Source organism: Megalobrama amblycephala, unplaced genomic scaffold, assembly GCF_018812025.1.
Source record: "Megalobrama amblycephala isolate DHTTF-2021 unplaced genomic scaffold, ASM1881202v1 scaffold338, whole genome shotgun sequence".
Classification (NCBI taxonomy): Eukaryota; Metazoa; Chordata; class Actinopteri; order Cypriniformes; family Xenocyprididae; genus Megalobrama; species Megalobrama amblycephala.
In genome coordinates this window covers 251,148-323,236 of record NW_025953346.1, presented here as the reverse complement: position 1 = coordinate 323,236, position 72,089 = coordinate 251,148, and the positions used below count along the sequence as shown (strand labels likewise).

The window sequence follows — 72,089 nt, the reverse complement described above, 5'->3', positions numbered from 1 at the left end:
AAAAAAAAATGATCAGGTAACGTTGGTTATGTTTTCACATGATCATTATTTGGTCTGAATCACTGAACTCATTTAGAGCCCAATCTCTGAGTTAGATTTACATTATTGATTACAGCAGCACTGTGATTCTACAGCAGGAGATCAGCTTTATCAATATAATCTGAGGGATTTCTTAAAAGTTGTTCTCTTCAAAAAAAAAAAAAAATTTGTTCTATTAGGCACACACAGACATCAAGAATCAGCCTGTGAATCTCTGTCCCTGTCGGCAGCGTCTGTGTCCAAAGTTGCCCTGCCACACCAAACCGACGCTAAACAGCCGACAGCCAAACAGCACATCAGTTCTGCGCCTGCGTGATATGAAATGCCTTTCCGAAACAGCAGGCGGCAGTAGCTGAACAGCCAATCAGAATGATCATATGGTCCGACGGCCCGACGAGGTCCAACGCCGATTCAACATGTCGAATCGGCCGAAACAAAGCCGACGAGGACCAACTTCAGCCGACGGTGCGGAACACACCGAGGAAACTTAGTCGGCCGACGAAGAAAAACTGCCCGATGGCCGACCGTCGGCTTGGTGTGTTCCTGCCTTTACTGGTGTGAGGCTAATTAATGACAATGGCTGCATCTGAAATGGTTTCCTCACTTCCTTATCAGGCAGTTAATCTGCAGCTAGTGTTTGCGCACAAAGGCACCTCATAAAACTGATTTTGGGCAGACTTCTGAGGAAACATAACAGTTTAATGATCTACAGCAAAATTGAGAGAGCTTTGATTAAAACAAAGTGAATATGTAATTACAACAATAGTAATATCTAGCTAGAAATGACATCAAAAGTTGAAAACGTTGGTCAAAAATGTACGTTACACACAAACTGACCACCAACTGCAACTTTATTTTTAAGCTCAGCTGTCACAGAATGAAAAGCACAGGATGTCAAAGGCAGCGAAGGATACATGTGTGCTTCCTTCAAAACTAGATGAAGGTATCTCAGAAAAGAGGAATTGAAGCTAACACTGGATTCAGACGTGCCTTGATGCCTTCAAACCTTGTAATGCCTCCTCCAAAGGCAGCATTTTTAAGTTTTCAGAAGCAGCCGCTGACAAATAATGATTCAGCTGAACTAAAGCAAACAGTGACAATGAAAACAAAGACTAGAAAAAAAAAAATGAGACAAGACAAAACAGAACATGATCGTGACAGTATGTATTTATGGATTGGTTGTATTGTTTAAGCTTGCAAATATCTTATATAGTAGTTGTGCATATAATGCATGCATTTGTAAGAGCTCTTCAAATAGTATTTGTGGATCAGAGTAGTGTATTTGTGAGAGGATGCACGTTAGTCTTGTGAAAAAAGGAGGCAAAGTCTCTTCTGTGGGTTTGGGGTTTTATTCTTTAGTACATTAAAGTGCACTGTGACTCATACGAAACTTATACATGGCTCCCAGAATGCATTGCACCATTGAAGCATGTCACCATTGTTGAGATTCATATGCTGATTCTTGATGTCTGTGTGTGAGTAAAACTCACAGGAGCCCAAAATATGTAAATGGTGTGTTATAACTTGTTTGATGTTCTGATTAAATTCTATTATTCTCTTGCTGTAGAATCATAACAATAAAACAGAATTAATAACATACTACCCGTATAAACCTCCCACATAATATCAATGAGTTAAGCCAATATATGATGATTATATTCTTATCATCAATCAGCTGACAGCATCTGATTATATTTTCTCTTGCTGTTCTCACCATAACAAACAGACACAGCTGTCAAGAAAAAAAACTAATGTTAAAAAGTCAAGAGCCTGACTAAAGCACACACTGATCGCCACAATGGTAACATCAAATCAAACTATTACTTTCAAAAAGTAATCAACATCTAAGCCTCTTCTTAATTCTTAATACGAACTTCTGTAGATGTCTGACAGAAATAAAGTCAGTCTGGTTAGTAATAAGTGAAGCTAATGTTGTTTGTGGAGTTGTTTAATCAGATCTTGAGAGATGTAATGTATTTTATCTTCAGTTGATTTCATCCAAGGCTGTGGCTGGAAGTAGTTCTTGTGTTTCTCTTTCCTTCAGTGATTCTGCTTGTTAACAGCAGGTGTTCTTCACTAATACAAAATCATTATTCAATCACTTAATTATCTCATTACCTCCAACACTGATTAAGTGTTACATTAAACAGCCTGTAGTGTGCACACTAAGCAGTGTTCATTTCATCTGGGCAAATCCATGTGGGGCCTACATGGAAACTGGGTGCAAAACTGGCTGGGTCCCAGTTAGATAGCCCAGGTCAAACCCATTTGGGCCCCACATGGCTCTGCTGGCTGGGATTAAAAAATTGTTGTATTTTTAAATATGTTATTAATATATGAACTTAAACTGGATGATGTGTAAGATGGCGCCAGTGTGTGTGGCATGCCGTCTGCTGTTCCTAGTCCCGGTTGTGTTTGTGTTGTTTTTGTCAATTATTTGTAAGAATACCCATTCTCTACTGGTGTATGATCGCCAAGCACTGCTCAATATTGGATTTGTTGCAAAGAACTTGATACAGTATCAACAGGATGGACAGCGGACATCACCTCCATTTTTAAATGTCATTCCCTTTGAACTCTGGCGTGCGCCAGTTCCTCTTTCCCAGAGGAGGCGTAACAGACGCCGGGGTAAACGCAGTGGATTTCTTGTGAAAATAAAACTTCATGTCGCCAAATACCCCCGGACGAATCTTCATAGGATATTGGGTGACAATGAGTTGGATTGTCATCCCTTTTGGCGTACTATGGATCCATCACGCACCGGGCTGATAACGCTCGTCGGCCCGAAGTCGGATGATCAGATCTCCCGCCTTCGCTCTCCTCGTCTTCTCAGAGGTGGCGTGAATGTTCGAAGCCTTCGGCCGCTGGACCGGGAACCCCTGACGGCTAAAGGCCCAGTCCCTATCAGGATAGCCCTGGTAAACGCAAGATCTCTTGCGAACAAATCTTTTATTTTGAATGACTTCTTCACCTCACATGCCTTGGATTTTTTGTGTGTGACTGAAACTTGGATTAATGGAAGTGATTAAAGTGCGTTCTCAGATGTTTTACCCATCGGCTGCACATATTTTAACTCTCCGAGGTCTTCTGGACGAGGGGGAGGAATAGCGACTATTTTTAAAGAGCAATTTAACTGTCGCCAACTGTCATTAGACGATTATTCCAGTTTTGGGTTGAATATCTTTGAACTGGGTCGTTTCCAGCCAGTGCTCTGCGCTGTGATATATCGTCCACTAGCCTGACTTCATCATACTCATATTCTAGGCAGAATGTGAGTCTGATACTGCTCCATTGCACTTGAATTATGGGGCGTGTCTTAACCGAACCAGTAAAAAAAAAAAACTCTGCACTCAATTGGATAGACCTACAACCAATCAGAGCAACGCAGTAAGTGACATATGTTGAACTTGTACTTAAACTTTTACCGAATCCCGTTGGAAGGACGGCAAACACATCTTTCCCATCGACAAATGCCTCGATTGCGGTTCTTTGTTCGTCTTTTAAAATTAATGCGCTGTCGATTTCTTTTATTACAGACGTGATAGCGGAATCTAAACATCTTACTTCTCCAGCTGCAGTCATCGTTGGTGAAAACCAATTCAACCCAAGCGCTCTTTGATGACGTGGGTGGTTATGTAACCGCAGATAGCCTGTCCATCATCGATTAAAGCCCGCCCTGGCAATTTGATTGGCTCGGCCTTCTGGGAGCCGAGCATAATTACTCCACAATGGATCGAGTCCAGACCGAACTTCCCGTCCAAAAAATGTTGTGGGCGGGGTTTGGGCTGGCACCCAGGCTAATCGTCCACCTAAGTATAACCAGGATTTCATCAATGACTTTTCTGACTTTTTGTCTGGAATTATGGCGAATTATGACAAGATTTTAATTATTGGCGATTTTAATATCCATGTCTGCTGCCCTACGAAGCCTCTGGTTAAAGACTTTTTACATTTAATTGATTCTTTTAATTTGGTTCAGTCTGTGATGGGTTCAACACTCGAGCATGGTCACACGTTAGACCTCGTCTTATCGTGTGGTTTACCAGTTTCTAACCTTGAAATTTCTAATGCATTTTTCTCTGATCATATGCCTGTTCTTTTTGACATTTCTATTCCTTGTTTTTCTAAACCGAGTATTCCAGCTCGGCGATGTCGTATAATTAACTCCTCCACTGCTGCTCAGTTCTCTGCTGTTTTTCAAAATTCTTCTGAAACTTATGCTACATTTCCATCATGTTTTGATACTGAGGAGCTTACCTCATTGTTTAATTCCACCTGTCAAAGTGTTTTGGATATTGTTGCTCCTTTTAAAATTACTCGTCCTAAGCCAAGAACAGAGCCATGGTTGAATGATATTACTCGCGCTGTCAGACGTGAGTGTAGGAGAGCTGAACATCAGTGGATAAAAGACAAGCTGCAGGTGTCTTTTGACATCTTAAAGGAGACTTGGTACAAATACCAAAAAACTGTTAAAGCTGAGAAAACAAAGTATTTGTCTAATGTTATTCTTAAAAATTCTCATAAACCTAAAGCTCTTTTTAGCACACTTAATTCTGTACTAAACGCTTCTCAACCCACTTTTTCTGATGTGTCCTCTGACACTTGCAAGAGGTTTTTACAATTTTTTGTGGATAAGGTTTCAGTTATCAGAACACACATTATACCTCCTTCTGTGGACCCCTCTGTCCTGATCACTTGCTCAACTGTTTTTAACCAGTTTGAGCCTGTGTCTCTTTCTCTTTTGAAAGATATTATTCTTCAGCTGAAACCCTCTACCTGTCCTACAGATGTAGTTCCACCACGTCTTTTAAAGGAGATTTTTGATTCCATTGGGCCTGTAGTTCAAAATATTATAAATAGCAGTTTGACCTTAAAAAAAAAATCCAACCTGGACACAATGGTTTTGTCTAACTAAACTTCCCTTCCTTTCTAAAGTATTAGAGAAAATAGTCTGTACACAATTGCAATCTTTCTTAGATAGACATTCAATTTTAGAAGTATATCAGTCTGGTTTTAAAGCTCTTCATAGCACAGAAACAGCACTTTTAAAGGTTTTTAATGACCTTTTATTGGTTACTGACTCAGGAGACTCTGCAATTCTTATGCTTTTAGATCTCACATCTGCTTTTGACACCATTGATCATAATATCTTACTTTCCCGCTTGGAACATTTTGTTGGTATTAATGGTACTGCTCTGAAGTGGTTCAGGTCATATCAGACAGGTCTTTTTCTGTCCACCTTGGTGGCCATGTTTCCTCATCAGCACCCCTTCCATTTGGAGTCCCTCAAGGCTCTATTCTCGGCCCAATGCTGTTCTCCTTGTATATGCTCCCATTAGGGTCAATTCTCAGGAAATATGACATTTCATTTCACTGTTATGCAGATGACACACAAATTTATGTGCCACTAAAGCGGAAAAATGCCAGTCCTTTAAAACATCTTTTTGACTGTCTCAAAAACGTTAAAGGTCCCGTTCTTCATGATCCCATGTTTCAAACTTTAGTTAGTGTGTAATGTTGTTGTTAGAGTATAAATAAAATCTGTAAAATTTTAAAGCTCAAAGTTCAATGCCAAGCGAGATATTTTATTTAACAGAAGACGCCTACATCGAACGGCCAGTTTGGACTACATCCCTCTACTTCCTTCTTTAATGACGTCACTAAAACAGTTTTTTGACTAACCTCCGCCCACAGGAATACGCAAGAGTTGCGTTTGTAGAGTGTGTTTGTCCCCATGTCGTCGAAACGCTGTTATTTTCATCCCGCAGTCCAATCACCGGGTCTGATTCCGGCTCAAATTGATAGGGTAAAATTAAAGACATGTTTACAATAACACTGAGCGCGTGCATCTCCACGTTATGGTAAGAGGCGTGACCTTTCCGGGCAAGGAGCGCTAAACTGCTGTCAAATCACAACACAGGAACCGCTGGCACAATCAGAACTCGTTACGTATTTCTGAAGGAGGGACTTCATAGAACAAGGAAGTCATCAGCCCGTTTTTATGACAGTGGAAACAGCGGTATACAGATAAGTAAATTATGTGAAAAATACTGTTTTTTTTTTACACGCGAAACATGAACACGTTATATTGCACACTATAAACACAATCAAAGCTTCAAAAAAAACACGAAAAACGGGACCTTTAAGGATTGGATGGCCTTACATTTTTTACACTTTAATGAGAGCAAGATGTTTGTGAAATTACTGAGAATAATAACAGATCACTGATGCATCTCTCTCTATTTGATTACTAAAGGACACTCAGCTGTTATGAGTGCTCGAGTTCGCTTGGTTCTTGTGCGTTTCAAAGAAAAGAAACATGTCCCAGTGATTCTCTTTATTGCATGAGTACAACAGGAGTGGTACAAATCGGTAAGTCCAATATGATTGAAATTTACTCTTATATTTGACTACTGGAGATGCTGATATTATGTACTGGTGCTGAGACAGAACCGCTGCTTGTTTTTATAGCGGAATTTAAAATTTGTTTGTATTCAGTAGTTCCTGTTTTCATTTGTTTTAAGTTTCCCATTCTCATTTGTTGTCATGGACATTCATTAATGATCACTGTGTTATTCATTAGTTCCATTTGCATTTACATAATACAATACATCTGCCCTTGTAACGTGGTTAGTAGACGTGGGAAGAAGGAGGCGGGAACCGGCGAACGTTCAACAAAAGTTTAATTCAAAATAAACAAAGAACAAAACTAAAGTAATGCCGGCAGACCCTCGCGGACGTCTGCCGGCCACACAAACATAATAAAACATAAAATAAAGTCCAGGCCTGGTCCTCTCTCGTCCTTCACTGATGTCGCTCCTCCTTTTATGCCTCCGGAGCTCCTCCGTGAGAGACTCGAGGCCGGCACGCCTCGCAGATGACGCTCATTATCACTCGCGTCACCGGCCTCGCGCCGTTCCCTCACGGCTCTCGCCCGCCCTGCTCGTCACATACCCCCAACGCCCCTCGCAGGCCGGGGGGTACTCCCGCGACTGCGCTTACTCCCCCCCGGGGCCTGTCTCGGCGGCCGCAGCACCTGGGGGTAAGGACAGACGAGACGAGAGAAAGGAGACGGAAGCAAGGGGAGCGACAGGACGAGAGAGGGGAGAGAGGAAAAAGAAAGAAAAAAATAATAATTCTTGGTCCGGTTCCCAGACACACTGCCGCCCGGTCCTCAGCCAGCCGGGAGGCTCTTCCTCGCGGTGCCATGCAGTGGCACTGGACGCTCGGTGGACGGCCCGATCCTCGACCGCCTCCTGGCGGCCGGCGATGGCTCCTCCGACTGAGGGCAGCCGGCAGTGAGTCCCCCGTCCCCTGCTCCTCCCCTTCATGGCGGACGGCAGCAGGCTCCGGCCCACGGCAGACGGCGGCGACTCCTCCGCTCCCTCCAGGTCCTGGACGGCAGCCACCCCACCTCGTCCCAGGAGCACGGCATCCGGGTCTCCGTCCCACCTTTCACAAGGCTCCAGCACCACCGCCTCGGGCAGCCTCTCGCGGTCTACACACATTCCCGCGCTGCCCGAACTCCGCAGCACCGCGATCCCCCTCAGCAGCGAGGGCTCTTCGACAGCATGTCCCTCCTTCCTCCCGGGTTTCGGCACCAATGTAACGTGGTTAGTAGACGTGGGAAGAAGGAGGCGGGAACCGGCGAACGTTCAACAAAAGTTTAATTCAAAATAAACAAAGAACAAAACTAAAGTAATGCCGGCAGACCCTCGCAGACGTCTGCCGGCCACACAAACATAATAAAACATAAAATAAAGTCCAGGCCTGGTCCTCTCTCGTCCTTCACTGATGTCGCTCCTCCTTTTATGCCTCCGGAGCTCCTCCGTGAGAGACTCGAGGCCGGCACGCCTCGCAGATGACGCTCATTATCACTCGCGTCACCGGCCTCGCGCCGTTCCCTCACGGCTCTCGCCCGCCCTGCTCGTCACAGCCCTGTATTTAAGTTGCTCTGTTTTATGCTTCAGTTGTTGTTTGTGTTAATTGCATACTGTTATGCTTGTTTATTAAACCTCGTTTATACGTTATATCCTGTCTTCAGTTATCATCATCTTCAGCAATTTGTAACATAAATACATTTTCCATCAACATATTTTGCCATTTAATTGGTCTTTTCTGTATCATTCATGTTTTTAGGTGGCATTAAAACAGTTAATAAGTTTAAAGGTTGTGCTGCTGACTGTCAAAATGGGTCAACGAACATTGGCTATTCAAAGATGACCCTTTCCTGCTGTAACACAGACCTGTGTAACGCCCAAGATGCTCTTCATTGTACATCGCCCAAGATTGTACTTCAATAATCATGTGAATGAAGGACATTCAATCAGGAAATAAAATGCATGGTGTGACTTGTCTGTCATGAACTGATTGAATGGAGCCGCTAAAGGAGTGTTGTTTTATTAGATATTTTTGTACAGGAAATAAAATAATATTTGTTTCCCCTCTGTATAGATCCCAACACAAATGTCCCCAATGGAAAGAAATGTTTCTCATGTGATGAACAGAGCTGCTCAAACATTTTGAGCTGTTTGGGGACTGAAAATCGCTGCTTTAAAGCAGGGATGGGCAACTCCGGTCCTGTAGGGCCATAGAGCCCTGCATTTCTGCCCGAGCCCGACGGGCCCCGACTTATTTACGGCCCACGGGCCGGGCTTCGGGCCGATTTTCACGTCATAGCTCAGAGGTGGGCCGGGCCTCGGGCCTGTTTTAGGCTTCTCCTCCTTTTAATACTTTGGACATCCATTAATTAAAATAAACCATGAGAAGCTGATGATGGTAAAACAAACACATGCATAGATATAGTGCTGTGCTGGCGGAAACATGATGAGACCATAGCTGCGTCTCATTTCTGAGGCTGCGTGCGCGCGTCCTCATGTTTACTGTAGCAGAAAGTGCACCTTCAGCGCAGCAGCTGGAGGAGTGAGAATTGGATTAAAAATAGGGATGTTCATTTCGGTGTGACCCATTAAAAATACCAAAATATTATTTTCAAGGCTTTATACATGTGCAAATACGGCATATAAAACAACAGAATATGAGTATTCACACGTCACGTACCCGCAGCGCTTGAATGGAGAAATCGCGCCGGCGCCTTGTGCACATACACAACATAGCCTATCAGTTCTCACATTTTTAACTTGACATCACAGCCTGTTTATTATCAAAATAAAATACAGTCAATCAAAGTTACACTGCTTAATGTGTATATAGGCTAGTCTGTACAATCTGTGGCATTCAGCCCTAGGCTACTATCGACTCACTTAAAAAGCACATGTTGGAAAGCCTATAATTTACATAATAAATAATAGTTTAGCATTCAAATACTTCACGGATATGGAAATATTTGGATTTGTGCCGAATTGGAGAGGTAGGCGACATGTTCTTTTATTTTTCGTTATGGTTCTGTTCTGAATAGGCTACCCTTTATAGGATATGTTGTCTATAGCTATATGTTTATAGTTTGTTTTCTTTTTAAACCGTCTAACCGATAGTATTAATTGGTTAAACTTCTTGGTTAACAGTTAACTAGTCAATTATGAGCATCCCTAATTAAAACTTTCCAATGCGGATGCCGTGCTTTTTCTCTCACGATTCTCTTTCTCTATGAGAGTGTTCTTCTGGCTGTAGCATGTTGTCTCGCTTTTCATTTGAAAATAAAATGACCATGTTCAGTGGTGAAGCTTTGATTTTGATGCACAGCTGTGGTGTAAGGTAAGACAACCTGTAAGTTTGTTTTTAAGCCAGTTTTGTTTTTGTTTTTTTATTTTTCCGCAAGCAGCAGAGCAGCCTGCCTCAGCTTGAAAAAAGTAACTTTTTACTGTGGTAGTGCTAATAAACGTTTAAACTAACATTGTGATATGTTTATATTAGTGTTTTATATCTATGGCTTTTTTTTGGTTCAGATGTGTTTGATTAGGGTTGGAGCTAAACTCTGCTGGGCAGTGGCCCTCCAGGACTGAAGTTGCCCATCCCTGCTTTAAAGCAACAGGTGAGAATCTGAAAAAGATTTAAGTCATTATCTTTTAAGGTTTAAAAATTTGATACAGATCACATATCCCAATGTCAAGCTTAGATTGAATCAACCGTTGTTCTCTGCTCTCCTACTTCCTGCTGCACTGAATGCAGCAACTCTTCACATCCTACAATCAGACACACTGTACTGAATATAGAGCTTGTATTTTCTTTACTGTCTCTGGTGTCCTGATCTTTTTTGCCTGTGACATTTTATGAAAAAAAAAACATACTGCAATAATAAAAACCATTTTATTTCTAAAAAAAAAAAAAAAAACTTTTAAGGAATATTTAATAAATTGAAAATGAAGTCATCATTTACTCACCCTTGAGTTGTTGTAATACCGTATGCTATTATTCCCTCTAGGATTATAAGAGGAGAAAATTCAAATAGCGGTGCATAACACAGTGAAGAGCGACCAGCATCAAGCTTTTAAAAAAAAAAAAGATGCACTTTCACAGATTGAATCCATGCAACAGGTGTCTTATATTCCAAGTGTTCTGATATAATAGGGTTTGGTGAAAAAAACAGTATATTGTGTATTTAAAGATGGTCCCTAAATTTGCGAATACCGAACATCCAACATCAAGCCAACTTTTTGCCAGTATTTCTGTGGGAAATGCTTAGAAACTTTGTGTGAGTCCATCTGCCTGTCTGTTTTTTAATATATTTAGTATAGCCTACATCCACAGTAAGGTGCGAGTTTGGTCTTTTTTATATAACTGTATTAAAGGGTTAGTTCACCCAAAATGATAATTCTGTCATTAATTACTCGCCCTCATGTTGTTCCACACCTGTAAGACCTTTGATTATCTTCAGAACACAAATTAAGACTCAGTGAGGCCTCCATTGAGAGCAAGATAATTAACACTTTCAATGCCCTAAAGACATATTTAAAACAGTTCATGTGACTACAGTGGTTCAACCTTAATATTATAAATCAACAAAAATACTTGTAGTGCGGCAAAAAAACTAAACGATTTTGATGGGTGAACAAAATCTAGTGATGGGTGATTTCAAAACAATGCTTCATGAAGCTTCGAAGCTTTACAAATCTTGTGTTTCGAATCAGTGGTTCAGAGTGTGAATCAAACTGCTAAAGTCAAGTGAACCACTGAAATTTCGAAACGTTTCAAAACACTTATGATATAATGAAGCCTTGTTTACTGAAATCACTATGTCTGTAATTTGAGTTCTGAAGATGATCAAAGGTTTTACAGGTGTGTAATGAGGATGAGTAATTAATGGTAGAATTTTCTATTTTGGGTGAATTAACCCTTTAAGCCAATTGTTTTAAATGTCCTGACAGCAGGGGAATTCTGGAGCCTAGATGTTATGTTTGATCTGTACATCAGCATTGGGGAATAACGTTATAATCTCGTTCACGGTAGAGAAAATTATTATTATTTTTTTTAAACAGAATATTTTTGAAGTGAAATCTAAAAGCTGAATATGGGTTATTGAATTTTTAATAATGAAAACGTGTGTGAAATGTTTGGGATTGAAATATTCACAGCTTAAAACTACCTTGTTGAATTCAGCCCATAAAAATGCATGCCCTAAAAATACAATGCGTTAAAATGCAAGCATGGTAAATGCAATGCATAATTTTTTTCAAGTAGTGCAGTTTAACATGCTTTTTTCTTTCAAAAACATTTGGCATCATTTTACTTAGGATTTCACCCTCTTGAGTGAGATTCCAATCCGAATGGAGCAAACTTGTTCAGTTCAAAAGGTAAGGCATATGAAATAAGGGAACGTCGGTACATCACTTTACAAGAAGTGGAGAGGGAAAAAACAAAAAAACAAAAAATTCACCCAACTATCATTGTGCACAGCTTCACAAGTCAAACTAATGATGCAGAAAGCCGTTGGAAGTTTTTTGATGGCGCTCTGATGGAGGAGTTTACGTATGCATTTGAGTATTCACAAATTTGGTTATATTTCTGATTGGTTATGGCTAGGGGTCTAACAGTTCTCTGTAAAAAAAAAAAAAAAAAAAAAACACATAATGTTCTCCAGTTCGGCATTCACTTGCACCCATTGTAGAAAGCAACATTCTCATGTCCTTGTGCAGCGCTCCCTATAATTTCTCTAAAAGGTGGCGGAAATTCCAAACCTTTACAGAACATTCAGGATGTTCCTAAAACATCCTCTTTTGGTAATGAAAGTGCTGCAGTTTAAGGTTCCTTATGATTTTATGGGGATGTTCCATTTTGGTTATTTTATGGTCAAAAAAAAAAAGAAAAAAAAAAAAAAGTTACAAAGAGGATATTTGGGACATTAACTGAATGTTCCCACATGGTCCTCTGTTGGTCATTTAATAACTGTCACAGTTGTTTGTAGTGGAGAAAGCACAAACACGGATGTCAACATTAAACAGGGTTTATTCATCAAACAAGGCTACAACACAACGGAAGGTAAACAATAGAATGGACAGGGAGTGCTAGGAGTGAGTCCAACTTAAAGGGAGTGCTAATGACAAGGACCAGGTGCAAGGAATCCAGGAATGGCGGGAAGGCTGATGAGGGAAGTGCAAACAGGTGATGAACATGGGAAATAGAGTCCAGGACAGGCGTGGTTGTTACATTAAGCCCTGGAGACCTACACGCAGGTGCGGGGGGAGGTGCAGAGGGGTGCAGAGGTCTCCAGGGCGGGTCTAGGAGCTCGGGCCGTCATGGCGGGTCAGGGGCCGTGGCGGACTGGCGGGTTCTGAGCCCCACCCACATGTGTTCCACCCATGGGTACAAAAAAAAAAAAAAAATTTCGGGAGATTTAGGGGTGACTAGGAGCAGGTACAGTCAAAAAGTCTATTAGCCAGTCGACCTCCCTTGGCGAGGGCTCAGGCTGGGCGGCAGGCTTTGCTGGAGGCTCTATCCAAAAGTCTATAAGCCAGTCATTTACTTTGCTCACTGGAGACTTGGGCTGCTCGGCAGCAGAATTCTCTGGAGACTTGGGCTGCTCGGAGACAGAATTCGCTGGAGACTTGGGCTGCTCGGAGGCAGAATTCGCTGGAGACTTGGGTTGCTCGGAGGCAGAATTCACTGGAGACTTGGGTTGCTCGGAGGCAGAATTCACTGGAGACTTGGGTTGCTCGGAGACAGAATTCACTGGAGACTTGGGTTGCTCGGAGGCAGAATTCTCTGGAGACTTGGGCTGCTCGGCGGCAAAATTCACTGGGGACTTGGGTGCAACAGCGGCCACTCTCTTTGACCATCTGGGCTTCGTGGTGATCTCTTTTTGGGCGGCTTGGGCTTTTGGTCAGTCAGGACACCAGGGGAATACCCACTGGAGGGGTATGTGGGGGAAACTGGCGGTTGGCGAACTGGCCAGGCTGCTTGCATTTCTGCGGGGATTGGACGAGGAGAACACGATTCTTTTTGAACCTCTTCAATTTCAAAATCAGAACCATTCAGAAAGAGAATCAGATTAATAGTCTAGACTAGGGGAAAAAAAACATGCAGGTAAAGCGAATCGTGTCCTCATCCAGACCCGCCAGAAAACAAGCGTTAAGCGGGGCATCTGGCCAGTTCACCAAGTAAGCAAGGTCAGAAAATTCCTCCACATACCTCTCCAGTGGGCGACCGTCCTGCCGAAATCCCCATAGACGATCCACCGCTGAAGAGAGCTCCTTGCTGGGAGGCAGGCGCTGGTAGTTCTCTGAGGGCACGGAATGAGGAAGATACCCATTTCAGCTTGTTGAAGTCCAGCGGCATGGTCTGTTCTTCTGTCGCAGTTGCTTGTAGTGGAGAAAGCACAAACATGGACTTCAACATTAAACAGGGTTTCTTCATCAAACAAGGCTACAACACAAGGTAAACAATAGAATCCACCTCGTCCTCTCACCGTTCCCACCTGGGACCTCTCTTTGGTCCTCAGAGCTTTCAAAGGGCCTCCCTTTGAGCCACTGTGTTCAGCTGACCTCAGGCCCCTGACGCTCAAAACCGCTCTGCTACTTGCACTAGCATCGGTTAAGCATGTTGGTGACTTGCAGGCCCTCTCCGTGAGCCCTGCATGCCTTGAGTTCGGGCCCAACGACTCCAAGGTCGTTTTGAAACCTAGGCAAGGCTACATCCCTAAGGTACTCTCGACTCCATTCAGAGCACAGGTCATTTCCCTCTCAGCGCTTCCTCCCTCGTCGGACGAGCGAGAGCTGGAATTGTTCTGCCCTGTCAGCAGCTCTTTATCTGCTTTTTGCGTCTTCAGTCTCAAAGCAACGTCTTGCACATTGGATAGTTGACGGTATTACTCTTTGTTACTCCTCTATGGGCCTCAACTGCCCCATAGGAGTTAGAGCCCACTCCACTAGAGGAATGGCTTCCTCTTGGGCCTGGTCTAGTGGAGTTTCGATTAAAGACATAAACGGCTGGTCCTTGCCGTCCACTTTTGTCAGATTTTATCATTTGGACGTCCCGACCTTACAAGCTCGGGTCCTCTCGGTATGATCCAGTGGCCTCTATCGTGCTCCGCTTCATGCCACTCTGGGAGTTGAGTCCCCTTTCGGTAGTGTAACAAGGGGTTCTACGGCTCCGGCCTTCTCGCTTGTCCTCTGGTGCCCTCGCGTTGTCCAAGACAAGTCCAGTCGTTCCCTGCCGTGGCACGGCGCGGTTGAATTCGTTACCCATACGCAGTACGAGTGAAGTATCGAAAGGGAATGTACTCGTTACTAACGTAACCTCGGTTCCCTGAAATACGGAACGAGTACTGCGTTACATGCCGTGCCACGAGGCTGCGGCTTCAGTGTCGTCGCTTCAGTCGAATGACCTGAAATCCTATGGCGAAGCGCCTGCTTATATAGCCCTAAACCCCGCCCATTTCGGCGGGAATATTCACGCGCTTTGTCGCCATAGGCCGCACAGCTATGCAGCGCCGTCATTGGTTCAACAACTTGTCTATGAGTGAACCAATGACGATGCAGTTACACTGCGTTATTGAAAAAGGCTTCAGTAACGGGGAAAAAGGAGACCTTTCCCCATACGCAGTACTTGTTCCGTATCTCAGGGAACCGAGGTTACGTTAGTAACCGAGTACGTTTTCTATTGTCTGCTCAGTTCTTTTACTTTGCTCAATATTGATTGCAAATGTTTTGCTTGTATACTCCATTTACTCTGTTTTACCCAATATATTACATTTAAACAGAATTGTGTGTTGGTTTTTAAAAAGCATAGGCCTATTATTATTTGCATAAATCAATATTGATAATCCACTGATTATTACTATCTACCTTAAGTTTTGCCCAAATTTCATACAAAATACCATGAAATGTAGGAATACTGTGGAGAACATCAATGCATTATGAAGGTTATGAAATCCCAAAAGTATTAAAAAACTGATTTATTCACTGTTGACTGAGCCAAAATATCTTGACGTATGTAGATAGATGGGATAGGAGATAGGAGTTTTTCTTATGAAATTTGTTGTATTTATATTAATTATAATTATACTCTGAGTGCCACTCATGGCCACAAGAGGGCGCTGCTGGTCCATATTGTCTTTTTCACGCACTTTTTCTCATTCCTCACGTGCAGCGGCCCCCAGTCATTTTGCAGCCTGAACAACCACCTATGCCACGGCCGGCCCTGAGTGATGTATATCCTTAGAGAGAAACAGCTTATGAAACAATAACAAATGTAGGATAGGAATTGATTTTGTCTATGGGGAATTGAATGGCTTTGGTTTGCTACTAGTGGATCTCTTGTGAGTGATAGGTTGCCCTGCCCTCACACCAGTAAACATGCCAGGGAGGGGAAGATATTTTGATTAAAGATTACAGGGGAACATGAATTAAAATAATAATAATAATAATAATAATGACGTACGGATAAATCAATTATAATAATACAACAGTATTCCATAAAAAAATAAGAATTGTTCATTTTGATTTCATGCTGACTTCATGCTGAGTCTTAATAGGGAGTTGATCTTTGCTGTTATAACAGCTTCAGCTCTTTTAAGGTTTTCCCATATATGTTATGAACTGACATCACTGAGGTTCAGATCTGGGTTTGGTCAGTCAGTGTTACGGCCCATGTCAGAGTTAACAGCTCGTTTAAAAATAATAACTCAATGAGGACATGGACCGCACACATGCAAGAGCCACGGACACGATTGTCAATTTTCAGGACAATAAATCGCCCTCGTTTAATTATAATAAAAAGAAATAAACAATTCATAAATAAAGTTGCAAACAAAATTAGACAAAATATTAACAAAGGAATTAACAGTAAACAGGTAGGGAAAAACAGCCAAAGGAACAAAAAAACGCCTGCCTGGCTATTCTCACCAACAGTTCTTACCTAGCTTCCGATAAAGCAAAAGGAGTCTTCCGGGCCTCTGCTTCCTTCACTATACTTACTACATTATTAAACAGTGACCTGTTTAAACAAATCCACTACCCGTTACTGTTAAAATTAAACATTAACCATATAAAGAAAACATATCGAACAAAACAATGACAAATCAAGAAAACAAACTAAACTACAACAAAACACAGACTAAGCGCCCCATGAGAGCGGACGATGGGTGTTCAACGGGACCGCATCAAGGGGAGAACGCAGAGAGAGACACCAGCGAGAGCAGCCCAGCGAGAGAGAGAGTCCATTGACGCCATCCACGCTTTTTATGCCGGAAACCCAGTGACGTCATCGTGCTTCCACCAATCCAGAGCTCCACCTATGGGTCTTTAAAACAAACTACACAGCCACGTAACACCCTCACCCTTAAGTGAATAAATTGTAGAAAAGAAATGATCTTACCTTCTCCTTTACTTAAGTAAAGTGTGCATACAATTTATTCCATCTAAACACGGGATAAGGCGTCAGCAATAAGGTTATCCTTACCACGAATATGTCGAATTACCAACTCACGAGCCTGTAGTAACAAACTCCAGCGCATCAAACGTTGGTTATTATTCTTCATTCGATTTAAAAAGACTAAGGGATTATGATCTGTGTAAACAATCAAAGGATATGAAACAGAACCAATATAAACATTGAAATGTTGAAGTGCAAGGATAAGCGCGAGCGCCTCCTTCTCAATGGTGGAGTAATTCTGTTGATGTATATTAAATTTGCGCGAGAAATAGCAAACAGGATGCTCAACACCAAATTGATCTCGTTGAAGGAGAACCGCTCCCGCACCGGCATCACTTGCATCAACAGCAAGTTGAAACTGGGACGAAAAATCAGGAGCAGCGAGAACAGGAAAATTTGTCAGAAGCGCTTTGATTTTTTCGAAACTCGTTTGACACGTTTCAGTCCACTTAAATGGTACTTTGGGGCTAAGAAGATCCGTTAAAGGAGAAGACACAGCAGAAAAGTTTTTACAAAAACTCCTGTAATACCCAACCATGCCAATGAATCGACGAAGTTCTCGGCGCGTCGTAGGCGCAGGAAAATTAATAATAGCCTCAACCTTAGACTCAACAGGACGAACTTCTCCGCCACCAACAATCTTTCCTAGATACGTTACCTTTGCTCGACCAAATTCGCACTTGGCTAAGTTAACCGTGAGGTTAGCAAAAGACAGACGACGGAACAAGAAATCAAGTTGTTCTAAATGTTCTGACCAAGACGCGCTGTAAACAACCAAATCATCCAGATAAGCTTCAACATTATGCATGCCATCAATGACACGATTTACTAACCGTTGGAAAGTTGCCGGTGCGTTTCGTAAGCCGAAAGCCATTACGGTGTAATGTAGGAAATGGTCTGGTGTTACGAATGCACTGATCTCTTTCGCACGATCTGACAAAGGCACCTGCCAGTAACCTTTAAGCAGGTCGATTTTAGTAACGAAAGCAGCATTTCCAACGCGATCCACGCAATCTTCCATACGAGGCAATGGATAACTATCCGGTTTTGTTACAGAATTCACGCGTCTAAAATCAGTACAAAAACGAAACGTTCCGTCCGACTTTTTAACCAACAAACAAGGCGAGCTCCAAGGACTGAAGCTTGGCTCTGCGATGTTTTTATCAAGCATGAAGGTCACCTCTTTTTGCAGCTGAGTTCGTTTCTCAGGACTTACCCGGTACGCATGCTGTTTAATAGGCAAAAAATTGCCAACATCAATATCATGTTCGATCAACGTAGTACGAGAGGGAACATCAGAAAACAGATTACCGTACGTCCGAATAATGTTACTCACATCAGCGCGTTCGGTAACATTCAAATAGGAAAGAAATGAGTCAAGGTTTTGCATTATTTCAGAATTTTTCAACCTTCCTGCCACCAATTCTGAAGAAGGAAAATTAACCCCATCCTCCTCAAGTATGGATAAAGCGACAGCGTTATCAGGAACGGCAGAAGGCAATGGACAGGTCAGAGATTCAGCACCGGACAGCTCCTGCTCTTTAACCCCCGGGGAATCTACGGATGAAACAATTAACACAGCCGACTTTTGTCCAGACGAATCTGGCTGCCTCTCACAGTACGGCTTGAGCATGTTAACATGACACAGACGAGTTTTTTTCTTTCTGTCAGATGTCATAATCACATAGTCGAGCTCACTCACCTTTTCCTTCACCTGGTAAGGACCATAGTAACGAGCCTGTAAGGCTGATCCAGGTACTGGCAAAAGCACTAATACCTTGTCACCATGAGAGAAACTACGAAGTTTAGCACCACGATCAAAGCGTTTTTTCATTCGTTGTTGTGACATCTCCAAATTCTGTTTAGCCAGCTCACATGCACGGTGCAATTTAAAATGAAACTCTGAAACAAAGTCAAGGATATTCTTTGGACTCGAAACATTAGACCAATGATCTTTGATCAGTTTTAGTGGGCCGCGGACAGTATGTCCGAACACTAACTCGGCCGGACTAAAACCCAACGACTCCTGCACTACCTCCCTCACTGCAAACATAGCCATAGGCACTCCATCGTCCCAGTCTTTTTGGAACTCCAAACAAAATGCACGAAGCATAGATTTCAAAGTCTGGTGGAACCTTTTGAGTGCCCCCTGACTTTCTGGATGGTAACAACTAGAAGTGCAGTGTTGAATATGCAACTGATCCAGAGCTTGTTTAAACACACGAGACATAAAATTCGTACCTTGGTCTGACTGGATGGTACGCGGAAGGCCAAACAACGAGAAGAATTTGATAAGTGACTTCACAATCACTGGTGCTGTAATTTTTCGCAGAGGAATTGCCTCTGGAAAACGCGTTGATGTACACATGATCGTTAAAAGGTACTGATTACCAGACTTCGTACGAGGTAAGGGACCGACACAGTCAATTAAAACACGCTCAAATGGTTCACCAATGGCTGGAATTGGATACAACGGAGCAGGTGAAATTTTCTGATTCGGTTTTCCAATCATTTGGCACACGACAGCTTCGGCAATAGCTTGCTACATCGCTTTTTAAGCCAGGCCAGAAAAAACAACGGAGTACACGATCGTATGTTTTATTTACTCCCAAATGACCGGCAAACGGACAATCATGTGCGAGTTTCAGAATTTCAGAACGATATGAGGAAGGAACTACTACCTGCTTAACGATTTGCCACTCATCCTCAGCAGATGCAGTAGATGGTATCCACTTCCTCATCAACACACCATCTTCAACAAAGTATCCTTGCGATACATGGTCGAGTTGTTCAACTGGAACAACAGCTTCAAAGAGGGATGACATAGTCTCATCTTTCCTCTGTTCAACAACAAGTTGCTCGCGTGACAGAGACAATTTATTGAGCCCCATGGAGTGTTCATCTTTTTTAACGGCGATGTCTGAACCGTCAACAGAGTTTGAACACTTCACCTCACAAAAATCTGAATTAGAGAGAAACGTATCATTCAGATCAAAGTTCCACTCACCTTCTGACTTACCATGGTTCTCATCTTTCAGTCTCTGAGACATAGCGCGAGTAACAGCGCACGAAGGAAATACCTCTGGGTATTTCTGAGCCAATTCATCAGGAGTAGTACAGGGAAGAGGAACATCAGTTACCTCAGGGCTGGCAAAAACTTTTCCTCCCGCCAAGTCATTCCCTAAAATAAATGTGACATCACGAACGGGAAGACACTGTCGCACTCCAACAACAACGCGGCCAGTAACAAGAGAGGATTCAATTTCAATTTCGTGCAAAGGCACGCTCACAAAGCCCATCTCGAACCCCTGAACCAAAACACTCGAACCAATAGAGCTCTCTTCAGACAATGGCAATATTCCTTCCAGAATAAAGCTTTGAGCAGCTCCTGTATCACGAAGTATCCTAACTGGTTTACGCGAGCTAACATTACCTGTTAGTGACACAAATCCGTCCATTGTGAACGGCACATACCCCTGATCTTCACACATGTCAGCTTGAGAAGCTAACAACTCCAGTCCTTCAAACTGTGGCGAGGACGTCATCAATAAACCCACTGGTTTAGGAACACTATTTTTCTTTTTAAGTACTGGGCACTCAGAAATAATGTGTCCACGTTTCCTACAATAGAAACAAACAGGTGAGGACAGAGACTTGACAAAACTCTCATTGACTTTGACATCAGACGGAGCGCGATCAAAATTACGCTTAGAACGCTGACTATTGCTAACAGATGGAAATTTCTGTGCAATGTTGAACACATGCTTATGTGTAAGCACATATTCATCAGCCAGAACAGCTGCAGCAGAACATTTCAGAACTTTTTGCTCATTTAAATATGTTGCGACACGTTCAGGCAGGCAGTTTTTAAATTCTTCTAATAAAATCAGTTCACGGAGCTCTTCAAAAGATCGCACTTTCATAGAAGCACACCACCGATCAAACATCGATTCCTTCTCTCTAATAAATTAAACGTAAGTCTCATCAGTTTTTCGATGGTTACGGAATTTTTGGCGATACGCCTCAGGAACCAGTTCATAAACTCTAAGAACGGCTGTTTTCACTTGATCATAATCAAGAGACTCTTCCACTGACAACGAAGAATATGCCTCCTGGGCTTTACCTACAAAAACACACTGCAGCAACATAGGCCAAAATGTTTTCGGCCACTTAAGATTAGTAGCAACAGAAAAGCGCAAAAAATTTGTCTACCTCCCGCTCTCGAAAAGGAGGGACAATGCGAATGTTACGACTCACGTCAAACTCAGAGTTATCGGTTACACCTCTTTCACGAGCTTTCAACTCCATTTCTTTGAGGCGGCACGCTTGTTCCATTTCAAGCTTTTTCAACTCAAGTTCATGTCTCTCACGCTCTCTTCGTCTCTCTCTCTCACGTTCCCATTCCTCCCTTTCTCTTAACAAACCTCTTTCGTGCTCTTTAGCTTGCAACTCCAGCTTTTTAACTTGCAGCGCAAGATCCTCTGAACTACCCTCAACTAATTCGGGATAGTCTACCAGCCTTTCCTCATCACCAAAGACGCCTTGTTTATATAACGAATCAACAAGCAAAATCTGCAGTTCGCGTTTAGATGCAGTATTGCGAAAACTTACCTTATAATAAGCAGCAATTTTCATAAGATCAGTTCTATTAATTTGAAACAGCTCCGCTTGCGTCGGATTCGCAATAAAATCTGTTAATTCAAACATGGTTAGATTTTAATCGTCGAAAGGTTGAAGAGAAAACTAAAACATGCACTACACGAGCCGAAATTCACACCAAGCAACTGTGACTCAACGAAGTTACGAAGTAACAAATCCGAGACGCGTGAACAGATCAAAAGATCAAACAAAGCCATGCAAAAATCGAGATCATTCGGATCATTCAGATCATCCAGATCTTATTAATCCAGATCCCGGACGAGCCCCCAAATATGTTACGGCCCATGTCCGAGTTAACAGCTCGTTTAAAAATAATAACTCAATGAGGACATGGACCGCACACATGCAAGAGCCACGGACACGATTGTCAATTTTCAGGACAATAAATCGCCCTCGTTTAATTATAATAAAAATAAATAAACAATTCATAAATAAAGTTGCAAACAAAATTAGACAAAATATTAACAAAGGAATTAACAGTAAACAGGTAGGGAAAAAAACAGCCAAAGGAACAAAGAACGCCTGCCTGGCTATTCTCACCAACAGTTCTTACCTAGCTTCCGATAAAGCAAAAGGAGTGAGTCTTCCGGGCCTCTGCTTCCTTCACTATACTTACTACATTATTAAACAGTGACCTGTTTAAACAAATCCACTACCCGTTACTGTTAAAATTAAACATTAACCATATAAAGAAAACATATCGAACAAAACAATGACAAATCAAGAAAACAAACTAAACTACAACAAAACACAGACTAAGCGCCCCATGAGAGCGGACGATGGGTGTTCAACGGGACCGCATCAAGGGGAGAACGCAGAGAGAGACACCAGCGAGAGCAGCCCAGCGAGAGAGAGAGTCCATTGACGCCATCCACGCTTTTTATGCCGGAAACCCAGTGACGTCATCGTGCTTCCACCAATCCAGAGCTCCACCTATGGGTCTTTAAAACAAACTACACAGCCACGTAACAGTCAGACAGTCAAGTTCTTCCACATCAGATTCAAAAGGGCCTTCCTCAAAAGTCTGTATGATGTAACATTAATTTTACTGGGATTGCCAAATCCGTTAATGAGAAGGAGGTTTCCACATACTTTTGGCCGCATCAAACAGCCAGTTGAGGAATAACTGTCAGTCTAATGTTTTAATCCTTGTGTTTTAGTATATTTCAGTTAGGATAATTAGATGCAGGTAATTAATAATATTAGTAATAAGGTTATCATTAATATTTTTGTATAGTAAGCAAAGTTTCAAGGTGCTGATAAAAGAAAATCAGACTAAAGAAAAATTTGGAAGATTTTTGAAACATAAATAATGTGATAAACTGTGATGCTACTTCCTGTTTCTGTTTTTATATAGATCTCTACAGCTTTCCTGTAGCTCAGTGGTTAGAGCGTGGCACTAGCAATGCTAAGGTCATGGGTTCGATTCCAGGGATTGCAAATACTCAGATACAAATGTATAATACAATGCAATGTAAGTCGCTTTGGATAAAAGCGTCTGCCAAATGCGTAAATGTAAATCTCTGTTTATTTATTTATTTTTTTTAAAAAATTAAAATAATGCCAAATCACTGGCCCATTTCTCTCAAAAGTCATCAGAATGATATTTGATAAAAATAAAAATCACTGTGCTTGACATGCACAATAAATCTAAAAGTTGGCATAAAAAACTTTCCCATGACCTTTCTTTTAATTCCAGACAGCAAGACATGACACGCTCCTCTTGAACATACAAAAATAATGCACAAGTTCCAGTAAAAGGGGTGGCTCATCTTACCCCACCCTCCCTACAGTACACACTTGCATACTGATTTCTGGGTGAGGAAACTTCCTTCCATCCCTAATCCGAAGGGAAGCTGTGGTGCTGCACAGCTGTCAATTTTCGAGAAGTACACGTTTAGATATCCTTTTCATGTAGTTCTCCCAAGTGTTTGCTAACATATGCACTTAATATCCAGATATGACCTACCAAATGAACTTGCATCTGATCTGGACTGGACAGACACTTCCTAAAGCCTTTTATGACCCTGTCCGACTCATTTCCACAGATCGATTTGTTGAGTCAGAGTGCGTTATTATATCGCCTAAATTTCCAGTAATCCCAAAGACCTTGATTAGCTGGTTCAGGTGTGTTAAATTAGGGTTGGAGCTTAACTCTGTGGGACAATGGCTTGCAGGAGCAGGAGTGAGCACCCTATATTGCATGTTACAGATGTATGTGTGACTTTTAATCATAAATAAAAATGGGATTTTATGTGTTGATGAAATTTTAGGAAAATGTACAGAAGGAGGAAGTACCTCTATCATATGTTTTAGTGAGTGGTCCTTTTTAAATTCTTCACATTTAAGGGGCAAACTCAATGTGATCATTTCTGTCATTTTCTAATGTCTTGTCATTATTGTTAACATATTGATTAACTGTTAGTAGACATACTGTATTCATTAATTAAAATACTAATGATTCCTAATTTTTACAGTTGTGGTCAGAATTATTAGCCCCCTTCATAAATATGATCAAAGATGACTCTAAAAATGAATCTGCATTGTTTATCCTTTTGATCTTTAATTCATAAAATTAGCAAAAATCTAACCTTTCATTGAAGGAAAAGAATTGAAAGTGGGGGAAAATCACATTATGAAATAAATGTTTTTCTCCAAAATACGTTGGCCACAATTATTGGCACCCCTAGAATTTTTTATGAGTAAAATATCTCTGAGGTATATTCCCATTCATATTTACATTTTTTTTAGCACACCAGGGTGATCATAAACATGAAATTGTCCAGCCATGACTTCCTGTTCCACAGGAGTACAAACATGAGGAAACACAAAGGCCAAATTCCCTTAATCATTCATCACAATGAGTAAAACCAAAGAATATAGTTCTGATGTGCAGCAAAAGATTGTTGAGCTTCACAAAATAGAAAGTGCCTGTAAGAAAATACCTAAAACATTGAAAATCCCCATTTCCACCATCAGGGCAATAATTAAGAAGTTCCAATTAACTAAAGATGTTACAAATCTGCCTGGAAGAGGACGTGTGTCTAAATCGTCCTAATGTGAAGTGAGGAGGAGAGTTTGAGTGGACAAAGACTCTCCAAGGATCACAGTTGGAGAATTGCAGAGATTAGTTGAGTCTTGAGTCTCAGAATGCCTTAAAAAAAATATCAGACAGCACCTACATCCCCACAAGTTGTTTGTGGGGGTTTCAAGAAAAATCCTCTGCTCTTATCCAGAAACAATCTCCAGCATATTCAGTTGTCAGACAAGACTGGAACTTCAAATGGGACCAGCTTCTATGGTCAGATGAAAATAAAAAAGAGCTTTTTGGCAGCAAACCTACCAGATGGGTTTGGTGCACACATAGATAAAAAAGTGCCCCATGTCCACAGTTAAATATACTGCTGGATCTTTAATGTTGTGGGCCTATTTTTCTGCTGGAGGTCCTGGACATCATGTTCAGATTCATGGCATCATGGATTCTATCAAATACCAACAGATAAAAAATCAAAACCTGACCGTTTCTGCTAGAAATCCAATAATTAGCCGTGGTTGGATCTTCCATTAGGACAATGATCCAAAACAAACATCAAAATCAACACAAAAATGTGTCACTGAGCACAAAATAAAGCTTCTGACATGGCAATCCCAGTCCCCTGAGCTGAACCCTAAAGAAAATGAGTGGAGTGAACTGAAGAGAAGCACCACCAACATGGAGCTGGAATCTGAAGGATCTGTTGAGATTCTGCATGAAGGAATAGTCTCTGATCTCTCCTCAGGTGTTCTCCAAACTCATCAGGCATTATAGAAGACGACTCAGAGCTGTTATCTTGGCAAAAGGAGGTTGCAAAAAGTATTTAACAAAAGGGTGGCAATAATTGTGGCCAATATGTTTTGGAGAAAAACATTCATTTCATAATGTGATTTTCCCCCCACTTTCAATTCTTTTCCTTCAATGAAAGGTTAGATTTTTGCAAACTTTATGAATTAAAGATCAAAAGGATAAACAATGCATAATTATTTTTATTGTCATCTTTGATCATATTTACCAAGGGTGCCAATAATTCTGATCACCACTGTATTTCCTGAAATGCCTATTTTTTTCTTTCTTTCTGTTAACCTGTCATTATCTCTTCATTAAGGCCCACCCCATTTTTCTAGGAAATAAAATTGGCACTGAAATACATTAATTCATTCACCTCCTGATCAAAGATGGATCTGCAACTCTCAGTTTTTCTTCTGTTCATTCTATTCACTGGAGGTACAAAGACTTGCTTGATTTTTTTATTGCATATAAATGCAGATCATTAGATGTTCTCTCTCACTGTCTCTGTTTTAGGACAGTCTCTCAGATGTTATGCATGCGCGAGTCTGAACGGTTCTTGTGCAGATCAAACAGTAACAACATGTCCTGAACTTTCCACGTGCTTCAGTTCAACAGCAGTACCAGCAAATGGTAAGTCCAGCAGTGGGAATATATGGAGTAGATTTAAAGGTATTTATAAGATTTATAATTGCAAGCATAGAATTTTCTATACAGATTTCTGCTACTTAATTTTTCACTCAGATTATGTAAATAATATAATTTGTAATTAAAAATGTTTAAAATGATAAAAATACTCAAACGTCTGTTCTCTTTCTTTTCATCAGGGACTTTCAAAAGTCAGTCAGTTGTTGTAAAAGGCTGTGTTTCTAAAGTCTATTGTGACACTGCATCGGTTAGTGATGGCATCTCATGTTGTGAGGGGAGCCTGTGTAACGGTGCTCAGAGTGTCTCCCAGAGCTTCCTGTTCCTCTGCTGTTCTCTGCTCTCCTACTTCCTGCTGCACTGAATCCAGCAGCTCTTCATCCTACAATCAGACACACTGTACTGAATATATATCTTCTATTTTCTCTGTACTAGATTGACTTCTGAGGTGATAAACTGAAAAATATACAGGAAAATTAATGTATTATGTATTTAAGCTTCATGCTGTAAAAAGTTAAAAATAAAGTGCAATTTTTTTTTTCTTAAAGAAAAGGTATTAAATCATTATTATGTCCAGAACAAACAAGATACTGTATGATTAGACCGATTAGGTTCTGATTATAATGGACAAGTAAACCCTCCTGGTGTCATGGTTAGTTTGTTATTTTCATTCTTAGTTTCGTTTTCATTGTTGTTCATCACATGTATTCCTATGGTTGTGTTCCTGTCTGTCTTCAGTCTCCATTGGCACCGTCATTCTGAGTTCATGTGTATCAGCTGTGTATTGTTAATCACCTTGTTATCTGCACTGTTTAAGTTCCTGCCTTTCTGTTGTTCTTTGTCCAGTCTTGTATACATGGCAAGTGTTTGTGTTGCTAAACCTGTCTCTTGGATTATTGTCATTAAAACTTTGTGTTGGAATACTTTAATCTTCTTCATCTGTTTGCCAGCAACCATATGTTACATCTAGGTGCCGGTCAGAGCTAATGAGACAGGTGATAAGCTTAACACTGTGTGTTGGCAGAGAATGGTAAGCCACATGAACAGTCAAAGATGTAGATGGTATGAAAAATAATAATGAAGACGAAAAAAGAAGATTAATATAGTAGACTTTACAAAATCAAACTCAGTGTAGTATTAACGAGAACCGGCAGAACCTGATTTCAACAAGTGCAACATGTTCCTGGATCTAAATCTTTGTTGATCCTGGAACAACATTTAAATCAACCAAACAGATTTGAGGGACAAGTTTACAATTGATGTCAAGGTTAGGCTTACAATCAGGGTTAGGTGCTTCTACATCACCTGTGTTTCCCTTATTATTTATCAGAGACTTGGAGAGGCCAGTCATTGGTTGTAAAAGGCTGTCTCTCTAAATCTGTGATGCCACAACACTTAAAAAATTTGCTGTAAAGATATCTGATATACTGCAATAAAAGTAAAAATAAAAATTATTATAAAAGAAATATTATATTGGAACATTATTTCATTCTGCACTTGCAACATCATTTTTTCCCCCTTTGGAACCGTTAAAAAATGTTGTAACAGTTATTTCAATAAAGTGACAAACTGCATTTAGCATCATTTATCAGCAGGTGGCAGCAGATGATATTTTGGACCTAAATAACACTTGTGTTCAGCTCAATGCAGTTTTTTAGAATTGTGCAGTATTGATATGCTGTTATTGTATTAATAATGTAATAACTGTATTTTTATGTAAAAAGGGTGTTTTAAAGTCGGCATGAAATGAAAGTTATTATAGTCTTTTCTTCATTATTGTGACATATACCAATCAGGCATAACGTTATGACCACCTTCTTAATATTGTGTTGATCCCGCTTTTGCTGTCAAAACAGCCCTGACCCGTCGAGGCATGGACTCCTCTGGACCCCTGAAGGTGTGCTGTGGTATCAATAATGTAAATCTAACTCAGAGATTGGGCTCTAAATGAGTTTGGTGATTCAGATCAAATAATGATTATGTGAAAGCATAACCAACACCACCTGATCATCTTTTCTCTTTGCTTGTCTGGCTGTTATAACTCAGTTACAACAGCCCAAATAAACTCTAACCTTAAAAAGTCAAGGGTCAAGAGCTCAACTAAAGCAAACCCTGATCTCTGTGATGGTAACTTAAAAATTGTGATTTTCTCCTTTGGTGATTCTGCTTGTTATCATCAGGTGTCTTCAATAATGGTCAATCATCACTCAATTAAACACTTAATTATCTCATTAACTTTAAAAGCGCTTCAGTGGGTGGAATAAAAATATGGCAGGACTTTTACTTTCTGACCCCTGGACTTTCCACCTCTGCTTATATCAGTGGTTCTCAAACCTGTCCTGGGGACCCCCCACCACTGCACATTTTGCATGTCTCCCTCATCAAACACACCTGATTCAAGTCATCAGCTCATTAGTAGAGACTAAGAGTTGAATTAGGAGTGTCTGATGAGGGAGACATACAAAACATGCAGTGGTGGGGGGTCCCCAGGACAGGTTTGAGAACCACTGCCTTATATGACTTTAGGGGGACGTTCCAATTTGGTTAATTTTATGGTCACATAAGACCGTTACAAAGAGGACATTTGGGACATTAACGTTCCCACATGGTTCTCTGTTGGTCATTTAATAAGGTTCCCGATATGCGTTTAGGGGGACGTTCTATTTTGGTTATTTTATGGTCACATGAGAACATTACAAAGAGGACATTTGGGAAGTTAACAGAACGTCCTATAGTAATAGTCCCCTAAACATTCCCAGAATGTCCTGAATGTTCCCTGAAGGTCCACCAAATAACGTCCCCCAACCCTTAAAAGATCTCCACATCGTGACCGTCTCTGAACGTTCTGGGAACGTTACTACGTCCTTAACACCAGTGGGGACGTTTTGAGAATGTTCTGGGAACGTAAAATTCCTAATGGGGTAACCTGTCACCTAGTAACGTTCCCAGAACATTCAGAGACGGTCACGACGGTTCTCACTGACTGAGCACAAAAATAGTTCTTTGGACAACACAACAAACTGGAAATGAGGATATTATTTCCAGTTAGTAATTTTAGTGCTTCAACTTAATCTTGATTTAGTTAGTTTAGTAATGTTTCTAGTATTTGTTTAGTTTTTCATCCAATATTTATATTTTATTTCATCTCTATTTCAATTAACAAAAACTGCGATATATATAAAAAACCTGCTGTCGAGCAGGTAATGCATAGCATGAATCCAAAATCTGTATATGATTAATCATTACAGCAACTATTTTAAAAATGCAATTAGATGAAATGGCTGTGTTTCTGTGAATCTAGATCTGTATGTCAGTACTTCAGGATCAGTGTTTCCTGTTTACCCTCTCAGATTTAACCTCAGTGGGTTTGAACAGTCACAAGGTGGTCTAAACAGTTTTCTATTGTCTGCTCAGTTCTTTTACTTTGCTCAACATTGTTTGCAAATGTTTTACTTGTGGACTCCATTTACTCTGTTTTACCCAATATATTACATTTAAACAGAATTGTGTGTTGGTTTTGAAAAAGCATAGGCTTATTATTATTTGCATAAATCAATATTGATAATCCACTGATTATTAATATCTACCTTAAGTTTTGCCCACATTTCATACAAAATACCATGAAACGTAGGAATACTGTGGAGAACATCAATGCCTTATGAAGGTTATGAAATCCCAAAAGTGATTAAAAAAATGATTTATTCACTGTTGACTGAGAGGTTATATTTCAATATTACTCCAAAATATCTTGATGTATGTAGATAGATAGGATAGGAGATAGGAGTTTTTCTTATAAAAATATATAATAATTAAAATCTGAGCGCCACTCATGGCCACAAGAGGGCGCTGCTGGTCCATATTGTCTTTTTCGTGCACTTTGTCTCATTCCTCTCGTGCAGCGCCCCCCAGTCATTCTGGAACCTAAGCAGCCGCCTACGCCATGGGCCGGCCCTGAGTGATGTATATCCTAGTGAAACAGCTTCTGAAACAAGAACAAATGTAGGATAGGAAGTGATTTTGTCCATGGGGAATTAATTCAGTAGCCGATATCCAGGGGACGGAGACGGGTAGGTTTAGAGATATTAAAGAGGGAGGAGTTGGATCTGGATCCAACCTTGCCCCCTGGATGTTCTGCAGAGAGGGGCTACTGGATTAATTGGTTGGTTGTGGTTTGCTACTGGTGGATCTCTTGTGAGTGACAGGTTGCCCCGCCCCCACGTCAGTAAACATGCCAGGAGGGGAAGATATTTTAATTAAAGATTACAGGGGAACATGATTTTTTAAAAATAAAATAAAATAAATAAATAAATAATAAAAATAAATTAATAACAATAATAATAATAATAATGACATGCAGGGATAAATCAATTATAAAAATATATATATATATATATATACAGCAGTATTCCATTAAAAAAATAAGAATTGTTCATTTTGATTTCATGTTGACTTTAAATGCTCTAAACCATGAGTGTTAATAGGGAGTTGATCTTTGTTGTTATAACAGCTTCCGCTCTTTTAAGGTTTTCCCATAGATGTTATAGAACTGACATCACTGAGGTTCAGATCTGGGTTTGGTCAGTCAGTCAAGTTCTTCCTCAAAAGTCTGTATGATGTAACATTATGAATTGATTTTACTGGGATTGCCAAATCCGATAATGAGAAGGAGGTTTCATACCTTTGACCGCATCAAACAGCCAGTTGAGGAATAACTGTCAGTCTAATGTTTTAATCCTTGTGTTTATGTATCAGTTTGGATAATAAGCTGTAGGCAGGGGCGTAGCAGCCATTTTAAAAGTGTGGGGGGGCAGCTGTATGGTGATGTGACCCAAAGCTGATGTTCATAATAATAAATTCTAAATAGAATACCAATTGGCATTTTACAGCACCCTAGTGGGAATTTTGGGAACATGCCGTGATAGCTTACAGGAACCTATTTTTGTGAAATCATCCTCAAAATTTAAAAATACTGCAGGACTTTGAGACCAATGTGAGACCATCTATACTTTATTTAGATAAAGATATTTTATGATATTTAAAATATTTCAGTTACACTACATTTGAACAATAACTTTTCTTACTTCTTAATAGTTGGACAAAAACAAGTGTTAAATGAGTATACAGATTACATCTACAGTAATTTTATACAACATACATTTTATGAAAATATATCAATAAAACCTAAATCAATGTATTTACAAGTTTTTAATATTTTCAAGATCGAAGTGAGATTTTTAATCAAAACTTCCAAACTGAATTATTCGGCTTTCCTTGCAGGCCACAAATTGTTGAGCAATTTTTTTTCTCTCTAATTGATCAAGTTTTTCCTTATGTAAATGACACACAGCAACACTATTCAGCCTTGTTTGTGTCATGGTACTACGAAGCCATGTTTTTAGCCTTCTGAGACCACTGAAACTTCTCTCAGCTTCTGCTGAGGACACAGGAGTGACAAGAAGCAGTCGGACAAGTGTTTCCACCTGATCAAAAAGACTTCGGACTTCTGGACACATCCCCTGAAGGATGCTAGCTGCTTCACTGCTGGACTGCATATTATGCTTTGATCTGAACATTGCCAGTTGTGTGTTAAGGGATATTTTGTCCAGTTCTGGGTACATTTGTACCACATTATCGACCACCCATGTTAAGAGGATGTTTTCCAGATTCCTTAGCATCAGCAACCCTTCCTGCTCAAAACGTTCTCTGAACTGCATATCCACAACATCAAGCACTTTGTAAAACTCCATTTTGTAATATTCAGATGGAGATGAATGCACATGTGCACAAGCCTGACCAGTTAGACGTTTAGGAGGATTACGAGTACGGGGCAGTGCAATTGGAGAGAGATCAAGGATTTGGCACATTTCTGATGCTTTGGTGTAGACAATTTGAAACCTCTCTGAATTTCTTTTATTTGCAACAGCATCCTTCACATAGGCAACAGCAGAAAGCATACCATTGATGGTCTGTGTTCGACTTTGGAGAGATGTGTTGAGATTCTCCAATTCTTCTATAGCCTCTAAGGCAAGCAGAAGACCAAGAACTACATTACCCTGCTGGAATCTGTCATGTAGCCCATTTGCCCTGTTAGCCGTGTCTGTGCTGCCAGCTGCCATTTCACTGAGAGCAAGCATTACAGACTCATACTGATTCAGTACAGCATGGATAGCACTGGAGCGAACTGTCCATCTTGTGGGACAAAGGGGCCTTATAGTTTGAAAGGACCCTTGAACAGATTTTGCAACTTCCTTGAACAAAGATTTAAATTTACCTGACTGTCCAAACAAAATACCTAACTCATGAACCCACTGTAAAGCACTGTGGATAACACGTGAGGCAGTACAAGCATGCTGTGTAATGAGATTTACACAGTGGGCACCACAGTGGATGTATGGGGCAAGAGGTTATTCCTTTTTAATGATGGCCTGTGCTCCAGAATACCTGCCAGCCATATTTGCTGCACCATCATATGCCTGCCCTCGTAATCCAGAAATGGGCAAATTTAAACGAACCAACACATCTTTCACCACCTTTGCAAGATTCTCTCCTGTACCCACAGATACCTCATAAAGGCCAATAAACTCTTCATGAATCATCAAATCATTATCTACATATCGGAGACAAATTGCTTCTTGCTCTTTGCCTGAAACATCTTGCGTTCCGTCCATCATTACAGAAAACTGCAACTGAGGGAGTGATCTTATATTGTCTGCGATATCGCTGATGATAGAACTGCTCAACAAACTAAGGAGCTCATTCTGAATTTGAGCAGAAGTGTAGTCCTTTCTACCTGACAACCACTTACTGAGACATAGATCTTCTTCTGCCTTGTATTTCAGCACCTGATGAAGATTTCCCTCACTATCATCATGCCCTCTTAGGGCCAAGCCCTGCCTTGCCAACAGCTGCACAGCACCAATGATTTTTTAACAGATTTGCTCTCGCTTCCTCTTGTTGTGATGCCTGAACACTACACAGCTGTGCCTTAACTGATCTGTCTTCATATACATATGTTGTTACTGCTGTCTTGTGACAATCTGATTTTTCATGTGAACCGAATCTTTCAAGAGCTTTCTTCCAATTCTTGAAACCAGATGAAACAAATGCTGGTTCTGTATTTTTCGCAAGGGAAGATACTTGTGTTTTAAAAGCTTTACTACAATAAAAACACAAAACACCTTCAACATTTGGATCGAAATGGAGCCATTTAAATTTGCTGTACCACTGTGTCTGAAATGAAAGGGTACGGTCTGACAGTGTCTGCTTTATGATACATTTGGGATCGGGGTGGTTTGGTTTTGTTGCCGAGAAATGTTGATCAGAGTCTGCAGATTCTTCCCTGTTCATCAAATCAGTTCTCTCTTCTCTTCGGTTCTCACAAGCATCCTCACTTTTTCCCTCATCTCCCTCTCTCTCTTCCTCTTTTTCCCTCCCTTCCTCACACATGACTGGCACTTCCTCACAAACAAAAACAACAGATATAAACAGCATATAGGGGGCAGGGATCACTCATTTATTGACTCATTTACCAGTTCCATAGTTAAACAACTTGACAAGTTTTTCATTAGATGTATATTTAGCAACCCATAAATAGCCTACAATACAGTAGTTAACACTATTGGAACACACAGCCTTTATACATAAAACTAATTTTATTTAACAGTTTGAACATAAAATAGAAAATGTTATCTTTTTTTTCTAGCGATTATCGTTGATTTGATTACACAGATCCTATTTAAACTGAGCTGACCTAGACAATGACGTCTCTGCATTCAATAATAAAATGCCTTAAACTTGAAATTCAGTGTTTAATCTTGTCATTATAAATTACTCTATTCTCCTATTTGATACTGTTCAGTGCTTTGACACAATCTGTATTATTAAAAGCACTATATAAATAAAGGTGATTGATGGTTGATCTTTTGTTTTAAGGAATTAAATTGATGTGTAATTCCTTGAAATATTGGCAAGCAGTTCCAATTAAGAAAACACTGCCTTAAAATAGTCAATCTGCTTTTTTTATACAAATCTCACCTGTACACATTCTGGAGAGGTTGAGCAACTGTCCCCTCCCTCTGTCAGTGACGTCACAGCCTGCCTTTCCTACAGACCAGTTAGGATATAAAGTAGAATATTTACATAAAGTATAAAAAAAAAATATATTTTAAATTTGATAAAGTATTTTAAGATATTCGGTGCAAAACAAATTTGATTTATTGTGAAAGGATAATTCTACTCCGCGAGCAGCACGTAGGCAACAAAAGACAGCAGAAACCAATAATTTGTTACGTCTCATTTAGCAGACGCTTTTATACAAAGCGACAAGTAGGAGAGCATTTAACACACTGAATCCGGTGTGACGTGACGAGGTCCATACGGGTTCTGTTGTCTTTTGACGTTACAGTAGTTTAAATCATAACATGAAAACTTTATCGTGTGATTCGTGTCATCGCGACATACTGTAACATACTTACAGTGTGTGTTTGAAAAAAGGATGTAATCGTCCTTTGCTTTTTTCTGGAGTGCATTTTATCCCAGACGGCCTAATAGCAAAGTGAATGAACGAACGCAAACTCACAACAGCAACAACAGATTTGAAGCTCATAGCAGACGCGCCCAAGAGATGATTCGCTCTGTGATTGGCTGAATGTTAGTTCACTCAAATCTAAGTAACAAATCAGAGAACACTGCCGGTGCCGGAAATATTCACGCATGGATCCAAAAAAATAAAAAATAGCAGGGGTCAGAATCACCTGTTTCTAAAAGTGTGGGGGACGTGTCCCCCCTGTCCCCCCCGGTTGCTACGCCCCTGGCTGTAGGTAATCAATAATAATAGTAATAAGGTTATCATTAATATTTTTGGATATAAGCAAAGTTTCAAGGAGCCAATAAAACAGAATCAGACTAAAGAGAAACCGCTAACAATGTGGAAGATTTTTGGAACTATAAATAATGTGATAAACTGTGATATATAAGAACATGTGAAAACAGAACACAAAAACATTAAAACATAGAATGCTGGGAAACGTTGTCACTCCTGCCTTGAATTTTCCAGAAGATTCTCAATCAAGCCAATTTAATGCTACTTCCTGTTTCTGTTGTATATAGATCTCTGTGTTTAAAAATATATTTGTTTAAATAATTAAAATAATGCCAAATCATGGCTCATTTCCCTCAAAATCATCATGTTGAGGAAAAAAGTCATCAGAATGATATTTGATACAAATAAAAAATTTAAAAAATGCACAATAAGTATAAAAGTTGGCATAAAAAACTTTCCCATGAGTTTTCTTTTAATTCCAGACAGCAAGACATGACACGCTCCTCTTGAACAGTGGATCTTCCAAGTGCATGAGTTAAACAGTATCAACAACTGGTAAGTCCAGCATATATATAGAATATATTAAAATTAATGAGATTTTATGACTGCAAGCATAGAATTTTCTATACAGATTTCTGATACTTTTTCTCTCAGATTTTATGTAAATAAAATAATGTGTAATGAAAAATGTTTAAAATGTATTCAATTTAATCAATTTCAAGCATTTTCACAAGTGGTCTTTCAGCCTTAAGTGATAATTTGATGTGGCAAATTTTGTCTTTTCTTATGTTTTAACACTGTGATTAGAAAGACCAGCTCTTTTTAAATAAATTCACATTGTGCAGTCATCAATCTTGTATCATTCATGTTTTTTTAGGAGACAATACTACTGAACAGAAGATTAAAAGTTGTGTTCCATCAAATTCATGTCTATATACCATCAAAACTTCAGGCATCTCTGTTTTCTGCTGTAACACAGACCTTTGTAATGCCAAAGATGCAGATATTGTACTTTACAGACCAAATGCAAAGAACTATCTTCTATAAAATAAACACTCATTTTACATCCATAGGACATTCAGTCAGGGAAGAAAATGTTGAAATGATTGAATCGAGTGGCTTAAGTAGTGTTGTTTCATGTTTTATTTTGTACAGAGCTTTCTGGAGATTCCAGTTCTAATGTCGTCAATGTCCCCAATTTCCCCAACATCCCTAACTTCCCCAATTTCCCCAACGTCCCCAAAATCGGTGCATATGTCACTATTGTGATGGGCAGAGATGCTCATACATTGACTGTTTAGGGATTGAAGTCCGCTGCTTTACAGCAACAGGTGAGAATCTGGAAAATAAAGATGATTAAAGTCATTATTTTTCTCTCTTTATCATTGGTGGCTTATTTTTGAGCATTTGATACAGATCACATATACCAATGTCCAGCTTAGAAAGAATCAACCTTTGTTTTCTTTCTTTTCATCAGGGACTTCTAAAGACCATTTAGTTGCAAAAGGCTGTATCCCTAAAGCCTATTGTGACTCTGCATCAGTTGGTAACATTGAGAGCGTCTCATGTTGTGAGGGGAGCCTGTGTAACGGTGCTCAGAGTGTCTCTCAGAGCTTCCTGTTCCTCTGCTGTTCTCTGCTCTCCTACTTCCTGCTGCACTGAATCCAGCAGCTCTTCATCCTACAATCAGACACACTGTACTGTACTATTCCAGAAAACTGGCACTGTACCAGAAGTCCAGAGTTTTGTGATCTTAAAGAGCGTGAAGGATTGTAGGGCAATAGAAGATCGGTTAAGTACACAGGAGCTAAACCATTTAGAGCCTTAATCAGTAGCAATACTTTATAATCGATACAGAACTTAATAACCAGTGTAGAGGTGTTGTGATCATATTTTAATGACCTAGTAAGAACTCTAGCAGCTGCATTTTGTACTAATTGTAGCTTGTTTGTGAAGCAGCTAGTAATGCATTACAGTAATCTAGTCTAGACATCATGATTGCATGAACAAATTTTTTTGCATAACATTCCGTAGCTTACTGAATGTTCTCTTGAATTTGGAAGCTTTCTCTTCTAAAATGAATACATAAAACAGTTTTTCAATTGGCTCTACTGTGTATGACTGACTAACATTCCCCGCTAGAAATGTTACTTTCCCAGAATGTTCTCAAAACGTCCCCACTGGTGTTAAGGACATTGTCTAGTAACGTTCCCAGTATGTAACGAGACGGTCACAATGTGGAGTTCTTTTAAGGGTTGGGGGACATTATTTGGCGGACCTTCAGGGAACATTCAGGACGTTCTTGGAATGTTTAGGGGACTATTACTGTAGGACGTTCTGTTAACTTCCCAAATGTCCTCTTTGTAACGTTCTCACTTGACCATAAAATAACCAAAATAGAACGTCCCCCTAAAGTCATTTTGGGAACGTTATTAAATGACCAACAGAGGACCATGTGGCAACGTTCTTTTAACATCCCAAATATCCTCTTTGTAACACTCTTATGTGACCATGAAATAACCAAAATGGAACGTCCCCCTAAAGTCATATAAGGAACCTTGAACTGCAGCACTTTCATTACCAAAAGAGGACGTTTTAGGAATGTCCCTAATGTTCTGTAAAGGTTCAGAATTTTTGTCACCTTTAGAAAAGTTTAGGGAACATTGCGCAAGGTCACAAGAATGACGCCTTCTATGTGGGAATATAGAGCTGAAAACATTCAACTGTGAAAAGGACTTTTCTCACATGCAAAACAAGTAGCAATAAAAAAGGAACCATCACAACACTTCCTTTATGTCAGTTTGTCTATTGATTTTTTTTCAGGTTAATTAATTATATTTTCTATGGCCTATAACCCAAGCCCTACCACTAAACATGAACTTCACAGAAATGTGCAAAACACTAGACTTAAATAAAATAAAATAAATAAATAAAAACATGTTTTGGTCGATTTATAAGTCTTTTTTTTAACACATTTGGTCCTCACAAATATACCAAAACCTGTACACAAAAACACAGACACATTTTTCAAAAAACCTTCTTTTGTGTTTAAAAGAAGAAAGAATTTCATACTGGTTTTGAATGACATGAGGGTGAATAAAATATTTTTTGGACAACTATCACTTTTAGAACGTTGGTTTAAGATGATGTACAGTATTCATTCTTTATAGTTTCCTTATTAAACCTTCATTTATCATTAACTGGCAAGTAAACTAAGCTGAAGGTTCTGTTTCAATAAATGTCTACTTCTGTTAAACTTTAATTTTCTCATAAAGACCCTCCCCTTTTAATAAGATATAAAGAAACAGACACGTTATTTCATTCACCTCCTGTTCAAAGATGGATCTGCAAATCTCAGTTTTTCTTCTCTTCATTCTTTTCACTGCAGGTACAAAGACAAATAATGTTTGTGATGTTACTGAGAATAATAACAGATCACTGATGCCTTTTTCTCTGTTTTATTACTAAAGGACACTCTCTCTCAGATGTTATGTGTGCATGAGTCTGACAGGTTCTTGTGCAGATCAGAAGGGAAAAACATGTTCTAGTGGATCTTCTCAGTGCTTGAGTTCAACAGGAGTGGCACAAGTTGGTAAATCCAATATGATTGAAATTGACTGTTTTGACTGATTGGAGATGCTGCTATTATTGCCAGAACAGCTTCTAGTTTTTCTGGCAAAATTTACAATTTCAATCACAGAATATTGTTCATTTATGTCTGATATTTAAATTTGTTTTCCCTCAGATTGTTATGATTTTATATTTAAAAAATTGTTTAAAATGAGAAAAATGCAAAATTTTATAAATTAATATTTATAAATACATTTTCCATCAAAATATTGTGCAGCTGAACGTCTCGGTTACAAAGGTAACCCTCGTTCCCTGAAGGAGGGAACGGAGACGTACGTCGGACAGACCGACGAATAGGAATCTCGCCAGAGAGGCCAATCTACTTTGAGTGTAACTAAACGAGCCAATGCACATTGGCATGCAATCATCTGCATCAGCTGCTCGCCTCGCAGCGCGGGTATATAATGAGCAGCAGGTGCGTTGCATCTTCAGGTTTTCGCTGAGGAGCCGAACCAAGCAGGCGGCAGCACAGCAGGACAACAACTGTGGCGACGGGACGTACGTCTCCGTTCCCTCCTTCAGGGAACGAGGGTTACCTTTGTAACCGAGACGTTCCCATTCAGTCGGTCACGTTCGACGTACGTCGGACAGACCGACGAATAGGAATCCCTACCAAAGCGCCACAGGAGCTGCCCTCCTCCAGCGCTCTGTTGTAAGCCACCTGAACCCCCTTGCCTGCGGACGGTGGGACAGGGCTAACACACAGAGAGGGTCGATCACTGTTGTTCCCAAACCCATTCAGTGAGACTATTGGATAACGCTGGGAAAGCGTAACCTTTCGTTGAAAGGAACGCTGCGGAAGCCACATCCTTCCCCGAAGGAGTTATGTGGAGAAGTACATATGGACTAACCCTGTAGGGCTGTGCTACATATGGAAGAACTGGGGTGACTCCAACTCGGTAGAGATGGGTTCTCCCAGAGGGAAAGACACGGGCTTCGTTTAGGAGCAACCGTGGAGAAGCCATATGGGATCCCCGTAGGGTCACACATATGGAACCCAGCCTAAATCCGGTTCTCAAGGATTCAACGGAGTATAGGCCTGGCGCCGAACGCTCCGCCACGTCGGCTGCCGAAGGGTAACCGGAGGACTCAACAGGGTCTGCCCGTAGGGACTCTCTGGAGCAAAGAAGCGCACGCAGCGCAGCAAGCCGACACTAAGCCGGGGCCTCTCCATGCCTCTGACCTGAGGCGAGAACACGGGAGGAGACCGGCTCGACACGAAGGCTATAGTATCTAGCGAACGTGTTAGGTGTCGCCCAGCCCGCAGCTCTACAAATGTCTGTTAGCGAGGCGCCACGAGCCAGCGCCCAGGAAGATGCTACACCTCTCGTGGAGTGAGCATGCAACCTGAGCGGGCAGGGCACGCCCTGAGCTTGGTAAGCCAGGGCGATGGCATCCACTATCCAGTGGGCCATCCTCTGCTTGGAGACAGCCTTTCCCTTCTGCTGGCCTCCGTAACAGACAAAGAGCTGGTCTGAGGTCCTGAAGCTTCGAGTTCTGTCTATGTACAGTCGCAAGGCGCGGACTGGACAGAGCAAAGCCAGGGCTGGGTCTGCCTCCTCCGAGGGCAGCGCTTGCAGGCTCACCACCTGGTCCCTGAAGGGAGTGGTAGGAACCTTGGGCACATAGCCAGGCCGGGGTCTCAGTACCACGTGGCTGTCACCCGGCCTGAACTCTAGGCACGATTCGTTGACCGAAAATGACTGCAGGTCCCCTACCCTCTTGATAGAGGCCAATGCAACCAGCAGCAAAGTCTTCATAGACAGAATCTTTAAATCTGCCGACTGCAAAGGCTCAAAGGGAGCAATCTGGAGTGCTCTTAGCACCAGAGCGAGGTCCCAAGAGGGTATGGAGGGGGGACGAGGAGGATTTAACCGTCTCGCCCCCCTAAGGAACCTGACGACCAGGTCGTGCTGACCAACAGATTTGCCATCTATGTGGTCGTGGTAAGCGGAGATAGCAGCAGAATGGACTTTGAGGGTGGAGGGGGACAGCCTACGCTCCAACCCTTGCTGCAAGAAGGAAAGCACGACACCGATCGAGCATCTTCGGGGGTCTTCTCGGCGAGAAGAGCACCACTCGGCGAACAGGTTCCACTTCGAGGCATAAGCACGTCTCGTAGACAGTGCACGAGCCGAAGTGATGGTGTTAAGTACCTCGGGGGTAAGTCACCTAGAACCTCCGCGTCCCGTCCAGGGACCAGACATGGAGTTTCCAGAGGTCTGGACGTGGGTGCCAAAGAGTGCCCCGTCTCTGAGAAAGAAGGTCCTTCCTCAGAGGAATGGGCCAGGGAGGGGCTGTCGCGAGGAGTGAGAGTTCTGGGAACCAGGTCCGGTTGGGCCAGTAGGGCGCAACTAACAAGACCTGCTCCTCGTCCTCCCTGACTTTGCACAGGGTCTGTGCAAGTAGGCTCACTGGGGGAAACGCATATTTGCGCAGGCCCCGGGGCCAGCTGTGTGCCAGTGCGTCTGTCCCGAGTGTTCCCCCGGTCAGAGAGTAAAACAACTGGCAGTGGGAGGTTTCTGGTGAGGTAAACAGGTCTACCTGAGCCTCTCCGAACTCTCTCCAGATCAGCTGAACCACCTGGGGGTGGAGTCGCCACTCTCCTGGCAGCGCAGCTCGTGATAGCTCGTCGGCCACACGGTTGAGCACACCGGGAACATGAATGGCGCGAAGCGACCTCAGATGCTTCCGACTCCACAGGAGGAGATGGCGGGCGAGTTGCGACATGCGACGGGAGCGTAGACCACCTTGATGGTTGATGTACGCAACGGTCGCAGTGTTGTCCGTACGGACCAGTACATGCTTGCCCCGTAGCAGGCCTTTGAGGCGGCTCAGAGCAAGACGTACTACCAGCAACTCGAGGCAGTTGATGTGCCAATGCAGATGGGGTCCCGTCCAAACCCCTGACACTGCATGCCCGTTGTACGTGGCACCCCAGCCGGTGGCAGAAGCATCTGTGAACACCACAGCATGCCGGGACACCTGTTCTAGGGGCACTCCTGCCCGGAGAAACAAGGGGTCCGACCACGGACTGAAGGTTCGGCGGCACTCCTGAGTGATTGGCACCCGGAACGTGCCGCGTTGCCACGCCCATCTCGGGACTCGGCCGTGAAGCCAGTGCTGAAGCGGTCTCATATGAAGCAGACCGAGCGGTGTTACAGCCGCAGCAGCCGCCATATGCCCCAGGAGCCTCTGAAAGAACTTCAGTGGGACCGCTGTCCTGCCATTGAATGTATTCAGGCAGTTCAACACCGACCGAGCACGTTCCTCTGTGAGGCGTGCTATCTGCTCGACCGAATCCAACTCCATACCGAGAAAAGAGATCCTCTGCACCGGGGCGAGTTTGCTCTTTTCCCAGTTGACCTGAAGCCCCAACTGGCTGAGGTGTCTGAGCACCAAATCCCTGTGTTCGCACAACTGATCCCGGGACTGTGCTAGAATGAGCCAGTCGTCGAGATAGTTGAGGATGCGAACACCCTGTTCTCTCATGGGAACAAGGGCTCCCTCCACGACTTTGGTGAAGACGCGGGGAGACAGGGCCAGCCCGAAGGGTAGGACTCTGTACTGATATGCCTGACCTTCGAACGCGAACCGCAGGAAAGGCCTGTGCCGCGGAAGGATCGAGACATGAAAGTACGCGTCCTTCAGGTCGATCGCTGCAAACCAATCCCGGGGGCAGATGCATTCGAAAATGCGTTTCTGCGTGAGCATCTTGAACGGTAGCTTGTGAAGGCTCCGATTCAAGACCCGCAGATCCAGGATCGGTCGTAACCCGCAGCGGGGCAGCGAGGTGGAACGCAGGGACGCGGCCCGGGAGGCTCTCTCTGCGAGGCGGCCCGAAGCGGCGTCACAGTGTGCTGTGCAACACTTACCTGCTTCCACGGGTGGACAGAGGGAGCAGTCGAGGCTTTGACTGCCTGCTGCTCGCTGCTGTCCGCTGGCGACAGAAGAGGGGGATGAGAGTGGTGAGGTTCTTGCCCTCCCACTGCTCTCCGAGCCCTCTTCGGACCCGGAGATAGAGGAAACTGCTCTTTTATTGAGAATTTGGGTACCGCTGGCTGCTGGGCCAGCGGCGGAACAAAAACAGAAGGAAACAAAAGATTCTCCACCCGGCCCTCCTCCGGGGGAAGGAGCGGTGCGGTCACCACCTCCTGTAGAGCAGTCCCCTCCATCTCCGGGTCGCCTGTCCTAGGGCCGCTTGGACTTGGCCTTGCCACCCTTCTTCTTGGGGGTGGCGGGACGGGCTGGGCGCCCCGACCGTGACCGGCTCCACGGCGCCGCTTAGCTGGAGGCTGCTGCTGCTGGGGCGCAGGAGCGGGGGCGGCCGCAGGGGGCGCCCTCGGCGACGGGCAGTCTGAGGTGCTGCGGGCGGTGGTGGAGCAGCAGCTGACCGCCTCGGCAGGATGTGACTGATGGCCTCAGACTGCTTTTGTACAGTCGAGAACTGTTGGGCAAAGTTCTCGACCGCGTCGCCGAACAGGCCGGTCTGGGACACGGGGGAATTAAGAAACCTGACCTTGTCGGTATCCCTCATGTCCGCGAGACACAGCCAGAGATGGCACTCCTGGACCACAAGTGTGGACATCGCACGACCCACTGACCGCGCCGTAACCTTCGTCGCACGAAGCGCGAGGTCCGTCGCGGCACGAAGTTCCTGAAGAACTTGTGGGTCATGACCACCCTCGTGCAGATCCCTCAGTGCCTTGGCCTGATGGACCTGCAACAACGCCATAGCGTGTAGGGCAGAGGCAGCTTCCCCACAGGCCTGGTAAGCCTTGCCGGTAAGATCCGACGAGTGCTTACAGGCCCGGGAAGGGAGAGACGGCTCCCCCCGCCAGGTGGAGTTAGGGCACAGTTGCATAGCAACGGCCCGTTCCACAGGGGGTATGCGCGTATAACCCTTTGCTGCCCCGCCGTCAAGGGTGGTGAGGGAGGAGGACCCACCGACACGGTTTCGGGCAGTAAAAGGTGCCGTCCACGTGCCAGTGAGCTCTTCATGCACCTCCGGGAAGAAAGGCACTGGGGTGGGGGGCTGAGAACCAGCCCTTGCCACCCCGAGATACCAATCGTCCAACCTCGAGGGTTCGGGACACGGTGGAGGATTCCACACGAGCCCGACCCTGTTGGCGGCCCGGGAAAGCATAGCCATCATTTCCGGGTCTGAATCGGGCACAGTTGTCACTCCCGAGGGAGGCAGCTGCGCCGAATCGTCATCCCCAGAAGCGTCAGGCTCACCCTCCGATGCAGCGATCGACATCCGGTCGTCCTGGGGAGCTCCGAAGGATACGGATGGTACACACCTCTGGGGTGGTCCACCGCGCTCCCCGGCAGCTCTACTGGCTGCGGAGTGCAGGAGGGATGAGGGTTCCTAGGGGGTTGGTTCCCCGAAGGAAACGCGCTCACCGTGATCCTCAGGTCACCAGTGCCGCCGCCCGCAGCAACCCTCTGAGGAGGATTGGAACGAGGCAGCGGCACTGGGACTCCGCCCCTTTGCAGGAACTGGAGTCTAGACCGCAACTCCGAGACGGTCATCTTCCCACAATGGGTACATGACTCGTCCACAAACGCCGCCTCAGCGTGCCTTAAGCCCAAGCACACGATACAGCGTTGGTGACCATCCCGAGGCGCCAGGCAACGACCGCATCCAGCAGCACACAAGTAGAACGACATCTTTAAAAAGACGCGAACTACTCGTGTAAGCTCTTTCAGGGACTAACTCTCTCAGTGCCGAAGCACGCAGGGGAAAGCCGCTGCAGCACAGACAGGGAATGTGCAGCCTGTCGTGTGCACTCTCTTTGCAGACGCTGCTCTTACCAGCTGTAAGAACAGCCTTTTAGCGCTCTTAAAGCGCACCGTCACCAGCCGTGAAAACGGCCTTCACGCTGATACACAGCTTTTTTTTTTTTGCTCAAATAAAAAAGGCAAAAACGAAAGCAAAGAAGAAAAAATCGGCCCCGCTGCTGTGCTGTTCCTCCTGCACCGGACGAGAAGAGCAGTCAGAGAGAGAGCTGGCTCGTTGAAGTCCGTTCTTCAAACACTCGCTCGTAGAAACCACCGTGTTTGCTCAGTAGTTCGGCTCCGAAGCGAAAAGCTGAAGATGCAACGCACCTGCTGCTCATTATATACCCGCGCTGCGAGGCGAGCAGCTGATGCAGATGATTGCATGCCAATGTGCATTGGCTCGTTTAGTTACACTCGAAGTAGATTGGCCTCTCTGGCGAGATTCCTATTCGTCGGTCTGTCCGACGTACGTCGAACGTGACCGACTGAATGGGAACTGGTATTTCCTGTATTATTCATGTTTTAGGTGACAATAGTGTAAAAGTGAAAATTAAAGATTGTGTTCCTGCCTGTCTAAGTGGGTCCATGAACTTCGGCATTATAAAGGTGACTATTTCCTGCTGTAACTCAGACCAGTGTAACCTCCAAGATGCTCCAGGTATTGTCCTTCAATGATCATGTGCAAATTACCTTTGATCTTCTTTAAAGTCAACACTCATTTTATTTCCAAATAACATTCAATCAGAAAATAAAACAAGGTGCATCTTGTCTGTCATGAACTGATTGAAACGAGCCTCTAAAGGAGTTTTATTAGATATTTTGTACAGAAAATAAAATAAAATACTTGTTTTCCCTCTGTAGATCCCAACCCCAATGGAAAGAAATGTTACTATTGCGATGAGAAGAGCTGCTCAAAAACAGTGAGCTGTTCAGGTAACGAAGACCACTGTATTAAAGCAACAGGTGAGAAACTGAAAAAGGAAGAAGATTAAAGTCATTAGGCCCTATTTTAATCTAAGCTCATGGTCTAAAGCGCACGGCGCAAGTGCACTTAGGGCGTGTCTGAATCCACTTTTGCTAGTTTAACGACAGGAAAAATGGTCGGTGCACCCGGCACATGGTCTAAAAGGGTTGTCTCTATTCTCTTAATAAGTAATGGGTGTGTTTTGGGCATAACGTGCAATAAACCAATCAGAGTGTCATCTCCCATTCCCTTTAAAAGCCAGTTGCGCTCGCGCCATGTTGGATTCGCTATTTACATGGTGGAATTTGCAAGCAGAAACTGAATGCTTCTCTAGTGAGGAAACGGATCTGCTCATGTGCGAGGTTAAAGTGCGCGTGCTGCTACACTTTCTGTTTGTGTAATAAGCAGAGTGTACACGCCTTGTGCACCCGCATATAGGCGCGTATTACTAACGTGCTTTTTAAATAAATAAAAAATATTGTGCCATTAACTTTAGACCAGGTTTCAGTTGGTCAATAGCGCAGTTGTTTTCAGTTGTCTCAAAATAGTAACATGCCAACAATGTGCCTAAACACACCTCGTTTTCAGACAAGCACGCCTATGGGCACACAAATGGGCGCAAATTCATTTGCTATTTAAACAACGTGGTGCAGGACAAGAAAATAATAACTAGCAAAAAACACTCTTGTCGTGCCTGGCGCCGCATTGCACTGGGTGTATGATGGGGCCCATTATCTTTTAAACTCACTTAGGTTTATACATATAACACCGATCATATACCAAAGTCAAGCTTATACTGAATCAACCTTTGTTCTCTTTCTTCTCATCAGAGACTTCTGGAGGCCAGTCAGTGGTGGGAAAAGGCTGTGCCTCTAAATCCATGTGTGATGCCACAGCATCAGTTCCTGGTGTTGCGAGAATCTCATGTTGTGATGGGAACCTGTGTAATGGTGCTCAGAGTGTCTCCCAGAGCTTCCTGTTCCTCTGCTGTTCTCTGCTCTCCTACTTCCTGCTCCACTGAATCCAGCAGCTCTTCATCCTACAATCAGACACACTGTACTGAATATAAAGCTTGTATTTTCTCTGAACTATCTTTGGTGGTCTTATGTGATGAACTGAAAAGTATACTGGAAATTGCAGGAAACGGTACATCATCAGCTTGTTTCTGTTTATATTTAATAAAGCTTGTCAAGTTGTAAAGATATCTGATATACTCCAATAAAGTGATCATAAAATAAATATTTTATTAGAACATTATTTAATTCTGCACTAGCAACATCCTTTTTTCCTTCTGGAACTGTTAAAAAATGTAACAGTTATTTCAATAAAGTGTCAAAGCCGTTTTATTGGCCGATGCCTGACCAATGAACAACGGCAGTGTACACACTGCTCGTATACCATGAGAGGGCACTTTACCAGCACATACCCATCAGCACTCAACGTTGTTTTTTCTCCACATTTGTTTCTGCTATAACAAATGCAATTAAAGCTGCAAGCAGCGATGAAAGGGCCCTCGCACCTGGCCTTAGGAAAACAGTGAACAGTGGTCGACATGCATGTAAGCGAATGAATACAGGAGAATTATGCCAAAGTCATTTCGAAATGCCACACTTCCTGCTGCCAACACGTGGCACTTTGACCATAACCGAATATTGCGATATAGATGTGTTCAGGCCAGGACTGTTATCAAACACGTGAAGTTTGGAGCAGATCGGACATCATATGCCTGAGTTACAACAACTTCCTGTTTCATGGCGTTAATCACATACATTAGCACTTAGCCAAGTGTTGCATGATTTAATGTGTTTCTTGTATGTTTGGTACTTTGTGGCATATGATAACATTTAATGTGTATCTGGTTAAATCTCTATGAGGAGTTAATCACAGTGTAAAACATGTCATTTCCTGTTGCCCCCAGGTGGCGCTATGACTGTAACTGTATATTGTCATATAGATGTCTTCAGGTCATGACTCTAATAAAACATGTGAAGTTTGGGGCAGATCAGACATTGTATGCCCGAGTTACAACAACTTCCTGTTTCATGGCGAAACATCGAACTTTGCCAGGCCGCCACGGACACGCCTTTCAGCGAAAACTCTAGATCTTCGCAATTTAACATCTCAAAGGCCTTTAGATTAGATTGACCAAATATGATGTTGATCTGATTAAAGCTCTATGAGGAGTTCGTTAAAGTACAACATGTGGAAATGGCAAAAACTGCCAAAATTTTGTAGAGAAAATTCAAAATATCTCACTTCCTGTTGGGTTTACAAACTTTGCACCCAGGGCTTTTTTGTAGGTATTGGGCTGTTACATCTGTCTACCGAATTTCATAACTGTACGTGAAACGTAGCACGAAGGGCGCTTAATTGAAATTTTGTAGGTGGCGCTATCGAGCCATTTTGCCACACCTAATTCTGAAACCCATATCAGATGTAAATTTTCACCACTTCTGAGGCGTGTGCAAAGTTTCATGAGTTTTTGAGAACGTTTAGGCCCTCAAAAAATGCGATTCATTTTGGAGAAGAAGAATAATTGGCTGAGCAATTCCAATAGGGCCCTAACTAGCAAAACTAGTTTAAGTAGCCAAAAAAAAAAAAAAAAAAAACTAATGTATAAAAGGTCATGGGTAAAGAGCTCAACTAAAGCAAACGCTGATCTCCTCAATGGTGACATCAAACCAAACATTTTCGGTAAAACATCAACATATAAACTTCTGTTAATTCTCAATAAGATCTTGTGTAGAAATAAAGTTAAACTGGTCAGTAATAAGTATAGTAATGTGTAATGGCTGGAAAACAGTTGTATTTCTTGTGTTTATGTTCTTTTTTTTCCGTTTTTGTTCCTCTTTTCAGTGGTTCTGCTTGTTAACAGCAGGTGTTCATCATTAATGCTCAATCATCACTTACATATTAACTTAATTATCTCACTGCAACACAGCCAATGAGAAGGAGGTTTCCACATACTTTTGGCCATTCCAGTCATGACTGCTGCATCAAACAGCCAGTTGAGGAATAACTGTCAGTCTAATGTTTTAAACCTTGTGTTTTTGTACATTTCAGTAATAAGATGTTGGTAATCAATAATAATAGTAAAAAGGTTATTATAAATATTTTTGTATAGTAAGCAAAGTTTCAAGGAGCCGATAAAAGAGAATAGAAATTTGGAAGGTTTTTGAAACATAAATAATGTGATAAACTGTGATATATATATATCACAGTTTATCACATTATTTATGTTTCAAAAACCTTCCAAATTTCTATTCTCTTTTATTTTAAAAACGTCATCAGAATGATATTTGATAAAAAATAAAAATCACTGTGCTTGACATGCACAATAAGTCTAAAAGTTGGCATAAAAAACTTTCCCATGACCTTTCTTTTAATTACAGACAGCAAGACATGACACGCTCCTCTTGAACATACAAAAATAATGCACAAGTTCCAGTAAAAGGGGTGGCTCACCTTACCCCACCCTCCCTACAGTACATACTTGCATACTGATTTCTGGGTGAGGAAACTTCCTTCCTTCCCTAATCCGAAGGGAAGCTGTGGTGTTGCACAGCTGTCAATTTTCAAGAAGTACATGTTTCCTTATCCTTTTCATGTTGTTCCCCCAAGTGTTTGCTAACATATGTACTTAATATCCTGATATAGCCTACCAGATTAACTTGCATCTGATCTGAACTGGACAGACACTTCCTAAAGCATTTTATGACCCTCCCTGCATCCCAATGTGCATACTATCCACCCTATCCGCCCCAAATAGTATTGAATATTACTAGTGTCACATTCTATTTAGGATGGATAGTATGCACATTGAGACGCAAGCTTTGTGTTATTTCATTTCTTGAGAACTACAGCAAACTACAGTGACTCAAATAGCTCAAAATACACAGTTTTGAAACCATGATTCGCACTGACACACTGAGTAAGATCTAATGTCTGTGTTTTGTTTTCCTGCCAGCTTTAATTTTACATTTTTGACATTCAAAATGGACATTTAAAACATTTTTGAAACAAAAAGTGTCTTATTTTTGTGAGAGCAAGTCATGGTTTCATATACAAAGTAATTCAATAGATTTACACACAAAAACAAAGTAACTATAGCAACAAAAGAGCACGATACAAACAGATTTATGGATTTGATTTTCTGCTTTAACAATGCAGAAATGTTTTCTGAAAACACCTGCAATTTCTGAGAGAATAGCAACTCTACAATACTCAGGGGTCAAAAGCTCAACTAAAACAACCACCAACCTCCATGATAACCTCAAACGAAACATCTAAACCTCTGTTAATTCTCAGTAAGAGCGTCTGTAGACGTGTGACAGAAATAAAGTCAGTCTGGTTAGTAATAAGTGAAGCTGGTAATGCTGTTTGTGGAGATGTTTAATCAGATCTTCAGAGATTTAATCTTCAGTTCATCTAAGGCTGTGGCTGAAGAAAGTTAATTTGTGTTTTTATTTCTCTTTCTTTCAGTGTTTGTTCACAGCAGGTGTTTGAATGATTGAAAGAATGTTTCAGGAACATTATACTAACCTTTAAATAACATTCTACTAACATTAAGGAAACTGGACATTTTCTGTTCTTGGAATGTTACAAATCAACGTTCCTACAATGTTGAATTTTAAATCAAAATTAAGTTGAAAAAACGTTTGAGGAACGTTATACCTTATAAAAATGTTCCTGGAACGTCAAGAAAACTGGACGTTTTTAATATTCCCAGAACCAACACTGAATTTTTAGAGAACGTTCTTATAACAAAATTCTGTTAGCTGGGTATAACTACAGTTTCCATTATGTAATTTATTGAGTAATGGACTACAATACAAGTAATCTACCCAGCACTGACTCATATAGTTACTGTTGTATTAATGTGGAATGGGAATTCTGTACAGTGTGTGTATTGCAGAGGTGTCCAATCCATCCAGCCCAAACACACCTGCCTGGAAGCTTCCAGTAATCCTGAAGACCTTGATTAGCTGGTTCAGGTGTGTTAAATTAGGGTTGGAGCTCAACTCTGTGGGACAGTGGCCTTCAGGAGCAGGAGTGAACACCCCTAGTATATTGCATGTTACAGATGTGTGGTTCTTATTCATAAATAAAAATGGTTTTAGGAAACTCTACAGAAAGAGGAAGTACCTCTATGTTTTAGTATGTCTGGTCCTTTTAATAAATTATAAATAAATTATGAGCTTAATTGTCTTAGTAATTTCCTTTATTCTCACTATTTTATTTTTTTTCTCTGTTTTATGGGACTTTTTAGTAGCTTATTTTCTAATGTTTCTAAAATCAGAATATGTTGCCTGTCACCACTGTTGAGATTCACAGGCTGATTCTTGATGTCTGTGTGTGCCTGAAATAAATTTTTTCTTCTTTTTTTGATCAGAACAACTTTTTGAGAAATACCTTTGAATTATGTAGAAAAAGCTGATCTTCTGCTATAATCAATAATGTAAAGCTAGCTCAGAGATTGGGCTCTAAATGAGTTCAAGACAAATAATGATTATGTGAAAACACAAACACAACCTGATCACCTTTTCTCTTTGCTTTTCTGGCTGTTATAACTCAGTTACAGCAGTCCAAACAAAATCTAACATTACAAAGAAAAGGGTCAAGAGCCCAACTAAAGCTAACACTCATCTCCATGATGGTAACTTAAAATTGTGAATTTCTCCTTTGATTCTGCTTGTTAACAGCAGATCACCTTCCTGACACATTTAATGTGTTAAAATCATAACACAATGAATGTGTCAAAATGAACACAAGTCATCCACCGATGAAGAAAGCACAAACTTGTTTAACGGCTTGCGGAGTGATGTAGCAGCAATGTGATTGGATGATAGTTTAACACATGTTGTGTTGGACACAGTGTTGTTTCTCTCTTTCTCTCTCTCTCTCTACACATGATCAACTTAAATTGACACAAAAATGTGTTAAAATACCCATAACACAAAAAATGTGTTATTAATTAACACATCCTTTTTGAGAGTGTATTTCCTGAAATACCTACTTTTTTATTTCCTTCTGCTAACCTGTCATTATCTCATGAAGGTCCACCCCCTTCTCTAGGATATAAAGTAGGCACTGAAACACATTAATTCATTCACCTCCTGGTCAAAGATGGATCTTCAACTCTCAGTTTTTCTTTTTTTCATTCTATTCACTGGAGGTACAAAGACAAATGATGTTTTTTTTTTTTTTTTTTTTATTGCATACAAATGCAGATCATTGGATCTCAATCACTGTCTCTGTTTTATCACTACAGGACACTCTCTCAGCTGTTATGAGTGCATCAGTGTGACGGGTTCTTGTGCAGATCAAACAGTAACAACATGTCCCAGTGGATCTTCTCATTGCATGAGTTCAACAGTAGTAACGCCAATTGGTAAGTCCAGCAGTGAAGTATATTTAAATGTATTTATAAGATTTATGATTGCAAGCATAGAATTTTATATACAGATATATATACTACTTAATTCATTTTTCCACTCAGATTTTTATGTAAATAATATAATTTGTAATGAAAAATGTTTAAAATTAGAAAAAATGCTCAGTTTTAAGCATTTTCACAAGTGGTCTTAGACTTTCAGCCCTTTTATATGGCAATTTTTGTCTTTTCTTATGTTTTGCCGCTGTGATTAGAAAGACAAACACTTTCTTTTTCCTTGTGCAGTCATTCCTTTATCATTCATGTTTTTAGGAGACAATACTACTGAAGTAAAGTTTAAAGGTTGTGCTCCATCATTTTCCTGTCTATACCCAAGCTTCAGCAGTGCAGACGTCTCTTTTTTCTGCTGTAACACAGACCTTTGTAATGCCAAAAATGCAGGTATTGTACTTTACTGACCAAAAAGAACTATTTTCTATATAGTAAACACTCATTTTACATCCATAGGACATTCAGTCAGGGAAGAAAATGTAGGAATAATTGAATAGAATGGCTGTTGCTTCATAGATGTTTTATTTTGTACAGAGCTTTCTGGAGATTCCAGTTCTAATGTCGTCAATGTCCCCAATGTCCCCAACATCCCTAACTTCCCCAATTTCCCCAATGTCCCCAACATCCCTAACTTCCCCAATTTCCCCAATATCCCCAATGTCTCCAACGTCCCAAATGGAAAGAAATGTTACTATTGTTCTGGGAACAGCTGCTCAAACATAATGGACTGTTCAGGGACTGAAGACCGCTGCTTTACAGCAACAGGTAAGAATCTGGAAAAAGAAAATGATTAAAGTCATTATTTTTGTCTCTTCATCATTGGTGGGTCTTATTTTTGAGCACTTGATACAGATCACATATACTAATGTCCAGCTTAGACTGACTCAACTTCTGTTCTCTTTCTTTTCATCAGTGGCTTATGGAGGCCAGTCAGTTGTTGCAAAAAGCTGTCTCTCTAAAGCAGTTTGTGATGCCGCAACATCGAATCCTAATGTTGCGAGCGTCTCATGTTGTGAGGGGAACCTGTGTAACGGTGCTCAGAGTGTCTCCCAGAGCTTCCTGTTCCTCTGCTGTTCTCTGCTCTCCTACTTCCTGCTGCACTGAATCCAGCAGCTCTTCATCCTACAATCAGACACACTGTACTGAATATAGAGCTTGTATTTTCTCTGAACTATCTTTGGTGTTCTGATGTGATGAACTGAAAAGTATACTGGAAATCGCAGGAAATGGTACGTCATCAGCTTGTTTCTGGTTTATATTTAATAAAGCTTGTCAAGTTGAAAAGATATCTGATATACTGCAATAAAGTGATCATAAAAGTAAATATTTTATTAGAACATGATTTAATTCTGCACTTGCAACATCCTTTTTTCCTTTTGGAACTGTTAAAAAAAATGTAATAGTTATTTCAATAAAATGTCAACTGCATTTAGCATCATTTATCAGCAGGTGGCAGCAGATGATATTCTGGACCAAAATAACACTCTTGCTTTCAGCTCAATGCATTTTTCTAAATTGTGCTGTATTGATATGCTGTCATATGAAATGAAAGTTATGATAGTCTTTTCTACATTATTGTGACATATATCCATGTGAAACGTCTTCTGGAATAAGAAAAAAAAGTAGGGTGGGACTTGATTTTTTCCAGGAATTGATTGGATGGTTGTGGATTGCTATTGGTGGATCTATAGTAAATGACAGGTTGTTCACAGAAGTAAACAGGTCATCAGAGAAGAGATGTTGCTGCAAAAGAGAAATTATTTTCACTAAAGATTGAGTACACATTAATTTTTTTTAAAAAATGATGATGTGCACAAATAAATCTGCAAATTTCTATTAAAAAAAAAATAATGGCCAATTTTCATTTCATGGTGACTTTTAAGTGTTAAGAAACAGTTTTATGAAGCTTAGTATCATCAATGCATGAATTAGTGATGGATTTATTTTTTGTCATGGCTGTTCACAGCATGCTGGGACCTCAAATGATCCAGAATGCAGCAGAACAATCAGTTTTCAATGAGCAAAGAGAGTTTACTTCTGCTTCTGTTGTCTGTCTTGTTACTGTTTTTGAACTACAAATGGACCAAATCCTCAATGCATGAAAGTGCCCTAGTGAAAAACAAGTGTACTTAAATGTATTCAACTGTAGGCTACTTGCAGATAATGATAATAAAATATTAATGAAATAAAAGGCAACTTGAGTGTAATAATTTAATATTAGTGAGAATAAACATTATGACTTGTTTCTTAAAAGATTTGTTCACTTCAGAATGAAAATTTCCTGATAATTTACTCAACCCCATGTCATCTAAGACGTCTTTCTTTCTTCAGTCAAAATGAAATTAAGGTTTTTGAGGAAAACATGCCAGGATTATTCTCCTTATAGTGGACTGGGGTTCAATGTGTTGAAGGTTCAAACGTCAGTTTCAGTGCAGCTTCAAAGAGCTCTACATGATCCCAGACGAGGAATAAGGGTCTTATCTAGAGAAACGATCTGTCATTTTATTAAAAAAATAAATAAAAATGTATATACTTTTTAGCCACAAATGTTCATCTTGCTCTGCTCTACGATCCGCACACATGAGGTAATCACGTTACAAAGGTCACGCTTGATAGGCGGAAGTACAGATCCAGTGTCTACAAAGCAAACGTACAAAGATTCAGCTAAACACCCTTTACAAAAAAGATAAAACAATGATATCAGACGATTTTGAAGTTGGAGGAAAAAATTAGATGAAGTTTTTCCCCCTAATGCAGCACTTCCGCCTACGTCATGCGTGACCTTTCAACGTAACGCATGGCGCATCGTAGAGCAGTGTAAGACAAGCATTTGTGGTTAAAAAGTTTATACATTTTTACTTATTTTTTTTTAAATGACCGATTGTTTTGCTAGATAAGAGCTTTATTCCTCGTCTGGGATGATGTAGACATTTGGTCTGACATTTGGTCCTTCAACCTGTTGAACCCCAGTGAAGTCCACTATATGGAGAAAAATCCTGGAAAGTTTTCCTCAAAATCCTTAATTTCTTTTCGACTGAAGAAAGAAAGACATGAACATCTTGGATGACATAGAAGTGAGTAAATTATCAGGAAATTTTAATTCAGAAGTGAACTAATCCTTTAACACACTTAAGTGTCACTTAATAAACTTTTGCCTTGCTTTAAAGTACTTATTTGACATGAGGGTGAGTAATTAATGACATTTTTAATTTTAATTTTTGGGTGAACTAACCCTTTAAGCTATACAACCTGTCCTGTCCAACCTGTCACACTATTGTTGAGATTTTCACCAGCAACACCTGTTCTTTGAGCTGATCAGCAAGAATGTCACTTTTCGACATAACATTTAATGCTTTTAAAATCAAGATGCTCTAGGACACCTAAGCACACGTTTGGGAGACATGCTGTGCATTACTGCTTGCTAAGCAAAATCTGATTGAAAACGTGACTGTCTGATTTGTTCTTTGGTCTTGTGTCAGATTTTATCTGAGTTTGCATGTGGATAACCCTGTAAGAAAACTGGTTTCTCAATTACAGTACATTACATCTGAATGTTAGTCACACCTTAACATTCTTTATGTAACTCCAGAGGTGTAAAGTACTCAAGCAATTTTACTTGATTACTGTACTTAAGTATTATTTTTGGGGATTTTTACTTTTACTTAATTACATTTTTTAAGAAAAAAAAAGTACTTTTTACTCCTTACAATTTTATTTACAGTCAAAAAGTACTTATTTTTTGGAGATCACTTAATTCTATTTTCCCTTGCTATTACCAAACCAATTGAATTGTGCTGATGCCCAGTTTATTTTAAATGCTATTTATTCTGCCAATGAGATTCGTTTTCACATTCCATGAAATTGGTCAGACATGTTCATTGGTCCTTTGGAAGTGACGTCATGTCACATCAATTACCACAATGCACAGCACCTTGACCTCAAAGAATATACACTAACAAGAAGCGACACTCAATAGAACGTTCCATTGCAACACCTGCGCCCAGCAGCGGCCCTGCATTTCCGCCATTTTGTGGTGAAAGTGACTTGGCAGTAGTTTCTATGGAAATATCAGCTGGTTTGGGAAAAAAAGAAAAAAAAAAAAAAAAGCTGAAATCCAACCTGAATGATGACAACACAGAATAAAATACTATCACTAGTGATCTTCAAATCCTTTTTACAGTTTATTTTACACACTTTGTTTTTAAGTCTTCTACTTTTTTCACAAAACCTTTTTGCTCTCTAGAAACCCAGTCAGTTTGGGTTAAAATTCTTTAAAAGTCTTATAAACACTGAATTATTACTAACATATAAAATTAAATTAAGGACATGCATCAGAAAAATTGGGAATGTTGGACAATAAATATATGAATATAACAGCTTGATTTTGCAGTGTTGTCTAATGTCCATTAAAGCAAAAGTGTCCAAAAGTGTGAATTATGCGATAACGGACACAGCAATGCATCATGTGTTATAAGATCATTATGTTTGTAGTGTGATCCATTAAAACATCTAATATAGCCTATTTCAGTTCAGACCTACTGAGACTATTATAACTATTATTCCACTAGGTGTGAAATAAAACTGTTCGATGCAAATATGATGATCTTAAATGTATTAATTATTAATTTACTATTAATAAATGTGTAAAGTTGCATAAAATGGAAATACTCAAAGTAGGCTAACTACGTTACCTCAGATAGTTGAATGGTTGGATTCCACAACTGGTAAAATACAAAACCCGATTCCAAAAAAGTTGGGACACTGTACAAATTGTGAATAACAACAGAATGCAATGATGTGGAAGTTTCAAATTTCAATATTTTATTCAGAATACAACATAGATGACATATCAAATGTTTAAACTGAGAAAATGTATCATTTTAAGGGAAAAATAAGTTTTTGTCCATCCAAACCTTAATGTCCTCTAAACAAGCTAGCAAAGAGGACACTGAATCAGTACCTGTTTTTAAAGGTGCCCTAGATTCAAAAATTGAATTTATCTCGGCATAGTTAAATAACAATAGTTCAGTACATGGAAATGGCATACAGTGAGTCTTAAACTCCATTGTTTCCTCCTTCTTATATAAATCTCATTTGTTTAAAAGACCTCCGAAGAACAGGCGAATCTCAACATAACACCGACTGTTATGTAACAGTCGGGGTGTACGCCCCCAATATTTGCATATGCCAGCCCATGTTCCCAACATTATGAAAGGCATTAGACAAGGGCAGCCAGTATTAACGTCTGGATCTGTGCAGAGCTGAATCAACAGCCTAGGTAAGCAAGCAAGGACAATAGCGAAAAAAGGCAGATGGAGCAATAATAACTGACATGATCCATGATATCATGATATTTTTAGTGATATTTGTAAATTGTCTTTCTAAATGTTTCGTTAGCATGTTGCTAATGTACTGTTAAATGGGGTTAAAGTTACCATCGTTTCTTACTGTATTCACAGAGTCAATAGCCGTCGCTATTTTCATTTTTAAACACTTGCAGTCTGTATAATTCATAAACACAACTTCATTCTTTATAAATCTCTCCAACAGTGTAGCATTAGCCATTAGCCACAGAGCACAGGCTCAAACTCATTCAGAATCAATGTAAACATCAAAATAAACACTGTACTTACGCAATTAGACATGTTGCATGACAAACACTTTGTAAAGATCCATTTTGAGGGTTATATTAGCTGTTTGAACTTTTTTTTATGTTGTTTAAGGCAAGTGCGAGCTCCGTGGGCGTGGAGCACCAGATTTAAAGGGCCACACACCCTGAATCGGCTCATTTCCAATTATGCCCCAAAATAGGCAGTTAAAAAAATGAATTAAAAAAAATCGATGGGGTATTTTGAGCTGAAACTTCACAGACACATTCAGGGGACACCTTAGACTTATATTACATCTTTTTAAAAAAAGTTCTAGGGCACCTTTAATGGAAAATAGATCTGAGTGTCATCAGCATAAATGTGACATGAAACTTTATGGGACTCAAAAATTAAACAAAGAAGGAGTAAATATAGAGAAAATAAGATTGGACCCAGAATTGAGCCCTGGGGCACCCCACAAGTGACGGGAACTGAGCTTGATGAAATTCTCCAATTTCCACCAAAAAATTCCTGTTTGTGAGATATGATGCAAACCATTAATGCAACATCACGAATGCCAACTTCAAGGTCTAATTTCTTTAACAGGATACGATGATCCACAGTATCAATGGTGTACAGTAGAGGTAATTTACTACCCTCAAAAGTGCAGACTCAGTACTGTGTTTAGCTCTGAAGCCAGACTGAAAAGGATCCAGAATGTTGTTAGAGATTAAGTAGGGGGAAATTTGATTTAAGGACTACAACAATCTTCTTTCCAGGTTGGTGACATCACAAACCCCAGAATTTACATAAACCCTGTCCCTGAGAACACACACTAAAGGGGGTGAGGCCATGTTGGGCTGCTTTAGAGAAGAGGAAGAGTTGTTGTAGTAGAGTGTTGTTACCATGCCATCATTTTCAGCTGGACTGCTTCACAAACGAGGGTCAATTTAACACTGGATTTGCACAAAAGATTAACATGACAGCACATGCTAGTCGATGAGTTGAATAAACTCCACAGCAACTACATAAAGATTGAGATTCTCCAGCTTTGTTGTGGTTGAACAACCGAAGCGCAAGATGTTAAAGCTCCGCCCTCTTCTGGAAAAGGGGCCGGGAGTAGCAGCTCATTTGCATTTAAAGGGACACACAAGAAAACAAGAAAAAGGTGTTTTTGCTCACACCCAAATAGGGGCAAATTTAACAAGCTATAATAAATGATCTGTGAGGTTTTGAGCTGAAACTTCACAGACACATTCTGGAGACACCAGAAACTTCACCACATTACTTCATTATCTTGTGAAAAGGGCATTAATAGCTCCTCTTTAACATTAGTTTATTAGTTAGTATGTAGTTGATGTTCATTTTAACATTTACTAATGCATGGTTAAAATCAAAAGTTGTTTTTGTTAATATTATTTAATGAACCTGAGCAACATGAACTAACAATAATGTTGTATTTTTATTAGCTAACACTTTCACTATATTTGAACCTCACTGTATAAAAGAGGAGATTTTGTTTGTATTTTCTTTTCTCCTTTGCAATTGTTGTTGAGTCAATACATTATTGGAAAGACAAGCATTTTCTACTTTGACATTTATATGAATACGTTTTCCATACAGTAGTTTAACTGGTCATTCCTGTATCTTTTATGTCTTTCAGTCAACAGTATACAGTGAAGAAGAAAAGTTATGCTTTATCAGTTGCGTGACCAAGTGAGTCACTCAACCTCTGCATTGAAAAAGTCTTTAGCACAGAACTGTGTAACACCCAAGATGCTCCAGGTACTTTTCTTTACAGTACTTTACACTCAACACTTTAGATAACATTTAACAAGAAAAAAATAAGGATGAAATCTGATGTTTTATCAGTGATTATGACATCAGCCGAAATGGAATGTTGCTTTACAGGCAGATGGGTTAGTTCTGCCATTAAGTACTTATCCTCATGTGATCCCAAACCCGTATGACCTTCGTTCATCTTCGGAACACAAAGTGAGATATTTTTAAAGAAATCTGAGAGTTTCTGAACTACACATAGGCAGTAACGTCATTGCACCTTTGACATCCAGAAAAGTAATAATGACCGTTAAAATAGTCAACATGACTGCAGTCGTTCAACATTAATGTTATGAAGAGATGAGAATACATTTTGTGTGCAAAAACAAAACAAAAATAATGACTTTATTTAACAATTTGAACTTGTCATATGCAGTTGACACAGTGCAGCGCTTCCATGTTTATGGCTGAAGACAGACTCATTATTGGCCAGCTCCTGTGTCAGCATCACATGCATGCGTCATGCTGCTAAATGTAGTAACAATTATTTAAATAATTTATAAGCAGGTGGCATATGATATTTTGATATTTTGTACAGTGGCGGAGCTAGGATTTTTTCATAGGGGTGGCCAGGCAGGGGCCGGCAACCAGTCTGGGGTGGCACAGAAATCTTCATCATTTCAACATAAAAATGAGTCTGACTATAAAGTACTGAACTGTGCCTACAACACAACTGAGTACAGTTCATTTGCACTTAATTAATTGAGAATTTTTTTTTTTTTTTTTTTTTTTTTTGCGTTCCTCACTTGCAGGCATATTAATAAAGTGGCTCAAGCTATAGCTAAATTTCAACTTGTTCAGTCAGCTTGTTCTGGTTCTCAAAACCCCTAATAACTTGTTCTCCATTGTTGCATATCCATGGATGAGACATGCAGATAACCACATACTGTACTTCAAAGATTATTCTGTTTCAAAAATTAACCAAAAAGTAAACACTAAATTTCAAACTTTCCATATTGTCAAAATAAATAATTGCAACAGTTCTATCATACCTAAATTAAACTCAGAACAAAGACAAAAAATGTGTTCTCTTTTGAATTCCCATTTGCTGATGCGGAAGTCAACAGCACATAAATGCCAGAATGTAAAATTAATTATTTTATGCATTTAAAAGTAACTTTTGTTTGTACTTTATAAATGATTGCAAAATTAGCATCTTCTAAAACAAATGCACAGTTCTCACATTTATTTATGCATTAAAAACTTACATATCAGTTTGTGCCTTATATTGTGATCTGGCATAGCAGAATATTTTAGTCCAGAGACATGTGACGCATATATCTCAAATAGGCCTACATACATGCATACACAGTTCTAATGCAGCTTTAATCGCCTTTTTGGTTATTTCATGACTTAGCTAATAGATGACAGAACGTCTCGGTTACGTATGTAACCCTCGTTCCCTGAAGGAGGGAACGGAGACGTACGTCAGTAGTGACCGACGAATTGGGATATCGCTTAGAGAGCCCTATCAGCTTCGTGTGAACTAAAACAAGCCAATGGAATTGGCGTGTGATATTTGCATAATGTGCACCGCCTCCGACAGGTGTATATAAATAGGAAGCAGATGCAATCGCACTCTGTTTTTCGCTGAGGAGACAACTGGTGTCCGCACATCAGCGAGGGTACAGAAACTCGTCGGTCATGTTGGGCGGCTAGAGCTCGCGCTGAGCACTGGAAGGGGTTTCGTAACTGTGGCGCTTTAGTTGGGATCCCAATTCGTCGGTCACTACTGACGTACGTCTCCGTTTCCTCCTTCAGGGAACGAGGGTTACATACGTAACCGAGACGTTCCCTTTCAGTCGGTCACGTTCGACGTACGTCAGTAGTGACCGACGAATTGGGATCCCAACTAAAGCGCCACAGTTACGAAACCCCTTCCAGTGCTCAACGCGAGCTCTAGCCGCCCATAGCACTGGAGGAATGGAGAAGGGGGCGAGCTCACACCGAGAAGTTTACTGCTGTTTTACCTAATACCCACTAAGTAAACTAGACTACACTGGGGAAGCGAACCCGTAAGGGACGCTGCGGAGACCACTACCTACCCAGTGGGGGAGGAATTTACGTGGGAATACACATACACATATGGAGTCCCTGGGATGGCTCCACCTGGGTAGGGGGAGACTCATCTGACAGGTGACAGCAGAGCTGGCTCTGCTAAGGGAAAGACATGGACTCGCCGTAGGGAGTTTTAAACCGTGGACAATTACACATATGGGACCGCTCACGTAGAGGAGTCACGACATATGGACCCCAGCCAACAGACAGCGTCAGCGACGGATGTAGGCCTGGCATCAGACACTCCGCAATGTCCGAGCCGAAGGGGGAGGCGGAGGAACTCGACAGGGTTCGCCAAGCGGGGAACACGACTGGAGTCAAAAATATGCACGCATCCGGCCCAGGGGGCGGGAATGGCATTGCAAGCCGACACTTAGAGTACATGGGAAGATACCGGCTCTACACGAAGGCTATAGAATCTAGCGAACGTGTTAGGTGTCGCCCAGCCCGCAGCTCTACAGATATCTGTCAGCGAGGCGCCATGAGCCAGCGCCCAGGAAGAGGCCACCCCTCTGGTGGAGTGGGCTCTCAACCCGAGCGGGCAAGGCACGCCCTGGGATTCGTACGCCAAGGCGATGGCATCCACTATCCAGTGGGCAATCCTCTGCTTGGAGACAGCCTTTCCCTTCTGCTGGCCTCCGTAACAGACAAAGAGCTGATCTGAGGTCCTGAAGCTTCGCGTTCTGTCCACGTACACACGCAGAGCGCAGACGGGACAGAGCAAAGCTAGGGCTGGGTCTGCCTCCTCCGAAGGCAGCGCTTGCAGGTTCACTACCTGATCTCTGAAGGGAGTGGTAGGAACCTTGGGCACATATCCAGGCCGGGGTCTCAGGATGACGTGAGAATCACCGGGCCCAAATTCTAGGCACGATTCGTCGACCGAAAATGCATGCAGATCCCCTACCCTCTTAAGGGAAGCCAATGCAACCAGAAGGACAGTTTTAAGAGACATTACTTTCAGGTCGACTGATTGCAAAGGCTCAAAGGGATGACCCCGGAGAGCTGTGAGAACCAGGGTCAGATCCCAAGAGGGTACGGAGAAAGGGCGAGGAGGATTCAGTCTCCTTGCCCCCCTCAGGAACCTGACGATCAGATCGTGTTTCCCCAGGGACTTACCGCCCACTGCATGGTGATGTGCGGCGATAGCTGCAACATACACCTTGAGGGTGGAGGGAGACAGCCTTTGCTCCAGGCCCTCTTGCAGGAAGGAAAGCACAGATCCGACCGAGCATGATCGGGGGTCCTCTCGGCGAGAGGAGCACCATTCAACGAACAGGTTCCACTTCAACGCATAGAGGCCCCTAGTGCAAGGAGCTCTAGCAGAAGTGATGGTGTCTACGACCGCTTGCGGGAGATCACTCAGAACCTCCGCATCCCGTCCAGGGACCACACGTGGAGGTTCCACAGGTCGGGACGCGGGTGCCACAGGGTGCCCCGTCTCTGAGTCAGGAGGTCCTTCCTCAGCGGAATCGGCCAAGGAGGGGCTGTCGCGAGGAGCATCAGGTCCGAAAACCAGGTCAGAGTGGGCCAGTACGGCGCCACTAACAGAACCTGCTCCTCGTCCTCCCTGACCTTGCACAGGAGCTGTGCGAGAAGGCTCACTGGGGGAAACGCATATTTGCGTAGGCCCCGGGGCCAGCTGTGTGCCAGGGCATCCGTGCCGAGCGTGCCGCCGGTCAGGGAATAAAACCACTGGCAGTGGGCAGTCTCTGGGGAGGCAAACAGGTCTACCTGGGCCTCGCCGAAGTGCTGCCAGATCAGCTGGACCGCCTGGGGATGGAGCCGCCACTCGCCCGCAAGTGGAGGCTGCCGTGAGAGCTCGTCGGCTGCACGGTTGAGCACACCTGGGACATGAATGGCACGAAGCGACCTCAGATGCTTCTGACTCCATAGCAAGAGATGGCGGGCGAGTTGCGACATGCGACGGGAGCGTAGACCACCTTGATGGTTGATGTACGCAACGGCCGCAGTGCTGTCCGAGCGGACCAGTATGTGCTTGTCTGACAGCAGCTCCTTGAAGCGGCCCAGTGCAAGACGTATTGCTAGCAACTCCAGGCAATTGATATGCCAATGCAGCTGAGGCCCCGTCCAAAGACCCGACACTGCATACCCGTTGTACGTGGCCCCCCATCCCGTGGCAGAGGACACTTGTTCGAGGGGTACTCCGGCCCGCAGGAACGAAGGATCCGACCACCGGATGAGGGTGCGACGGCAGCTTGGTGTCACGGGGACACGGAGCGTGCCGCGCTGCCACGCCCATCTTGGGACCCGGCCGCGGAGCCAGTGTTGAAGCGGCCTCATATGGAGCAATCCGAGCGGCGTGACCGTGGCTGCAGATGCCATATGCCCCAGGAGCCTCTGAAAATCTTTCAGTGGGGCCGCTGTCCTGCGCTTGAGCGAGCTCAGGCAGTTCAACACCAACTGGACGCGCGCCTCGGTGAGACGCGCAGTCCGTGCGACCGAGTCTAGCTCGAGACCGAGATAAGAGATCCTCTGCCCGGGGGCGAGTTTGCTCTTGTCCCAGTTGACCCGAAGACCCAACCGGCTGAGGTGAGCTAAAACCATGTCCCTGTGTTCGCACAACTGCTCTCGCGAGCTGGCCAGGATCAACCAGTCGTCGAGATAGTTGAGAATACGAATGCCTTGTTCCTTGAGGGGAACAATGGCCGCCTCCGCAACCTTTGTAAAGACGCGGGGTGACAGGGCCAGCCCGAAGGGTAGGACTTTGTACTGATATGCCCGACCCTCGAACACAAACCGTAGGAAGGGTCTGTGTCGAGGCAGAATTGAGACATGAAAGTACGCGTCCTTCAGGTCGATCGCTGCAAACCAATCCTGGGGACGGACGCATTCGAAAATGCGCTTCTGTGTGAGCATCTTGAACGGCATCCTGTGAAGATACCGGTTCAAAACGCGCAGATCCAGGATTGGCCGTAGTCCACCGCCCTTCTTCGGTACAATGAAGTAGGGGCTGTAAAACCCCGACTTCATATCGGCTGGAGGGACCGGCTCGATTGCATCCTTCGCCAGTAGGACAGCAATCTCCGCCCGGAGAACAGGTGCACTGTCCAACGACACCTGAGTGAAGTGGACACCCCTGAAAACCGGGGGACGCCGGGCGAACTGAATCACATAGCCGAGTCTGATAGTGCGAATGAGCCAGCGGGACGGACTGGGAAGCGCGATCCACGCCTCCAGACTCCGAACCAGCGGGACCAAAGGCACCACAGACGCACCGGGGGTGGGGCAGCGAAGCAGAGTACGGGGACCCTCTTGTGACCTGGAGTTTGAGGAAACTGCTCTCTTTGTGATAAAGTGGGTACCGCTGGACTCCGGAGAGCCAGCGGCGGTAGATGGACAGACAACACAAATTCCCCCCGGCCCTCCTCCGGGGGTGGGAGAGATGATGGAATACTCTCCCGAAGAGCAGGAACCTTCCCCTCCAGGTCGCCCATCTCAGGGCCGTGACTTCCTCGACCGCTTACCACCTGGCTTGGCAGAGACGGGCTGGGCACCACGTCCGCGACCGGCACCCTGCTGTTTGGCTGGTGTAGGCTGCTGCTTCGCCGACTTAGCAGGGGCGGAGGACGACGCAGGCGGGCGCCCTCGGCGACGAGCAGGCTGAGGCTGAGCCACAGGCGGCTGGGTGGAGGCAGCAGCGGACCGCCGTGGCATGACGTGTTTGATGGCCTCAGCCTGCTTCTGTGCAGCGGAGAACTGTTGGGCAAAGCTCTCCACTGCGTCGCCGAAATAGCGCCAATAGCGCTTTTGCCTGGTAAACCTGCAAAAAGGGCCATGGCATGCAGGGTGGAGGCAGCCTGCCCACAGGCTCTGTAAGCCTTCTCAGTCAGACCGGCTGAGAACTTACAGTGTGTCGGGCTCGTGTGGAATCCTCCACCCTGCGGGCTCACCACGCCAGCCAGTGGCCGTTGGACACAGCTGCATCGCAACAGACCGCTCGACTGGTGGGATCCTCGCGTATCCCTTGGCTTCCCCGCCGTCCAGGGAGGTGAAGGCGGACGAGGGACCAGGCCTTGCACGAACACTATACGGTGCTTGCCAAGACCTGGTCACCTCATCGTGCACTTCCGGGAAGAAGGGCATTGGGGCGGGACGCTGGGTTTGACCAGCGTGACCCCCCTCCAAGTACCAATCATCCAACCGAGATGGGCCGGGGCAGGGTGGAGGATTCCACATGAGCCCGACACACTCGGCGGCCCGGGAAAGCACAGCCGTCAACTCGGGATCTGACTCGGGCAACGCTACCGCCCCGGAGGGCGGCAGCGCAGCCGGATCTTCCTCCCCCGAGGACTCTGGCTCACCCTCCGATGCAGAGATCGACATCTGCTCCGCTGCAGGCGCACCAAAGGTAACGGCTGGACAGTCCGTAGAGGGCCCAGCGGAAACCAACGGCGGCATGATGGGTTGCGGTGCTGATGAGGCTGCAGGGGCCCTGCGGAGCAACGCTCGGCGGGGAAGCCCTAACCGTGATCCTCAAGTCACCCTTCCTATGCGCCGCCGAACCGTCATTCCGACTGGGGCCGGAAAAAACGGTCGAACGGGGCATAGGGGAGGGGACCCCCGCTTCCTGAGACTTCAGGAAGGAGAGTCTAGACCTCAGCACCGCGATAGTCATATTCCCGCAATGGGAACATGAACCATCCACAAAAGCTGCTTCAGCGTGCTGAACGCCCAAACACGAGATGCAGCGATTGTGCCCATCAGCAGGGACCAGGGAACGACCGCACCCAGTAACGCACAGACGAAATGACATACTGTCAGGGTTTGTCTGTGAAGCTCTTTTAGAAGGGGAACAGTCAGCTCACTCGTGCTGAAGCACACAGGGAGTGACGCGATGTGTTCAGGTACACCACTCCCTGAACACACCGGGGGAACCGGCCCAAATCGCAACGCACACTTTCTTTCAGGTGGAAGATTTGAGAGTTGCTGTTAAAACAGCAGTTGAGAGCTTTAAGCTCAGGCTCCCCGGAAGCTCGCGACCTCGCTGAAGTGCCTTGACTGCCAACACAAAACGGCCCTGTTGATCCTCTTCTGAGGCAGTTTTAGTTTCACTTTGTGAAAGTCTTCTTTGAAGCAGGACACCAGTGTTTGGCTCAGAAGCGAAAGACAGAGTGCGATTGCATCTGCTTCCTATTTATATACACCTGTCGGAGGCGGTGCGCATTATGCAAATATCGCACGCCAATTCCATTGGCTTGTTTTAGTTCACACGAAGCTGATAGGGCTCTCTAAGCGATATCCCAATTCGTCGGTCACTACTGACGTACGTCGAACGTGACCGACTGAAAGGGAACTACATTGCATGCTCGTAGTTTCTTTTGCGCTTTATTTATAGTGAGTAGCCTAATATACCTACAGCGCGCCGTATTTGCGCGTGATTGAAAAGTGCGCGTCTTGCAACCCACCAGTTGAGAAACATTAACGTAAGCTATATACAATGTGCACCGTTCACTTGTTCTGCTGAAGCTCATTCGGCACCTGTATCATTTCCGCGCGCGTTTGACTTGCGCCTGGCGCTGAGGTGAAGCTGAAGTGCGTGTCTGAATAGAGGGTATGCGCGTGACGTCACTGTCGACCGTCATGACTGCGGTCACGCCCACTGAGTGGCACAAAGACTGAGCGGCACAAAGACTGAGCGGCAGCATTGGTTTTCAGCGTGAATGCCGCGAAAAACACACAAAACACTTCCAAAACGGGAAAGAGCTTTGTGATTGACTGTACAAATAGCTTTGACACAAAACCTGAGGTATATATTTAAAGACTGCTGAAAGCAACAGAAAAAAGAAGCAAATGGATCACTGCAATTCACAGAAACAGCTGGACTCCAGCAGAGAAACATGGATTTGCAGTTATCATTTTGTGTCAAATTGTTGGATTTTGAGGTAAAATCATACCGTATTGTTATATATTATGTTGACAAATTATCAATTAAATATTTTCCATCTTATATTCTGCATAATTGTGTGTTTTAAAATAAACAACACTGACAAAAACTATACTGTAAAACTATATATGTTTTAGGGCTGGACAATATGACGATATAACATATATATAGTGATTACCTGGGTTTAAATCTACCGATATTGTAGTTATATAAAATATTCACAGGCAGATTTGCTTTATGTACATTATGGTTATATACAGGGTATGCATCGACGTCACTTTCCCGCCGAAAACGCGCTCCCTCAACTGGACTGTTGCGTAACTGGATTAATAGGAGAAACGGCGAAAACGCGAGTAAAACTAACGAATTACCCTAAAGGTTGGACTCGAAAGTGTTTCTTACAACTTGTCAAATAAACCTAATCCATGGATATTGACATGCAGCCAGGAGTCGTGTTTCCTGACATTTATAGGTGCCTGATTTGACGCCGGGGAAATACATAAAGCAAATCTGGCTGTGAATATTTTATATAACTACAATATCGGTAGGTTTAAATCTGCTTAATCACTTATATCAATGTTATATCGTCATATTGTCCAGCCCTAAAACATATATAGTTTTATAGTATAGTTTTTGACAGTGTTGTTTATTTAAAAACACCCAATTATGCATAATATAAGATGGAAAATATTTAATTGATGAGTCGTCAACATAATATATAACAATACAATGTATGATTTTACCTCAAAATCCAACAATTTGACACAAAATGATAACTGCAAATCCATGTTTCTTTGCCTGGAGTCCAGCTGTTTCTGTGACTTGCAGTGATCCATTTGCTTCTTTTTCTGTTGCTTTCTCTAGTTTTTAAATATATACCTCAGGGTTTGTGTCAAATCTATTTGTACAGTCAGCCACAAAGCTCTTTCCCGTTTTGAATGTGTTTTGTGTGTTTTTCGCGACATTCGTAACTGCAGTCCTAACGGTCGACGGTGACGTCACGTGCATACCCTCTATAGTCTCCCGTTTTTTTTTTTTTTTTTGTGTTCTTAAAGAGACGGTTCTGCGTTTAAATAAAGGCAATTCTTGTCAACAAAAAAAGGATACAGAAACAGCGGTTGTGAGCGGGGTGGCCAAAGGGGTGGCCAAAGGGGTGGCCAAGCATCCCCTGGCTCCGCCCCTGATTTTGTATCACTATAGGGTTTAGCTGCCTTGAACTCAAACTTCTTTTAATGCATTCATCCATTCTTCCACACAAATGATGTTGCTCTATCACTATTTAAAGCTATATATACATATTTGTACATGGATTTATACATTTTACTAGGGTGTGTGTGTGTGTGTGTAGGGGGGGGGGGGGGGACTCACTCAGCAAGCATAATGTCATCAATCATACTTGAATTACTTGACTTATACACCCTTTTAAAAAGCAATATGTGTCCACAAACTTTTGGAACAGAGCTTCTCAAAACAAACAATGTTTTGCTGAAACCTACAGAAGCATATTTCTTAACCTCAGAGCTCATACATGATATTTTTACATTCATAACCTTTATTTCTCAGCTAGGCAATATAACCCAAAAAACTTGAATAATAACGACCTGACCGTGAAGCCTCGGAACACCACTGCAAAATGTAATTAAGTAAAAACACAAGTATTCAGTTTAAATTGCACTCAAAGACTCAAGTAAAGTACAAATACCCAAAAATAATATGTTATTAGTCAAACACCCAGCGTTTGTTAGGTAGGTTATATTATGAATATGTATCCATGTGTTTAATGTGTTTGGCAACAGTTGGCTAGACAAACAGTCTGTTTGAGTGAAATAAGAATGTGAACTATTCATAGACTGGTTCCTCGAAAACATTTCATCAGTTGTACCTTTAGCATTATTTTGTGAGTGGCAGTCAGTTCCAAAGATTTAGCAAACACAATACAAATGTTCTTGAAAATCAAAACAAGTCTTCTCTGTGAAATTGTTTTTTGTTCAGGCTGCATGTTTTAGCTTGCTAGCAATTATGGTCTAGCTGGTGGATCAGCATAGCTTTGCTGTTCATCATCTGAAAATAATATGCTTTTTTAAATAAGATCTTTCTAAGATCTTAATATAAAACAAAAATATATAAAACATATTCTAATTAAAAACTTTGAAATCAACATCAGCACATGTACTTGCTGGTACATTTTTCATTTTCAAAGGAAATAATCATTTTAAGTTATACATTGTTTTTTGTCACATTGTGAACACATTGTTACTAAAGGCCCGTTCAACCCATGAACAATAACTATAAAGACAACTATATTAGTGTCCACACCAGCAAATGTTTATTCTAAGTGCACGCTTATGTCCTGTGCTGTTTTAAATGCTCAAGCTCAATCTTAAAGTAGGATGGATTCTGATTGGCTCGATGTTTTAATTATTCATTAGCTGGAGAAAAATCAACAATATCATTTCTCTGTGATGTTGTCGTTATAGTTGTGGTGTGTACTTTTCATTTATATTTAGAAATTTTAAGGACTATATCTTTTTAGTTATCTTTATATATAAGGGATAGTTCACTCAAAAAAAAAAAAATGTTGTTGTTCTAATCTAAATGCGTATGACTTTCTTTCATCTGCAGAACACAAAAGATATTATGAATGTAAAAATATTAAACAATTGCCAAATATATATATATATATATATATATATATATATATATATATATATATATAATACACACACACACACATTTTTTTTTTCTTTTTCCTTTTAAATATACTTTTCATATAAAGAAAAAGATTTATTTCCATACTAGAAGTACTGCTGAAGTTGTAATATTAGCAAGTAAATCATTTAATCTACCGTTTTTATTTCATTGTCTTTCTGTTAAACTTTCATTTTCTCATGAAGATCCTCCCCTCTTGATAAGATATAAATGAGCACTGAAACAGGTGCGTTACATTCACCTCCTGATCAAAGATGGATCTGCAAATCTCAGTTTTTCTTCTCTTCATTCTTTTCACTGCAGGTACAAAGACAAATAATGTTTGTTTTTAATGTTATTAAATACAATACAGATAATTGATGTCTCTTTCTGTCTATTTTTATTATTAAAGGACACTCTCTCAGCTGTAATCTGTGTGCGTCGAGCTCTTGTACACAGCAAACATGCTCCAGTGGATCTACCTGCTTCGGTTTAACATATGTTGGTAAGTCCAGAATGATGGATTGAAAATTATTGATATAATTGGCTGATGCAGATGCTGCTATAATTTATTGGTGCTACGTATTATAAATTATGTTGATCTAATATGTAGAACAGCTACTTTTATGGACAGAATTTACACATATAAAATACTGAAATACATTTTGATTTCCCTCAAATTCCATAATATAATTTTGAAAAAAAAAAAATTACATTACTTTGTCTTTTTGCTCTGCTTTTCAGTAAATACTTCTGTGACTAAAGGTAGAGGTTGTATTGCAGCAAGTGACTGTATAAATGGGTTCGTCAACCTCGGCTATATACAGCTTTCTACTTCCTGCTGTAACACAGAACTGTGTAACAGCCAAGATGCTCCAGGTATTTTATTGTGCAGTCAACAGTCATAAAGCACAAAATAATTGTGGTTGGACTTTTTATTGGGGACTGTGACATCAGCCAAAAATTAATGTTGCTTCAGGGTTTGTTCACACTTGGCAAGTTTGGTTCAATTAAAACAAATGTGACTGCTTAAGATAATCTTAAGAACATTTAAGTGTACTCAACTGTGCTATTTTGACATCATGAATATGTGCTTTTAACATATGCGCTATCTCTGTAATAAAAATATATTTTTTTTTAATTACCACTTGCAGTACACTTGAACCTGTGTATGAAAAGAAAGTGTATGAAAGATGGGTTCAAGTGTACTGCAAGTGGTAATTAAATACATTTTTAAATAGAGATAGTGTGTTAAAAGCACATTTTGGTTCATATTCATGGTGTCTCAAAATAGCAGAATTGAGTACACTACACTGCAAACAGATAAGTTCTACTAACTCAAAAAATTTGAAATGTTTGAGTACACTCATACATTTACCTTAAAATTATCATGTAACCCCAATGAAAACATTTGTATTAGTGTAAAATTAACTAGCTATAACAAGCTTATTAAAAATGCTATCTTTTAATTTGCTAACATGTTAACAATAGCATGGTATAGAATTGCTATATTTCCTAATTATTGTTAACATGTATTCATTACTTCCATTAGCTCGTTGTTTCTACCTTAAATTAATTTGCTAACAGTGACTGTAAATTAAATTGCCTAAATTATTACAATGTTAGCTAACTGTGTGATTATATATATATGTACATTTCTGAAATTACATAATTTGGACAGTCAACTCTGATAACAGATTACCCTAAATTGTAATGTTGACATGCACTCCCTATAAAGCTGCTTTGAAACAATATATATTGTGAAAGGCCCTATACAATTAAATGTGAATTGAACTGAATTGAATTGCACTTGCTGAGTGAGTACAGCAATATAAAGCATTTAACACACCTGCTCTCAAACCAAGTTGCATGCATTGCTTGTCACCATGAAGGTAACTCTCCAAAAACCCACATTTAACAGAAACTCTTCTGAATTAGCATAACAAAACATTAATCACTACTAAATCTCCCACTTAACATTAATCTTACACAAAAAAAAAAAAAAAAATCCCCCCAGTTTCACAGACGAGGCTTAATCTGGTCCCAGACTAAAATGCATGTTTGAGCTGTTTTAACTGAAAGCAACTTGCACTGACATGTCTTAAAATAAGTCAGTGCCATTGTTTTGTCTCAAGATGAACCAGTAATGTTTTGTTTTTTTTCTGGTGTATGTCTATAAAAGCTACTTAAATACCTTAACTGAACTAAGGCCTAATCCTGGTTTAGGCTAAGCCCTGTCTGTGAAACCAGGCCTATATTACACTTAATTTTAGCATTTACTTTCCCTTTCAAATGTCATCATGGGCAAAGCAAAGCATGCTAGGAAATAGAAATCCCAACCTAGGTTCAGATAAATTTTGTTTAAAAAAAAATG

General features: G+C 41.8%; 3 protein-coding genes across 6 annotated transcripts in view; all 3 read left to right on the top strand.

Annotated features, from left to right (window-relative positions):
* Positions 1 to 37,933: 37,933 nt before the first annotated feature.
* LOC125261168 (lymphocyte antigen 6E-like) lies at positions 37,934 to 46,431 on the top strand. Of its 4 annotated transcripts, none has more exons than XM_048179777.1 (5): positions 37,934 to 38,202; positions 38,285 to 38,402; positions 44,755 to 44,886; positions 45,090 to 45,191; positions 46,023 to 46,431. In XM_048179777.1, exons 3-5 carry the CDS (start codon positions 44,814 to 44,816, stop codon positions 46,211 to 46,213), a joined length of 366 nt encoding a protein of 121 aa, XP_048035734.1. In that variant the 5' UTR covers positions 37,934 to 38,202; positions 38,285 to 38,402; positions 44,755 to 44,813; the 3' UTR covers positions 46,214 to 46,431. The 4 variants fall into 4 exon arrangements, with proteins under 4 accessions (XP_048035734.1, XP_048035735.1, XP_048035733.1 ...); XM_048179778.1 differs by having other exon boundaries at positions 38,285 to 38,406; positions 44,807 to 44,886; XM_048179776.1 differs by lacking the exons at positions 37,934 to 38,202; positions 38,285 to 38,402 and having other exon boundaries at positions 43,775 to 44,886; positions 45,090 to 45,161.
* Positions 46,432 to 51,313: 4,882 nt separating this feature from the next.
* Positions 51,314 to 53,826, top strand: LOC125261157 (urokinase plasminogen activator surface receptor-like). Its single transcript, XM_048179763.1, has 5 exons — positions 51,314 to 51,367; positions 51,464 to 51,583; positions 51,899 to 52,027; positions 52,172 to 52,402; positions 52,551 to 53,826. Exons 1-5 carry the CDS (start codon positions 51,319 to 51,321, stop codon positions 52,739 to 52,741), a joined length of 720 nt encoding a protein of 239 aa, XP_048035720.1. The 5' UTR covers positions 51,314 to 51,318; the 3' UTR covers positions 52,742 to 53,826.
* A 16,079-nt stretch (positions 53,827 to 69,905) lies between these two features.
* LOC125261169 (phospholipase A2 inhibitor NAI-like) overlaps positions 69,906 to 72,089 on the top strand; it is a 3,419-nt gene continuing 1,235 nt past the window's right edge. The window contains exons 1-3 of the mRNA XM_048179779.1: positions 69,906 to 70,039; positions 70,128 to 70,220; positions 70,460 to 70,594. Coding sequence (XP_048035736.1) covers positions 69,991 to 70,039; positions 70,128 to 70,220; positions 70,460 to 70,594 — 277 coding nt within the window. The 5' untranslated portion in view covers positions 69,906 to 69,990. The remainder of the gene's footprint in view (positions 70,040 to 70,127; positions 70,221 to 70,459; positions 70,595 to 72,089) is intronic.

Coding starts and splice junctions, on each gene's coding strand:
- LOC125261168 (XM_048179775.1), top strand. CDS start 44,718: ATGGGAACTGGTATTTCCTGTATTATTCATGTTTTAGGTGACAATAGT. Junction 44,887..45,089: donor TAACCTCCAAGATGCTCCAG/GTATTGTCCTTC, acceptor TTCCCTCTGTAG/ATCCCAACCCCAATGGAAAG. Junction 45,192..46,022: donor CCACTGTATTAAAGCAACAG/GTGAGAAACTGA, acceptor TCTTCTCATCAG/AGACTTCTGGAGGCCAGTCA.
- LOC125261157 (XM_048179763.1), top strand. CDS start 51,319: ATGGATCTTCAACTCTCAGTTTTTCTTTTTTTCATTCTATTCACTGGA. Junction 52,028..52,171: donor TTGTAATGCCAAAAATGCAG/GTATTGTACTTT, acceptor TATTTTGTACAG/AGCTTTCTGGAGATTCCAGT. Junction 52,403..52,550: donor CCGCTGCTTTACAGCAACAG/GTAAGAATCTGG, acceptor TCTTTTCATCAG/TGGCTTATGGAGGCCAGTCA.